The sequence below is a fragment of the Rana temporaria genome, chromosome 13, assembly GCF_905171775.1.
Source record: "Rana temporaria chromosome 13, aRanTem1.1, whole genome shotgun sequence".
Taxonomy (NCBI): domain Eukaryota; kingdom Metazoa; phylum Chordata; class Amphibia; order Anura; family Ranidae; genus Rana; species Rana temporaria.
Genome location: NC_053501.1, coordinates 103716327 through 103788415, shown reverse-complemented (window position 1 = coordinate 103788415; position 72089 = coordinate 103716327). Strand labels below are relative to the sequence as shown.

The following is a 72089-nucleotide window of genomic DNA, read 5'->3' as shown; positions in this document are numbered from 1 at the left end:
GTCCATAATAAAATATTTCTGTACAACAGGGATGTTATCATTTCGACGAAGGAAACATTCCACTGCCTGGAACCCCAAATGATGGGCGATGCTCGTGTAGAGAGAGGACACGTCCGCCGTTACCAGAATGATGTCCCCACTGTACACAACGTCATTAAGGCGAGCAATAGTATGTCTAGTATCCTTTAAATATGACGGAGCATCTTTGACCATAGGTTGCAAGTGAAAATCAATGTATCTCCCTATTCGGGAGGTGATAGAATTGATCCCACTAATAATGGGTCTTCCAGGGGGGTTTACAACATCCTTGTGTATTTTTGGCAAAAAATACATAGTGGGGATACGAGGGACTTTAGGCATGAGGTATGCTCGCTCCTTTTTGTCCAGTATCCCTTTCTGTGTTCCTGTAGTAAGTAATTTACACAATGAGGCTTTAATCTTAGAAGTGGGGTTTGAGGGCAATTTAACATAGGTGTTGGTGTCACCCAAAATCTGAAGCATTTCTGCATGGTATGCGGATTTGTCCAACACAACAATGCCACCCCCTTTGTCCGCAGGGCGGATCACCAAATCCTTGTGTTCACAAAGACTTTTCAAACCAGTCCTAATGCTAGGGTCAGTGAAAGTTTTCTTTAGAGGTAGTTCCTCAAGGTCCTTGAGGACCATATCCCTGAACACCCTAACATTTGGAGCCATGGGGCAGGAGGGGTTAAAAAGGGATGGATTAGAGAATCCTGTGTGAACAATTTGGGAGGAGGTATCTGGAAGGTTGGGTCTGCAAGGATTACTAATAAAGTATCGTTGTATGTTTAATTTCCTTATATATTTTTGCACGTCAATAAACGTAGCAAATTTATTCAGCGTTTTGGGTGGAACGTATTTGAGTCCCTTATCCAGTACTACTTTCTCTGTATCTGACAATTGGACTTTACTGAGATTAAAAATCCCTGTCCCCTTTAAACCTTTCTCCTTTTGCGTCCGGGCTCGTCGCCCCCCTCTCGAGCCCCTTTTGGTTCTCTTCCCCTGGGATGGTCTTCTCGGTCCCGATGAAAATCCCCCTGGTATTCCAACCTGGGTTGATCTTGATTGTATGTATATGGGGACCTGACCTGACGGTAGTCCTCTCTTTCCATATAACCATATGTGTGGTTAGACTGTTTATAGGGGTTGGGTGGAGGGGGTCTCCATCCTCCATATCCAGGGGTAGACTGTGGATATCTAGTGGAATGTTCATAATGGTTATGATCACCATAAGGGGATGAGTCATAGGGCCGGGGATCCTGGGGGGTATCCCTTCGGTTCTTGGATCTCCCTCTAGGTCCTTTGCCCTTACCTCTGTTAGACTGTCCTCTTTGTTGAGGATTGGGGGTTCTTGGGCCTGTTCCTCTATTGGTAGAGCCCTCATTTCTACCCAAGGGGCCTGATGATGGACCGGGTTGGGAAAAGGCCAAAACTTTACCCTCACTGGAGGAGGGTTGGGACACCTCCATATCAAGATTTAGATGTTCGGCTTCGTCATCTCTCGTAATAAGACTCTGCCATCTAAAAACTATACCATTTTTGTAATCAGCAACATCTCTGGTATACTTTTTTTGTTTTTTTGTCTTCTGGTCTCGTTCTTCTTTATCTAAGTGGGTTTTTAAACTTTGGGACAATGTGCTGTATTCAGGTGTGGACTTGGAAGTGGATAATTTTTCTTTAATATCTTTTATCTCTTTATCCAGTACCTCCATTTTAAGTTTTTTCTTATCGTTTAAAAAATTCAAAAGTGATACCCCTTGATTGTTAAAAAATTGGTACCAGGATGTTAGATCGAGTTCACCCTGTTGTGGGTGAACATCCCATCTCAATCCTCTGGGGACCATACGTTCCTTAATATATTGTTGTAAGAACGCCTGGTCCCACTGTAGGTGGAGTTCGGAGGTCATAAGGTTTTTTAACCTCATAAAAAGCCCCCCAATCTCTGAATCATTATCTGAAACAGAGAACACCCCCTCGGTGTTCAACACCCGACTATTGCGATAGTCGAATATATCCATGGGGGTGATTGAATTTGGTTGCTGCAATATAAATGGTCCAAAAAATGCAAAATAGGTGTATATACAATAATGCGCAAACCAAATGTTTAGTGTAGATCAGGCTGCCAACATACCATATGGATGTAAGGTGAAAAAATGTGGAAAAGAAAATGTAGCGCCCAAAAGTATAAAAGGACCCTAAAAAGGGTGAAATTGATGTGTACCCTGAAGGTAGATGACTTAATGTCTAAGCCTAGTACCTCTTAATACACGATGGTGAAACTGTGAAATTGTGAGGTGAGCATTGGGAGCTGTGATGTGAAAAATGCTCCTATATGGCAAAATTACATACAGATCCGTGCTCTAAACAAGATCAACAAGCAAATATACATATGTGAAATACCTGTGGTGTAATCACCATACATGTGTTGAAAAAAATGAATACAACAAAGTAATATATGAAACTAAACTGGATGTTTGTAATAAAGAGACAAAGAGTCAGCTGTAAAAACAGTCCTCCAAGGCCAACATTCCACTGTTGATCAGGTGTGCCTCAGTGATGTAGGCGTAAACCCAATCCTGCAAATACCAAAGTCTGCTGGGGAATGTGGAGTCAAAATTACACATATAAACTTCCAGTGTTGGGTGGAGCAGATATCTTCAATACCAAAAATCTTCAGTGCTGGACAAGTAAATAAGTAAATGGGTGGGTACCCTTACCAGAACTGGTGGACCCTCTCAACCTTTCCTTTGTTTCCCTTTCCTTCTTTTCTCTTCTTTTTTTTTCTTTCTTTCTTTCTTTCTTTCTTTCTTTCTTTCTTTATGTTTGAGATTTGCCCAGGAGAAAATTTTAAAATCACAAGGGATTATGCTCAGTGGGCTCCCTTTCCTTACTTTCCAATTCCTTCCCTTTCCTTTCCTTCTTTTCTCTTCTTTTCTTTCTTCATGTTTGAGATTTGCCCAGGAGAATAATTTAAAAATCATAAGGCATCACGTGGCCTTTGAATCGTGGTCAATGGGCTTCCTTTCCTTACCTTTCCTTTCTTTTGCCTTTTCTTATTTTCTTTCTTTCCTTTCTTTCTTCATGTTTAAAGTTTGCCCAGGAGAATATTTAATATCATAAGGGATCGCATGGCCTTTAAATTATGGGCAATGGGCTCTCTTTTCTTTCCTTTTCTTTTCCCTTCCCTTTCCTTTTTTTCTTTCTTTCTTTCTTTCTTTCTTTCCGTTTGAGATTTGCCCAGCAGAATATTTTAAATTAACAAGTGACTGCATGGCATTTTAATTATGGTCAATGGGCTCTCTTTACTTACTTTTTGTTCCTTTCCGTTCATTTCTCTGTCAGTAAATCATGACATTTACTGACAGAGCTGCGTTTTTTACTAACACTGCAAAAAACGTACCTAAAATTATAGTTTTCTGTGATGTAGCTAGTGCCATTAGCAATGTGTTTAAGTTAAACAAAACTTATAAGCTATAGATATTTGATTCACCCCTTGCTCTGGTAAATAGGAAGTATCAGTTGACCAGTTGAGGACACACAGTCCTTATGAAATCTATATTAGGACTATCAGAGCTCAAATATCACAATTCTATGTCTTCTGTCAGTATGATCATTTTAGATCCTTTGTTTTACTGCAAATCAGCCCCAAAGATAGAATCATCATTTTCATTCTTATTTCCATCACTCTTATATAGCAACTCAGGCTTAGAGGCATTTGTTACCCTATCACAAAGCTTTATTGTCATAGCTTCATTCCCCTAAATCTAGATTTCTAGATCGTTATTTTCTGTTAGATGTCTAATTTCCAATACACAGCTTCTATTCCTCTTTACATAAGAGTTCCCATTCACTGTAAGACTCTGATGTAAGGGGGAACTCTGTGCTGGCTGGCTTAGATTAACCTGACTTTCATGTAAATGGAGAAATATGTTTTTTGACTTTTGTTTAACTTAAACACATTGCTAATAGCTTATTAAGATAAGCCTGTGAGATACTGGGAGAATATAGTCTGGTCAGATGAGACCAAAATTTTACTCTTTGGATGCCATAATACACACCATGTTTGAAGGTCAAATGTCACTGCACATCACCCCAAAAACACCCCCCATACCAACAGTGAAGATTAGAGTAAGGAACATCATGATGTGAGGCTGTTTTTTAGCATACGGTACTGGAAAACGTCATTTCATTGAAGGAAGGATGAATGGAAAAATGTGCCAAGACATTCTTGATAAAAATCTGCTGCCATCTACCAGGATGATGAAGATGAAACGAGGGAGGACATTTCAGCCAGACAATGATTCCAAACACAAAGCCAAGGAAACTATATATATATATATATATATATACGTATATATATATATATATATATATATATATATATATATATATATATATACACACACACACAGTATCTCACAGAAGTTAGTACACCCCTCTCATTTTTGTAAATATTGTACATTCAATGTAAAGTAGTGAGTGTACAGCTTGAATTTTTTCATTGGAAATTTCGACCGTGTGCCCCATCTGAGTTTTTCCTTTGGAAATCCCAACTGACTTAGAAAGAGAACATGTTCTCTTTTTTTCCAACGGAAAAAAATTCTATCGGAAATTCCAAATCGTCTGTATGGAACTCCGACAGGGAAAAAAACATGCATGCTCAGAATGAAGTCGACGCATGCCTCGGAGGCATTGAACTTAATTTTTCTTGGCTTGTCGTAGTGTTGTACGTCGCCACATTCTTGACGGTTGGAATTTGGTTTGACAGTGTGTATGCAAGACAGCTTGAACAGAATTCCGTCTGAAAAATCCGGCTGAGTTTATCCCGACGGAAATTACGATGGTGTGTACAAGGCATTAGTGAAGTACACCGTAATGTTACTACTAATGACAGTGGATTATGTCAGACACTAGGCAGAAATATTACAAAGACAGGGTTTGCATCATGTAAGCCTTTTTTAGTAGTCCACATTTAAAGAGTGAGAGATAAGGCATTATTTATTTAAAAAAAAAAAAAATTACAGTGGATAGGGTCAGACACACAAAATGTGGTGGGAGACATCTGATGTGAAGGGGGTTTCTGATGTGATGGGAGAACCTATGTTGTGGTAGGGGGGACTCTGATGTGATGGGAGACTTTAATGTAATAGGTGGACCTCTGATGTGAAAGGGGAGACTCTTATGTGATGGAGTCCTCTGATGTAGTAGAAGGCCTCTGATGTAAAGGGGGGATTCTAAAGTGATGGGGGAACCTCTGGTGTGATCGAGAGACCTCTAATGTGATATGAGGACCTGTGATGTAAAGGGTAACTCTGCTGTGATAAGGGAAACCTCTGATGTGCAAGGTCCACATTACTGCTGACACGTGGTGCAGTAAGCATGGTTAGGGACAATATATTTAGTTCACAGCACATTGGGTAACTCTGCTTGCAACTAGGAAGTATGCAGGACAGGGCTCAGTGCTAGACCTTGTTTTGCCACCACGTCAACATACAGCTGGTGGTGATGATGCAAGATCTGTCAGCTCCACCCCCTCCTCCATGCCCTCCTCTACTGAATTGTCCTAAGAACCACCAGTACCCACCTAAGCATTCAAGAGGCCATTCAACGAGACAGGCTAAAACATGCCATGCAGTGCTTCAGCTGGTCTGTTTAGGGGACAGGAGCCACACCAGAGCAGAGATTCTCTCAGCTCTGCAGGGGCAGGCTCAGTGTTGGTTCACGCCATGGAAGCTTGAGCCAGGAATGGTGGTGTGCGATGACGGCACTAACCTTCTGTCTGCCTTTTGACAGGGAAAGTTGACACATGTGCCATGCCTGGCACATGTCCTCAATTTGGTGGTGCAGTGTTTCTTAAACAAATACCCAGGTTTTCAAGATCTTCTAAGGCATGCCAGAAAAGTCTGTAGTCATTTCAGGCAGTCATACACAGCCAGTGTTCGGTTGGCTGAAATTCAGAGGGAATTCCACCTGCCTGTAAACCATCTGATTTGTGACATGTCCACCAGGTGGAACTCGACATTGGCAATGCTGCAGTGGCTGCACATGCAGCAGAGGTCCCCGTTAAAGAGTACCTGTGTGAGTATGGCACAAGGACAGGCTCAGGGCAGCTCGGCTTTTTTTCTCCATGTCAATGGCTGCTGATAAAGAATGCATGCACTGTACTGTCACCATTTGAAGAGGCAACGAGGACGGTGACACAACCCCTTTTGTGTTCCTGCTGGAGAATACTCTGCGTGGCATTATGGACAGGGCACTTGAGGCAAAGCATCGCCAGGATGAGCAGGACTTCCTTTCCACTCAAGGCCCACTTTATGCAGACACCATTCTTGTGACGCCACAGAACACACAAGGGGAGAGGGAGGAGGAGGACAGCAGCAGTTTTGGAGGTATTAAAGCAGAGGGAGACATACATTAAACCTTATGAGATGGTTTTCAGTCCCCAGAAACCTTGAGCATAGTAAATGGCTAAGAGGAGGCAGTTCCAAATACTGTAATCCTCAGTGACCCCAAGGACTCTTCTTCTCATGCCTCTGCAAACTTGCGGGGCATGGGCTCCCTTATTCATCAAAGTCTATGAAAGGACCCAAGAATTTGTAGCATCAAGAAGAAGGATCATTATTGGTTGGCAAACCCTCCTTGACCACCGTTACAAGGGGAAAGTCTCAGAACTCATCCAGCCCTCACAGAGGGAGCACAGGATGAAATATCTTGAGGAGACCTTGAAGAGTTTATGTAATGCCTTTATAGATTCGGTTAAGCACGGTAGGACTTCAAACAAACTTTTCAGTGGATTTTTGTTTGAAGGGCGTTGACCGTGAACACCCATAGCATACACACGGCAGGACTTTTTCTGCAAACTTTCCCAAAATCGTGTGATTTTTCTGCTCTTTACCGCCACCCTTTAGTGAACTTCTGTTATTGTTGGTTGATTTTAACATTGGTTCTGGGCATGCGTGTGTCACGATCAGGCGTCAGGCTCAGAGGCCAGTAGCTATAGCAGCAAAGCAGATGTTCACACAGGTCACCCTGGCTGATGACACAGGCACCCCTGAGATGCGGAATCTAAGTACTAGCTGGTTTTCCCCAGAGCTCCTGATGGTGGAGATGGATTTAGCTGCAAGCTAGTACCAGGTCACGGTCCTCAAGTTTGCCCCACCAGGGTGTAAGCAAGCCGGGGTCCAATAGCGGATAAGCAGACAAGGAGGAAACAGCAGCGTGGTCAGGAAACAAGCCAAGGGATCAATCACAAGTGGCTGCAGGTTGGGATCAAACAGAAGCGTAGTCAAAGAACAGGCTGAGGGTCAAACACGGGTGGTTGCAGATTGGGATCAGGCAGTTGAGTAGTCCAGGAACAGGCTGAGGGTCAAACACGGGTGGTTGCAGGTACAAATGGCAGCAGAGCAGACAAACCGCAAGGCACTGGCTAGGAAGGCAAAATAACCTGGCAAAGAGGAAGTGCTGAGACAAGGCTTATATAGGAAGTTCATGGGTTCAAGCCCAGGTCCTTACAGCGTGTTTGTACGTCCGATGGATTTCTGTACACACAATAGGACTTTGCACCGTAGGACTTTTGTTGCCAAAAAGTTTGTCCGTTTGGAATGCAAATTTTTGTCCGGTGAAAACCGAAAAAGTTTGTACGATGGAGCGTACACATGGTCGAATTTTTTGGAAAACCTGCTCATTTTGAAGTTTGTTGTCAAAAAGTCAGATCGTGTGTATGGGGCTTAAGGTTACAGTCTCATGGAAAAGCTAGTTTTGAAGCTTCTGTTGGTCAAAGAAGGAGCGGTGGAGAAGGGGGCCACCTCAGTGATGAATTTCAAAATGTTCTTTGTCTTCGGCGCCCAGGGCTATCAGCTTCAAGATCCCATTAGCAGCATCTGCATCATACGGTGGAAGATTATCGATGGGTGAAAACAGATATGGAGAGCTTTCCAGTAAAAGATCCACTGGGTTTCTGGGTCGTGAGAATAGACCACGGGCTAGAACTTAGTATGCAGTTAATCTGCTGGGCTGCCCTGCATCCAGTGTGCTTTCTCAACGGGCATTTAGTGCTGCCAGAGATTTTGTGACAGATAAAAGAGCGCATCTGTCCACAGACTCTGTTGACCGGCTGACATTTGACAAAATTAATCAGTCCTGGCTTAGCGGCAGCTATCAAGCCCCTGATACTTAAGTGAAGAAGAAATGGCTGCACATCGGGTGATTTCAAATGCTGTTTAACAGTCATCAAAGTAACACTAGGAGACACCAACAAGAATTGTGCTTAATCATTACTTGATCAAGCCCCTGATACTGATGTCGCTGATTAAGTGTTGTTGGAATCTCAAATCTCTGCAAGACTGTCTAGGATGCCTAGCTTTGTGGGTGTTAATTATTTTTTTTAATTAATTATTTGCCATAGGTTTCATGGGCACAAATAACACCCAAGGACCAATTTTCCCACCCCTGTTTAACAGGTGCATCAAATTTCGATTTTTTTTACACCAAGGCCAATTCTTGCTTTCATCAACACTGTGAAGGCACCACTAACACCCAGAGACCATTTTTTTCACTATTGTTTGAACGGGGCATCAAATTTTTTACATCAAGGCCAATTCTTGCTTTCATCAAGAGTACCTCTAGATCTAGAAGGTTATGGGGTGAAGGCATCACCAACACCCAAACACCAATTTTTCTACAACTGTGTGACCGGGACATAAAATATTTTTTTTTTACTGCAAGGCCAATTCTTGCTTTCATCAAGAGTACCTCTAGAACAGTGGTTCTCAACCAGGGGGTCGGGACCCCCACGGGGGTCAAATGACGATTTGCCAGGGGTCTCCAAATCCTGGGCTGTTCCTGAAGCCTGGTACCACTCTCCCAGCCTTTTTGCGGCTGCCCAGCAGGGCTGTCCCTGGAGCCTGTGGAAGCCCGCCTGGGCTGTCTCTGCAGCCTGTGGAGTGGAAAGGACTCAGGGAGCGCTAAATGTTCGTGGGTTAGGGGTGCAAATTACTTGTCTTGCCTTGGATGCTGACAACCCACGCTATGAAAATAATTTTACTGTTAGTGGGTCCCCACAACTTGGGAAATTTTATTAAAGGATCACTAAAGGAAAAAAAAATGTTTTGCTGAAATTACTGTTTACAGGGTATAGAGACATAAAAGTTAACTGATTCCTTTTAAAAATGATTAAAAATAGATTAAATTCAATCATATAATGTGCCTGTAGTTTCACTTTCGTTTTTTAAACTGGTTTCATGTTTATGTGAAGTAAAGAGACCCACAGAACAAAAACAAACAAATCCAGGGCAGTGTTTTGTTTTTAAAATGAATCTGATTGGTTCTGTTAAGTTTTAGACACACAGTAATGACAGCTTAGACCATCGTGAAAAGCTCCCAGTACTGTGGTTATAGGGAGCCAGACAACCAGGAAGTGTGGAGATCAGAGCAGTTTTACAACATCTCCAGTTTCAGGGGACAGTCCCCTGATTGAGGACACTGTCCCCGGACCAAGTCTGTCCTTGGTTTTGTCCCCAGATTGGATTCAATAGGGGGCTGGGGCAAATTCAAAGACAATCAGTGCAGAATTAAAATAAAAAAAATTAGAATTACACCCCCCCCCCCCCGCTCCGCCGTGCCTACTAGCATAGGGGGGTTTTATTTTTCCCATTATCTGTGCCTACCTCCTTGTAGGGTGACCACATTTAACAAACTGCATCTGGCAGCGTGTCACTTGCCGCCAGATGCAGCATGCCACCATACGCAGTGTGTCACTTGCCACCAGATGCAGCATGCCACCATATGCAGTGTGTCACTTGCCGCCAGATGCAGCATGCCACCATACGCAGTGTGTCACTTGCCACCAGATGCAGCGTGCCACCATATGCAGTGTGTCACTTGCCACCAGATGCAGCATGCCACCATATGCAGTGTGTCACTTGCCACCAGATGCAGCATGCCACCAGATGCAGTGTGTCACTTGCCACCAGATGCAGCGTGCCACCATATGCAGTGTGTCACTTGCCACCAGATGCAGCATGCCACCATATGCAGTGTGTCACTTGCCGCCAGATGCAGCGTGCCACCATATGCAGTGTGTCACTTGCAGCCAGATGCAGCGTGTCACTTGCCGCCAGATGCAGCATGCCACCATACGCAGTGTGTCACTTGCCACCAGATGCAGCATGCCACCATATGCAGTGTGTCACTTGCCGCCAGATGCAGCGTGCCACCATATGCAGTGTGTCACTTGCCGCCAGATGCAGCGTGTCACTTGCCGCCAGATGCAGCATGCCACCATACGCAGTGTGTCACTTGCCACCAGATGCAGCATGCCACCATATGCAGTGTGTCACTTGCCACCAGATGCAGCGTGCCACCATATGCAGTGTGTCACTTGCCGCCAGATGCAGCGTGCCACCATATGCAGTGTGTCACTTGCCACCAGATGCAGTGTGCCACCATATGCAGTGTGTCACTTGCCACCAGATGCAGTGCCATTTGCCACCCATAGCCTGCCACAAGTCTGACACACCAGAGCCCAGGGAAGGTGAAAGTGGCGGGTTCAGTCACTTTGAGAGGCAGCTGACCTACCTGCCCCCTACACTGACCTACCTGTCCACTACACTGACCTACCTGATTCCTACACTGACCTACCTGCCCACTACACTGACCTGACCCCCTAAAATGACCTGTCCACTACACTGACCCCCCCCTGACCACTACACTCCTTCCTGCAGTACTCACACTACTGACTACTTCCCCACACAAACACAAGGTAGATGGGTGGATTTCACTCACCACTCCAGGCCTCCATCCATGAAGGTCATCCATAGATGACTGCTATCTCCCAGTCGCTCCAGAGGAAGTTACACGCAGAAGCCCTTCCTCAGGACATGATTGTTTTGTATTGCAGAGTCGCAGGGTCCCTTCTTGAGGGTGACATAACTGAGCCATGAGAAAGGGACACTGTGAGATGGATCACTTCAGAGGAAGCACTCCTCCCCTGCAGGCCAAGAACTCCACCAGCACTCTCCACACGCTCGTCTCCACACGCTCGTCTCCACACGCTCGTCTGCACCGAGCACCGCCCCTCCCACTCACACAAGGCAAGCACCTGAGGCATCATGGGGGACAGGACAGGCTGGACCAGACCACTGGAGTCCCTGGGCGGGGGGGAGGTGCAGGTGCTGAGGACTGGAGTCTGCTTTATTGATCGTGCACAGGGGCTGCTGGAGGAAGTCACTCTTGGGATGGGACAGCAATAACATTCATAGCAGCACAGAGGCAGAGGACAGGTTTGAAATGAGCTTACTCGCAGGGGAAAGAGCACTGGCTGCCCACCCCCACGCTACACTACTGGGCTGGCCCGGCCGGATGACGGTAGAAAATCGCGAACGGCATCAGTTTCTATCCGGCCCGGGACGCTGTATTATCCCGCAATGGGGGTGCCCGGGACCCCGGGATCGATCTGCTAATTGCGGGGAGGTCCCGGGCAATCCGGGACACGTGGGCACCCTACCTCCTTGCCTTCCCTGGCGGAGTGATCTTCCTCCGCTCCCCATCCAGTAGTAGCCGGGGGCCCAAACAGTAAGACTTGAGAGGCTGCGAGGCGGGCGGCGACGGGCAGAGAGTCGCTGATTGTTGCCATTACTAGTAAAGAAAAAATATGTCCCCGGATTTCATTTAAAAAATCTGGTCACCTTACTTTAGTGACCCTTTAAGGGGTCACGGCACTAGTAAGGTTGAGAACCACTGCTCTAGAAGGTTACGGTGTGAAAGCACCACCAACACCCAAAGACCAATTTGTCCACGCCTGTTACTTCTATCCAAAGTCTGCGAAGGAGAAACCAGTCTTTACCTAAAAAAAAATGTTAATCTTGGCCTAAGTGTACTATAATTTGGCTTCTTCATTTTAAGGCTTTCTCACTGTGGTGCAAAACGTTGTTATTTTCATCAAAAGTCTGCCAAAGAGACACCAGAATTTATCCAAAAAATCTCTTATCTTGTTCAGAGTGGACCTCCGATGTGATGGAGAACCTCCGATGTGATGGGGGACCTCTTATGTGATGGGGGACCGCTGATGTGATGGGGGGCACTGATGTAAAGAGGGACCTCTGATGTGATGGAGAAGTTCTGATGTGATGGAGAGGTTCTGATGTGATGGAGAAGTTCTGATGTGATGGAGAAGTTCTGGTGTGATGGGAGGCACTGTTGTGAAGAGGGACCTCTGATGTGATGGAGAAGTTCTGATGTGATGGGGGACCTTTTATGTGATGGGGGACCGCTGATGTGATGGGGGGCACTGATGTAAAGAGGGACCTCTGATGTGATGGAGAAGTTCTGATGTGATGGAGAAGTTCTGATGTGATGGAGAAGTTCTAATGTGATGGAGAAGTTCTGATGTGATGGGAGGCACTGTTGTGAAGAGGGACCTCTGATGTGATGGAGAAGTTCTGATGTGATGGGGGACCTTTTATGTGATGGGAGGCACTGTTGTGAAGAGGGACCTCTGATGTAATGGGGGACCTCAGGTGTGATGAAGAAGCTCTGATGTGATGGAGAAGCTCTGATGTGAAGGGGGACCTCTGATGTGATGGGAGAACCTCTGATGTGATGGGGACCTCTTATGTGATAGAGGACCTCTTATGTGATGGAGGACCTCTTATGTGATGGAGGACCTCTGATGTAAAGAAGACCTCTGATGTGGTGACGAAGCTCTAATGTGATGGAGAAGCTCTGATGTGAAGGGAGACCTCTAATGTGATGGAGAAGTTCTGATGTGATGGGGAACCTCTGATGTGATGGGGGGCACTGATGTGAAGAGGGGCCTCTGATGTGATAGAGGAGCTCTGATGTAAAGGGTGACCTCTAATGTGATGGATAACCTCTGATGTGATAGAGGAGCTCTGATGTGAAGGGGGACCTCTGATGTGATAGTAGAGCTCTTATGTGATGGGGGACCTCTGATGTGATGGAGAACCTCTGATGTGATAGAGGAGCTCTGATGTAAAGGGGGACCTCTGATGTGATAGTGGATCTCTTATATGAAGGGGGACCTCTGATGTGATGGAGGAGTTCTGATGTTAAATGAATTTCATCCTGGACTATACTTTCAATATGCGTTGTGACTGAAAAATGGTTGAGAAACTCTGCTCTACAACAAAGGGTTGGTGACCTTCTTTCTTTTGCACGGCGCTTTTGCAGCAGTCATTATGGGCAGCTTTCTAGATAAACGGTGGCACTTCTGGATGGGGTGCAGCATTTAACCACTTCCCGACCGCCGCATGTATATGTACGTCCACAGAATGGCACGTACAGGCAAATGGGCGTACATGTACGTCCTTGCCTTCTAGCGGGTGGGGGGTCCGATCGGGACCCCCCTACATGCGGCGGTCGGATTCCCGTGGGGAGCGATCCGGGACGACGGCGCGGCTATTCGTTTATAGCTCCCCGGAGCTGAAGAACGGGGAGAGCCGTATGTATACACGGCTTCCCCGTGCTTCACTATGGCGCTGCATCGATCGAGTGATCCCTTATATAGGGAGACTCGATCGATGACGTCAGTCCTACAGCCACACCCCCCTACAGTTGTAAACACACACTAGGTGAACCCTAACTCCTACAGCGCCCCCTGTGGTTAACTCCCAAACTGCAACTGTCATTTTCACAATAAACAATGCAATTTAAATGCATTTTTTGCTGTGAAAATAACAATGGTCCCAAAAATGTGTCAAGATTGTCCGAAGTGTCCGCCATAATGTCGCAGTCACGAAAAAAATCGATGATCGCCGCCATTAGTAGTAAAAAATATATAATTAATAAAAATGCAATAAAACTATCCCCTATTTTGTAAACGCTATAAATTTTGCGCAAACCAATCGATAAACGCCTATTGCGATTTTTTTTACCAAAAATAGGTAGAAGAATACGTATCGGCCTAAACTGAGGGAAAAAAAACATTTTATATATGTTTTTGGGGGATATTTATTATAGCAAAAAGTAGAAAAATATTGAATTTTTTTCAAAATTGTCGCTCTATTTTTGTTTATAGCGCAAAAAATAAAAAACGCAGAGGTGATCAAATACCACCAAAAGAAAGCTCTATTTGTGGGGGAAAAAGGACGCCAATTTTGTTTGGGAGCCACGTCGCACGACCGCGCAATTGTCTGTTAAAGCGATGCAGTGCCGAATCGCAAAACCTGGCCTGGGCATTTAGCTGCCTAAAGGTCCGGGGCTTAAGTGGTTAATAGCGCGTATTTTGAACCTTCTGAGGGCACGTTCTACCAATCCTCCCGAGGGCGGGCCTAGGCCTTCTACATCAGCCTTGTGTTGTGTAGGTAGTTCTGTTTCCTGACTCCATCCATATTTATGGGTTCCGGGAAGTGTATCTTTCTATGTATGTTCTGAGGCCAATGTGCATAGTGCTTGTGGTGCAATTAATTGTTCATGGTAACCAAAATGACTGCCAGCAAATTAATATTTTCTTGTATGGCCAAAGACGCAGTAAATAAAAACGCATTTAATGCTAGAAACGGTTCTGGAGCTTCTTTTGGTGTGTTTGTTGTGCATAGGGAACTCTATTCAAGTGAATGGGACGGCTTAGGTGCAAAAAAGTGTGAAAAACACACCTTTGTGTGGTGCACAGATGAGAACTGGGCCTCGGTGTAACACGTTTGGATTTTATTGCATATTATGTATTTTTTTTATTAACTTCCACCATTTTCTTTGATCACCATGATCTTGAATTTCACCTCAGCCACGACAAAAGCCCTCCTTACCCCCCTTCCCGCCTCTCTCTATGGTTCCCTGACCTAAAATAGGGCGCGAAAGCGCCGAAAGAAAAAAAAACAAAGCCATGACGCCCGACTGAGACGACGACGACGGACGCTCCCTCCCCCTCCCTCATGCCTGACGGACAGCGCCCGCGGCCAATGGAAATTAACTGCGCTCGCTCCCAAAGCCAATGGACGCCACGGAACCTAGAACCTCCCACCGAGGGTTCGACTGACGCTCCTTCGGTCCAATGGCTGCGCGGGCGGGGCAATTGCGCGCCAATGGAACGGGAGAAGGGGCGTAGCCGTTTCTGAGGGGTTGTCTGTGCCGTGTAATGGAGTCTCAGTCGGTGAGCGGCCATTGAGGGAGAAGGGAGCTGTGTATTGAGGGCGGGCAGTTGGCGGGGATTGTTCGGTACAGGTCGCCCCTAATCGCTTTTATAGGACTTCAGCCGACGTCTTTGGTCCGGTGAGGCCCGCCTTGTGACCGTCGGGTGTGCAGCTGTCCGGTGTGACCCCTCGGAAGGTTGGCCCGGGAAGATGGAGATGAAGAAGCGCATCGCCCTGGAGCTGAGGAACAGAGCCCCGGCTGAGGTGAGATAATTACCGCCCCCCACACACATTACCACCACCGGGGGGGACACAATACTACACTAAGGGGCCCCACATGGCTCCTCCGGGGAGTGAGGGAAGAGTTCATCTCCGAGCACGAGGAGGAAACTTTCCGTGTGTGGAGGAGGAGGTGTCCCTCATCACCTCACATCAGGGGCCCCTCATCACCTCACATCCATCAGGGTGTTCCCCAACATCACCTCTCAGCAGGGGCCCACCCCTTCTCGGGGGTCCCCCACGTCATCGCCTCATCAGGGGGCACCCTTATTGGGGGGGGCACATCACCTCATTGGGTGTCCTTACATCACCCCCATGTCATTAGTGGTGCCCACATCACCTTGGGGTCCCCCTCAGGGGGTCCACCCACATCACCAGGGGGTCCCCATGTTAGGGGTCCCCCCACATCACCCTCATGTCATTAGTGGTGCCCACAGCACCTTGGGGTCCCCATGTTAGGGGTCCCCCACATCACCCTCATGTCATTAGTGGTGCCCACATCACCTTGGGGTCCCCCTCAGGGGGTCCACCCACATCATCAGGGGGTCCCCATGTTAGGGGTCCCCCCACATCACCCTCATGTCATTAGTGGTGCCCACAGCACCTTGGGGTCCCCATGTTAGGGGTCCCCCACATCACCCTCATGTCATTAGTGGTGCCCACAGCACCTTGGGGTCCCCCATGTCATCACCCCTCAGGGTGTGCCCATGTCATCCCCCACATCACCCTCATGTCATTAGTGGTGCCCACAGCACCTTGGGGTCCCCATGTCATCACCCCACAGGGGGTCCCCGTGTTAGGGGTCCCCCATATCACCCTCATGTTGTTAGTGGTGCCCACAGCACCTTGGGGTCCCCCATGTTGTCACCCCTCAGGGGGTCCCCCCACATCACCCTCATGTCATTAGTGGTGCCCACAGCACCTTGGGGTCCCCCATGTCATCACCCTTCAGCGGGTCCCCATGTTAGGGGTCCCCCCACATCACCCTCATGTCATTAGTGGTGCCCACAGCACCTTGGGGTCCCCCATGTCATCACCCTTCAGCGGGTCCCCATGTTAGGGGTCCCCCCACATCACCCTCATGTCAGTGGTGCCCACAGCATCTTGGGGTCCCTCATGTCAACACCCCTCAGGGGGTCCTCCATGTCGTCAGGAGGTCCCCTTCATTAGGTGTCCAACCACATCATCTGGGGGTCCCCATGTTGTCAGCGGTCCCCCACATCACCCCCATGTCATCAGGGGTCCACAGATTGCCCCCACACAAACATCAAATCCCTTTATCTGTATACTCCCCCCTGTCTATACATTGTACTGTACACTATGGGGGTTAGTGTATACAGTGTGTATGTATTGTAATATATATATATATATATATATATATATATATATATATATATATATATATATATATATATATATATATATATATATATATATATATATATATATAATTTAGAGGTGATGTGTGTGTGTGTGTGTGTATGTATGTATGTATATATGTATATATGTATATATGTATATATGTGTATATATATATATATATATATATATATATATATATATATATATAATTTACTTTTTTTCAGGGGGAACTCAGTTCCACCACCTCTGACTCAAACCCTTTGGTGCCCACTCACCATAATCACAGAAGTTTGGTTTCTGTGTTTACAAGTGACAGCTCTGCACTCTGTGTGTAACCCCCCCCCCCCCCCCTGAACTCTGCACTCTGTATGTAATGCAATCCTGGTATTTAATGCCCCTTTAAGACCCTTCTACTGTTTGTGACATGAATGGACAGCTCTCTGCTTGTAGCACACAAATGCACGTGTGACACCTCGGGGTTCATTTGACTAAAACTGGAGCTCTCCTCATCTGGTGTAGCTGTACATGGGAGCCAATCAGCTTCCAACGTCAGATTGTTCAATTAAGCTTTGACAACCTGGAAGCTGATTGGTTACTGTGCACAGTTGTGCCAGATTTTGCACAATTCAGTTTTAGTAAATAACCCTTTCATGTGTGTGAATGGATTATACTGTGTGACAGGTGTACATGTTTGTATGTGAAGGTGGTTTGTGCGGCACTTTTTACTATATAGGGATACAGTGCAGGTACAATAGAAATCTGGAGATGAGGGTAAAGCCCCATACACACACACTATAAGATTTTCTGCAGATTTTTGTCTTTAGCTTTATCAAAACCATATAATATGAAGTCCAACCAGTGATACTATGGGTTAATTTTTTTATTTTTTTAAATAACATGTCATACTTCCACTGCGCCGTTTGTTTTTTACAAAGGCCTCAAGTCACCTCGCGGCTCCTCCCCCGTATTAGATGACCCCCCATAGTGGGAAGCTGTATCCTGAGGGGGGCTATCTTGCGGGTGCGCTCCTCTGTGATACACTGTCTATAGACTTGGCTGCGTCATACACTTGGCGTCATTAGATTTGATTGACAGCAGTGAGTGTGTGTATATGTGCGTTTATATATTTTTTACACACGCTTTTATTTTTCTGGAGTAGAAAATCGGTGACATCGTCCAAAACTGAACCTTGCCACAGTTTTCAAGACGTGGCAAAACACACACTGCCCCCCCAAACTTCACATCTCGTCTCCACCAATCCTTATAGATTGGAAGCTCTCAAAAGCACACATACTGCTATTAACCACTTGCTTACTGGGCACATATACCACCTTCCTGCCCAGGCGAAATTTCAGCTTTCAGCACTGCGTCACTTTAAATTAAAATTGTGTGACGTGCCCCCCAAGCAAATTGGCTTTTTTTTTCACAAATAGAGCTTTCTTTTGGTGATATTTTATAACCTCTGCGGTTTATATTTTTTGTGCTATAAACAAGAGTGACAATTTTTAAATACAACACAATCTTTTTTGCTATAATAAATATCCCATTTTTTTATTAAAAGTTTTTTTTTTCTCAGTTTAGGCCGATAGGCATTCTACATATTTTTGGTAAAAAAAAAAAAAAACGCAATAAGCAGTATAGTGATTGGTTTGCACAAATGCTATAGTGGCTACAAAATAAAGGATAGAATTCTGACTTTTTAAAAAAAAATTTTTACTAGAAATTAGGGCTGCACGATTCTGGTCAAAATGAGAATCACGATTCTTTTGCTTAGACAAAAGATCACGATTCTCAAAAATGTAATGCCAAAACCCCCCCCCCCAAAAAAAAATTAATAAATAAACCTGTGATTTATCTGAAAATATGAATATATAAAAAAAGAGACCAGTGATATGTCTATAATGTTAAAGATCATATAACTCCTATGAAAAAAGCAGAATAAAACTTTGATTCTGATTTTTTCATAGGAGTTATATGGTCTTTAACATTATAGACATATCACTGGTCTCTTTTTTTATAAATCAGAAGCAGTACTGCCAGCAACCATTGGGTGGCGCATGGATACACACAGTTGTACAGAACTGTGAGAAGGTTTAATACATCAGAAGCAGTATCGCCGGCAACCACTGGGTGGCGCATGGATACAAACTACTGTTGTGAGAGCTCAGGCATCTATCCAGCGGCGCAGGCTGCTGACGTCGGTTTCGATGTCGGCGGCATTTGCGTTCCACACTGGTTACCGTGATGGCGGTGACATGTAGGAGAATCGTCGGTCATTCTGAGGGGAGATCGCGGAGGAGGAGAATCGAAATCGCGATTCTCTTCACGATTAATCATGCAGGTCTACTAGAAATACAGTGCTCTGCAAATTTTGTCAGGACTGTGATATTGCGGCGGACACTTTTGACACATTTTTGGGACCATTCACATTAATACAGCGAACAGTGCTATACACATGCATTGATTACAATATAAATGTGACTGGCAGGGAAGGGGTTAAATGTATTCCGTGTGTGTGTGTTGACTGGGGAGGTAACCAATGCTGTGTCCCTATGTACAATGGACACAGCATATATGTACAAGGGACACAGCATCTGTCTCCTCTCCCTGACAGGACGTGGAGCTCTGTGTGTACACACACAGAGCTCCACGTCCCTGCTCTGTCATTGCCGATCGCGGGTACCTGGCGGCCATCGTGGCCGCCAGTCATGCGCATTGGGGACGCGCCGGGTGTGTGTGCCTCCCATTGGCCGTCAAAAGACGTCCTCCTGGATTTATGGAGCCACCTTGAGGCTGTCTTTTGACTATGGCCCGGGGATGAGTGTAAAGAGCAGTCAGGATTTCCCTGCACTGGGGTAGAGCAGTCTGAGATGTCGTCGGGTCACTGTGCTTCACACTTGGAGTTTCTGGTGAATTAAACCACCACTGTATGAAGTGTTATCCACTTTAGTTCTGTCACTCTTGAACTTCACTCCTCCCATTTTTTTCCCCCCCCCCCAAAGCATCTTATTGCTGCCCTGGAAAATGGTCTGCTCCGCCCTCTACAGAAATTACAATTCTACAAAAGCTTAAAGCGGGATTCCACCCGCAATTTTTTTTTCTTAAGTCAACAGCTACTAAGGACACTTGCCTGTCCTAAGCGCCCGCGATGATGGGCCCCCGACGGCGATTGCTCGGTCCTGGCGCCTCCATCCTGACTAAGGGAAACAGGCAGTGAAGCAGTTTCTTACTGCGCATGCGCCACTCACACAGCGCTTTGTGAATGGGTGGCTGCCTCCTGGGATACACACAGTTCCCAGAAGGCAGTGTGCCCCATTCACCAGAAGACACCACAACGGAGGACGGGGAAGAAGATGACCTTGGTGCAGGAAGAGGCAGAAGTGCTAGTTCAGCATAGCAGAATGCTAAATTAAGGTGGAACTCCACTTTAAAAAGCCCCCCTCAGTTATTGTGTATCTGACCCTCCAAGAAGGTGTCTGTTTTATTTTTTCTTCTCGGTTGCCTGCCTCTTGGGTGGACTAGCCTTCCTGTTGTGGGTAAGGTCCTTGTTCCCCCCTTATCTAGGCGCATCCCTGATCTTTCCTGGATAACGCTCTCTGCTGTTGAATTACTCCAGTTGCCTCTTTCCAGGTGGTGATCCATGTGTTGGGTATCCCAAGATGTTGATGGGGCATGGCTTCCAGCGGCGGCACCTGCTTTGGAGTCCTAGGGCCAGACATAGGATGGCAGTCCTGGCAGCTGCTGAATGGTCACTCTCGTCGGGATTGGCACTCATGTCAGTGCGCTGGAAATCCTACAAGTCTGGGTTGTCACTTTCAGCAGTGGCGGTGATGCATTTCTGGTTTGGTGGGCTGGTGCTTCCTCCATTCAGAGATGCCTCTGGTGTAAACTAGAGGTGTTCCAAGATGGTGCCCAGACTTCCAGCAGTGGCTTTTTCTCCTCTTGCCCTGCTCACTGCATTATCCTAAAAAAAAACATGCGCGCCTCATGAATCCTGTGCTGTCTGATATAGTCCGCTGTTACATGCAGGATCAGGAGCTGTCATTGGGGCCTGCCTGAAACGCGCTGCCTGAAACTGTGGCACTGGCTTTGCTAGTGTGGGCGCCTGAAACGCGCTGCCTGAAACTGTGGCACCGGCTTTGCTAGTGTGGGCGCCTGGCACTTCACAGCCGGGAGCACACACTGCGCATGCATGAGCCATGCTGCGTGTTGTGAATGGCTGGGCAATCTTCTGGGACGTGTTCCAGAAGTTTTCAGGGAGGGTAGCAGAGGTGAACTGCCGCTCTGCACCAGGAGAGGAAGTGGGAGCTGTAAAAACTAGGTTTCCGCACGCCCCCCAAAAAATCACATGCCAAATGTGGCATGTTAGGGGGTCACAAGTACTTGGACACCTTTCACACTGGGGGGTTTTGGAGGTGCTATAGCATTAAAATAGCACCTGCAAAACCCCCTTAAACAGCTGCTCCATTCACTCCAGTGTGAAAGCCTGAGGGCTTTTACACTGAAGTGGTGCGCTGGCAGGGCGTCAAAAAAAGTCCTGTCAGCAGCTTCTTTGGAGCGGTGAACCCACTGCTCCTGCCCATTAAAATCAATGGGTAGTGCAGACAAAAAGCTGCTTTAGGGGTGCTCTGCGGGCAGTTTTTGCCCTGTGTTGGCCGCTAGCAGGGGCGGTGAAACCGCCCCACTAGCAGCCGGAAAGCACCGCAAATCCGACGGGTAAAGCGTCGCTGAAAATAGTGGCGTTTTACCGCCGATGCTCAGGCAGCTCGGTGTGAAAGGGCTTCTGGGGGTGAAAGAACGAAGGTCAACTTCAACCATTGCTATTCTATGTAGCAGTATTTTGTCTTTAGTCTTACATTCGTCTGCTTAAATGTTGTACAGCCCTGTCTTTGCGGCACTTTCCTGGACTTCTGAAGTGTGCAAACTGTCTACATGTCCCATTTTTATTTATTTTTTTCCCCACATCCAGCCCCACTCTCGTAGAGCTGGTCCCTCCTCTCTGCTGGGACCAACATGTGTCAGGGTGTGGCTCCAGGGGGGGACCCTGCAGGAGAGCTTGGTTCCCCCTGTGGGTGGAATGAACAGGAGAATATATATGTTGACATTTTGAAGAGATTTAGTTTGCATTTGTAGCGCTATACAAGTCGCTCACTCTGAAACACAGGTTTGTGGTCTTTATGCCAGAATTTTGCCCTTCCTTATGTATATGGCACGACTGAAACTAAAAGGAAAAATGTATATTTGTTTTTCAAGTTTAGGAAATGGGTTATAACACCTGGCCATTTCTTAATTCCTTTTGCTGTGTCCAGTTATGCAGATTTTTTTTCCCACTTCCTTGACAAAACAGGAAATGAGATCATCAGTTTAAAGGGGTTTTCCACCCATTTTTTAAGTTTATTAAAAGTAAGCGGCTGCAAAAAGTGTAGCTGCTGGCTTTTAATAAACTGACAATTACCTGCTCCAGCGCCGGCCGGGGCTCCGCTCCTCCCCCCCCCCCACGTCTTTATTGTCACTGTGGGCACCCGGCCGTGACAGCTTTCGGCTTCATTGCCGGGCACCCACTGCGCATGCGCACGCGGCCCGGCGCTGTTTGATTGGACAGGCGATCGCCTAGGACCTGTCACATGTCCTAGGCGATCGCCTACAGGGAGGGGCTGCCAAAAGGCGATAAGACGTATCGCCTTAGCAGCCCCTCGGCGGAAGGAGGAAGTGGGACAGGAAGTCCCCTTCTCCTGAAGAAAAAAAAAAACATAATTGGATGAACTCCCGCTTTAAGTTAGAATTGCACTGATGCCTTGAGAACAAGTGACCTCCATTGGAAGATTCCCCCTCCTATGTTGTGCTGACTTCCTGCAAAACTCTGGATCCTCTCGCTTTCATTACCAGAGAGAATGGTCACCAGGAAGAAGATGAATGTCCCTTGGCAGTGGACAATAAAACTTCACTGGGACTCCAACCCTGCTCCTGACCAACTGGTATATGCTTTTATAGAAGGTTTTTGTTGAACTTCACGTCCACAACTACTTGGACTTCCCCTTTATCTTTCTAGTGTGTAGCGTTGTTTGTTTTTCACTTTCATATTTTTTTTTCTAAATGTGTTTTTTGATCCAAGGGTAGCTTAGTGATGTTTGGTGTGTCTCTATTACATATAGAACCAGCCGTTATTAATGGTGAGCACAGCGTCCTGCTTGTTCTGGCTATTGGCTGTGAATGTGCTTCTCTAATGGGTTATTCATCCTTATCTGTTTACATAGCCAACCTCTAATAAAGGATGACTCGGACTACTGTATCAAAAGGATAGTATAGCGTATCAGAGGAGGTGGCTAGACACACAGAAGAACAAAATTTCATCCGGTTCCTAATCAGCCGTCTGAAATTTGCTCTGTGGGTGGCCCTATCAGCACCCTCCTGCCTGACATTCTTCCATTGAAATATCTAAGGAGCTGGGCTTAAAATTGTTGGCTGAACAACATGGCATCCAATCAGATTCAGGCGCTGTTCTGATATTTTGATGGCTACAGCAGGAGTTTTGTTTATCTGTGCTGTTTAGCATGGATGGAGGAATCTAATTACTAACTAAACCTCTCTAGAGCCAAGTGTATGGCCAGCTTGTCTATCCAGGATATGCTGATTATAGTTGGCTTATGTTTGAGATAATGGCAGATTGTACGTTTGGCCGTGATGTGTTGCCATTGCAGGGCTCATTGTATAGCACATTCCTGCAGTACCCATAAAATCTGCCCTCTACTAGTCACACCTTAGTAAGATGAATTATGATTTGATGCTCTTCTTTGACCCTGACGCTGTTTATAAAAAGTCTGCTGTAGGTCAGTTTTTACCACCCAAAGCTGAGCCTTAAAGCGGGGGTCCGCTGACAAAAGAAATTAAAAGCCATCTGCTAAAAATACTGCAGCAGCTGACTTTTAATATATGGACACTTACCTGTCCAGGGTGCCTGCGATGTCGGCAGCTGAAGCTGATCTGTCCTTCGGCGGGCTACAGCCGCCATCCTTTGTAAGGGAATAGGAAAGTGAAGCCTTTGCGATTATCTTCCTGGTTACATACTGTGCATGTGGCGCTGTGTGTCCTCACTAGACCCTGCTGTCTTCTGGGACCTGTGTCTCCCAGGAGACAGCGGGGGGGGGGGGGGGGGAGCACAGAGTAGATGGCATAGGTACCGTGGTGATGTATGCCTGGAAGTGGGAGCAAATGCCTGTATTACACGGGTATCTGCTCCCCCCCCCCCCTGAAAGGTGTCAAATTTGACACTGGAGGGGGGGAGGATTCCAAAAAGTGGAGGGTTTTTTTTTTTGTTTTGTTTTTTGGAACTCCCACTTTAAAGTGTAAATTTACCCATAAGCAATTGATACAAAATATTTTTTTAGCAAGGATCATGCATTCCACATTAATTATGCTACCACACCACAATTAGTGTGGGCTGTTTAATTGCCTCCAACATTGCTTCTGTTTCTCTTTGCTGCAGGCTGCCATTTTGCTAAAGCTCAGAGCAGCAGTAAATCTTTAGGCTGTCAGCAGATCGGCCTCTACGTTTTAGGCACGGTGCCAATAATTAACCAAGCATGTGCAGAGTGAGATGGCGCATTACTGGATATTAAACAGTATAGGCTAGGCAACCTCGGCCCTCAAGCTGTGGTGAAACTACAAGTTCCATTAGACGTTGTAAGACCCTGACAATCTCAGGTATGTCTCGCAGAGGCATTATGGGATTTGTAGTTTTACCACAGCTGGCGTGCCGAGGTTGCCTACCTCTGGTATAGGCACTTATTTCTAATTTAAATGGCTACACCTGCAAAAGGGCCAACCTAAAGTGATCTATCGGGACTTAATTTTCTGAGTAAAGTGCCACTTTAAAGTGGCTGAGCCAGTGTCATTTCTATAATCTCCTCTATTACATTAACTGATGTGGTCTTGTTAAAATAAGCTGTTCTATACCAAATTGTATAGTGCTGATCGAACGCCTCTCTCCTCTCCCAGTCTGACAGCTACAGAGGGAGGGGTCAAGAAACCCCCACTGACGTCAGCTGGGAGGAGGAGGAGGAGAGAGGCGGTCTGTCATGTGAGCAACCAGCGCCACTATAAAATGAAACTTCTGAACCTCTTTGGGTCATTTTAGGCCTGTCCATAATCCTTGCACACAATGGTCAGTTGTTAAAACTTCATGTCTAGCTAAAGTCTGTTTTGCTGTCTTGAGATCTGAGCTGCAATCTAACTAGATATTTGGCTGTCTGTTAGAATGTCTTTTATAGATGAGTTTAGACTAGGGGTTCCCAACCTTTTGAATCGCGAGAGCCACTTAAGTGACTTGGTAACTGATTGCGGGCCATAATGAACAGAGCAGGCAGATGACGACAGGTCTTTGTCCACATCTGTGGCTCAATAGAGGTGAACAAAGGGTCCAATTGGGTCAGACTGATCGTGTCAAAGGGGCCTAAGGCAGCTTTCACACTGATGCGCTGCGTTGTACCCACACCGAGGGTGCAGCGCACCTGCGGGTTGGCTGCACTTAGACTTCTATTAAATCCTGCAGGTGTGGTGCACCAACCTACAGGTAATAACAGAAGTTTATGGCTCAGTATAGGTAACCTGCAGGTGATCTGCGCTGCACCTGCGGGCTGTTGCTGTCCCAGCCAGAGATAATTTGGTACCATGCCACCTGTGACAGGAGTTGTCGCTATACATGAAGCATCGGCTTATGCCTACCCCAATACCAGAGCAAAAGGTTGCGGGCCACATCGGAGGGCTCTGGGCCACTGGTTGGGCACCCCTGGTTAGACCTTTGTTTAGTCTTTGGGTACTTTTGTAATACACCTATAACTAAAGTGCAAGTATCTGAAAATAGAAGCGCACGCCCGGGAAAGTGCCCAGTTCAGAGTAACAGGCTTCTACGTTGCCACGCCTCTGTAACACATTTATGGCCCGTACACACGATCTAAATATCATACGACAGATCGTCCAACTTTTTTTCGCTTGATAGTCGCAAGTAGAAATTGAATAGGGTAACAAAGTCACTCTCTATCGTACGACAGAAAAACATTTTGGAAGTGATGTATTGTATTTTCGAACGACAACTATACTGACTAAACGAAAATCGTATGATCTGGTATTGTACGAGGAAAATATTCATGCTGGTCCGATTGAATAATATCGGATGAACTGTTGTGATCGACTCTCAAAAGTAGTGTACACACAAGCCAAAAAATTGTACAATTCTTTTTCGTCCGATATTTGGATTGTGTACGCCCATTAGACCTCTTGCACACACTACTCCTGTTTGAGCATCTACTTCTTTAGACTTTATGTTCCCGGGGTTGGCAATGTCAGTGGTGCAATCTGTGCATTTGTCTGAATCCGTGCACACGTGCGTGCATGAAGCGCAAGTTACTGACCAAAATTGCAGAGTTTTCATTTTTTTTCCTCCCAATATCTTTGATAATGGGGAGATTTACTAAACTGGCAGGTACAGTGCAGCTGTGCATAGTAGTACCATTGCTTGGCTTGCAGGTTTTAGCCCAAGGTGTTGCTTTTTGGTTATCTTGTTGTTTTTTTTTTTTTTTTTTTTTTATGTTTGCATTAGAATGTTGACATGGTCAGCATGACAAACCCATTATCTAATTGGCTGCCAGCAACCTCCGTTTTTTGAGGGGTGGTTGTGCCTTTGCACACTTGTTGAAGGCTATTACTAGACCAGAATAAACAGGCGTTTATTCAGCTTGCCAGCTTTATAAAGATTTAGAGTCCAGTTGAGCAATCGATGCAAACACAAGTGTGCCGGAGGTGTAAATTGTGTGATGAAGACTCTTATGGGGGGAGAGAGAGAGAAGGCTGCTGGCTGCAGTCACTAGTTGAACTGGCACAGATAGATAAGGCGATTGAGCTCTTATCCATCAACTGAACCGGCTGCTGTTCTAGTACACACCCTGAAGGTGGGGTCACATGTGTAAGGTCACACCATTCCTCCCCCTCGCTGCTTCCTCCTTTTTTGGCTCCAAACTACTTTGCTGTTTAATCTACGAGCAACTAAAACCTGCCGGTTTCTTTTACCTAAACACATTGCCATGCATTTATTTTCTTATTTACAGGCATACCCCACTTTTAAGTACACAACGGGACCAAAGCATTTATGTAAAACGAAAATTTACTTAAAGTGAAACAATACCCTTTTTTACTTCTAGGGTCTAGTGGGGGGTCAGGGGCTGTAGTGGGGGTGTCAGGGGCACACTGGAACAGGGCGGGCTTTGCTCTCGGAGCTTCAGCTCCTTCTACTGTGGCTGCAAAATGTCTGTACAGTACTTGTAAGCCACTTTACATACACTCGTGGGTCCTTGCGAGTGTATGTAAAGTGAGTGTACTTAAAGCGGGGTATGCCTGTATATGTAATTGCTTGTTAATTCATGAATTCTTTGCTGTATGTCAAAGGCTTCCATCTGGGATGACAGCCATGCAGACCAACTTGATGCAGTGTGCAGCGTATGGTCTGAGCACGGACGGGCTTTTTTTTTTTTAGAGCTGAGGCTTACAGCAGAAAAATGCCTAGATGTGACCAGTCCCTTGGGGGTGTACTCACTTTTGTTTCGCTTTAGACATAATGGCTGTTTTTTGAAGGGACAAAAAATTCACACTGTTATACACGTTGTGCACACTACTTTACATTGTAGCAAAGTGTAATTTCTTCAGTGTTACATGAAAATATTTTATTTTTTCAAAAATGTGAGGGGTGTACTCGTGTGAGATACTGTATGTGTAGATGCTGGTGCTATGTATGTCATGTTTTGAGTCAACAGTCACAGCGCTTTCTATTTCCCGATCTTCATAGATTCCTATTTAAAGGTTTGTGTGCAGTTCAGCTGTCTTTGTTATAAAGTAAAAGGCTCTACTGATCTCCACAGCCTTGCTCATTGATGGTTTTGTGTGTGGCTTGAGGTAGGGTAATCTTTTAATAATGCCCCTGTTTGCTTGGACAGCTGCTGTTGAAGCGATCATCTTGCAGCCCCCGTGTGCCGGCTGTCGGCTTCTACCAGTACGAGTGACTTGTTACTCTCAGCAGATGTTTCGGGATGTAGGTCACTTGATACAAAAGCCCTGTGACTCCTTCATTTGCTGTAGATGTGTTTGAGATCAGGGAAGGGAAGCTACCTCAGAAATACTCTTAGGAATAGTAGCAATTTATTATATGGTATAGGTGTGAACTCTTTCTTATTGTAGAGAGCAGGTTTGAGACAGAAGCTAAAGCAAGGGTGCTTTCAGTGTTGCACAGAGTGTGTATTGCTAGCATACAATGTTATGGTTGCTTCTGGTCTCTGGAACTGACAATGTATGTGACTTTTTTGTCTTTGGTTGCCTTATGGCCCGTACACAGGATCCAAAGATCGGACAACGGATCATCTGACTTTTTCGCTTACTAGACAAAAGTAGAAAATGAATGGGTTACTAAAGTCCTGAAATTCATTCACAACAGTGAAAAAAATATTAATCGAAAGTAGGGCTGCAACTAACGATGATTTTTATAATCGATTAGTTGGCCGATTATTGTTTCGATTAATCGGATAATGGCCTTAGCAAAAAATATATAGCATTTTTTTGGGCCAATTTGTTTGGCAGATTACAAAACACAATTTGCCGCAAAAACACATTGCATGCTTTTCTGCAGCTTCTCCATTGAAGTATATTGAACCAAATAAAAACAAAATAGCACCGTTTTACGTTAAAACGTCCTTGCCCTTTTCAAATACGCAGCAGCTGAAAAATAATCATGGATGTGAATGTGTCCCAAAGGAAAACATATAAATGAACTGTAGCGTGTTTCTGAAAAAAGCACCAAAAAACAGGTGTGACCCCGGCCTGAGATGTTTAATAACATAATGGGGTTAAAAAAACAAATAAGTACAAAAAGAGCAAATAATTGCTACTGTAAGGGGTTCGTTTTTTTACTGTGGGACAGTGAATGTAATATTTACAGTAGCAATTTGCTTTTTTGAACTATAAAGGGCTAATTTTCGTGTTTTATTTTTTTACCCCATTATGTTACTGGCCGATTAATCGATTATGAAAATTGTAATCGATTCATAATCGATTAGTTGTCGCTTAATCGATTAGTTTCGGCCCTAATCGAAAGTGATATTGTGTATCTATTATATTTTTGGATTACAACTGTACTGAAAATCGTACGATCTGGTATCGCACAAAGAATTTTTGTGCTTGTCCAATAGAATATCTGAATTGTCGTGATCGGCTCTCGAGAGCTCTGTATGAACAATCCAATTACCGTACGCTCGCGACGAAAGCTGTATTTTTCGTACGATTTTCAGATCGTGTATATGGGCCATTAAGGCTCACTATGCAATCTGTCCAACTTTAGATTTACCAAAGCTATGCAATATGAATACCTACACACTTTAGACACTGGGGGTGCTACCCTCATACAAACCCCTGGAAACAGACCTGAGCAGCCTTGAGGTGCAGAAAATACCCCCAATAAACGGCCTATGTGTACTGCCATGGAGGGTCGGTCACCCATGTGAACTGGGCCTTATAGCTGCTACTGTAAAGAGAAACTGGCACACTGACCAGTGCTTTTAACCACCATTCAGATGCAATACAAAGTAACATTACTTTAGGGCTGAATAACTATTTTCATAATCGTCTCAACACCTGCTGACCGTCCCATAGTAAGATTATGTAATTACTTTTGAGCAGCTAGCTACCATAACCCTATTCCCCCCCCCCCCCTAGTTTAAAAAATTTAAATGGCTGGTTTTGCGCGAGGGTTATGACCACCCACCACATCCCGGTTATACTCGGCTTACCTTGTCTCTATGCCCTTGGAGGACCGCAGTGACATCAGTTCTTGACCCCAGATCTGAGGACCTGTCATCTATCTCTATTACAAGGGATGTTTACATTCCCTGTAATAGGAAAAAGTGGGGGAAAAATAAAAGGATGGTGTGTGTAAAAAAAAAAAAAAAAAAAAAAAAAAAAAAAATGTAAGCGCTCCATTCCTCCCTGCTGGTGTGCAGAAGTGAACCCATATGTAGGTCACGCCCACTTATGTAAACGGTGTTCAAACCACAAGTGTTGGGTATCACGTGATCTATAGAGCAAGAGCAATAATTCTATCACTAGACCTCGACTAAAGTAATATCTAAAAATGTTTAAGCGTCGCCTATGGAGATTTTGAAGAACTGTAAAATGTTCCATGAGCGGGTGTCATTTTAAAGCCTGACGTTTTGGGTATCTATTAGGGGTGTAACGGATCGTCACCAATCCGTGATCCGAACGGGCCACCCAGCGATCCGCGGAGCGCTCCGGAGCCTAGGCCTAGGAAAGTCCCCGGCTTCGGCCTAGCTCCGGAGCGGCGGCCAGTCTGCTTGCCAGAGCCCAGCGTGACACGCCTCCCCGGGGAGGCGTGTCACGCTGTGCACTGGGCTCTAGCAAGCTGAATGGGAATGTTAGCAGTGAAGCACTGGTGTGAGAGGAGGGGGGGGGGAAAGGGGGGGAAAAAAGAGCACAATAGCAATTCACAGGGGTGGATTAAAGAGGAAGCAGGTGAGGCTGTTTGGGACTTAAAGTACAATCTTGATGTTTTTACAGCAAAAAAAAAAAAATATACATACATACATACATACATACATACATACACATTTTTTTTTTTGGACCAATGAAAAAACGGACTTTTTTTTTTTTTTTTTTGCTGATCCGAAAATGATCCGATCCGTGACTCCTGATCCGAGGATCGATCCGATCCGTGAGTTTTTTGATCCGTTGCACCCCTAGTATCTATTTACTCTGCATAACATCTTTTACATTCTACTGAACATTGGGGAAACTATTGTGTGAAGCAGGGCTTAAAGCAGTAGTAAAGTCTGGGGGGAAAAAATTCATTCCCCCCACAAGTCAATGTCATAATGTGATACGCAAGATCAATGTCATTGCTAGAAAGTCTCCCCTGTAAATCCATCTAGTGGTGGGCTGTCATTACTGACAGGGTTTCCATCTTTATGTGGTGTTCCTTCTGCGTTTGGAGGCTCTGGCCAGTTGTAAGGCTGAGCCATGATATCATGATAGATAGATATTCAGAAGGGGGCGTGTGGTGAGAGAGGGAGAACTGTATGTATGGCTTCTGTTTGTAGCAGAAGGGGTAGCATGGGAAGAAAACTGCACATATGGTTGCTAAGAGGGACACATTTATATGGTTATTTTAATCCCTTCCCTACACTGGTGCACGCTCAGTGTTCTCTTTGTATCCTATCACTATGTAAATTTATTTACTATATTCTCACCACTGCCAATGGACTGCTCATGCACTGGACCTGTTGCTGGGAATGGTGTCTTCATTTCAAGCAGAGGCAAAACGGCAATGTACATGGCGGTTTCTTGGGATTGCCACAGGTCGCCGTTCAGAAAGAAACCGCCTGCCCTGTGGTCTATGTTAAGATGTCAACATTGTGGTCGCAGATTCTAACCTCCAAAAGCTTGACTTTGTTGCTCCGTTAAAACAAACCTTTGGTGCTATATAAATCTTGTAATTAAAAAAAAAAAAAAAAAAAACTTGATCACTCTTTTCTTTTACCGGTATGAAGATGGTCCCCACTATGCCCTTAAAGGGGTGTTCCAGCCTTTTTTTTTAAGTTTATTAAAAGTCAGCAGCTACAAAAAGTGTAGCTGCTGGCTTTTAATAAACACACTTGCCTGCTCCACGGTTCCAGCGACGCGCCGGCCGGGGCTCCGCTCCTCGCCGGCTGGCGTCTACATTCCTAGTGTGGGCACCCGGCAGTGACAGCTATCGGCTTCACGGCCGGGCACCCACTGCACATGCGTGAGCGATTGGACAGGCGCTCGCCTACAGGGAGGGGCTGCAATAAGGCGATTAAGCTAATCTCCTTACCAACCCCTCGGCGGAAGGAGGAAGTGGGACAGGAAGTCCCACTCCTCCTGACCCCCAACTACCCCCCCAAAAAAATGACATGCCAAATGTGGCATGTAAGGGGGAAGGAGTGGATTAAGCGGAAGTTCAATTTTTTAGGTGGAACTCCGCTTTAAAGTACTGGAGTGACATCTGACTTCACCTCCCCCCTAACGACCTTAAAGTGCCAATTTGTATAAGACTTTACTCTTCACAAATATGAATATTGGCTTCATTTAATTTCACATTCAGAAAAAGTCAACTGATTACATTGTATTTTCTGCCTTCCACCTGTTGGCAGTAACATCATTTATCCTTCTTTTTTCTGAACAGGTGACGGAGTTGGTTTTAGACAATTGCCGGTCTAGTAATGGAGAGATTGAGGGTTTGAGTGATGGGTTGAAAGAGCTGGAATTCCTCAGCATGGCCAATGTAGAACTTTCTTCTCTGGCGAAGCTTCCGCAGCTGTCAAAACTCAGAAAAGTAAGTTATTATATCTTTTATTTTATTTTTTTATTTTTTTTGGCGTGGTTTGTTTTTTATTTAAATATATTTTTTCCCCCCAAATTGTGTAGCCAGATGCAACTTGCTAACCCTACATTCAGTGATTTGGCAATGACTGATATATTGGACTTGTAATATTGTTTTAAGCTACAAGACAGCTGCTGGGTGATGCGATCTATTCAAGGTTATAATGGACATTGTAGTGCATTGTATCGCTTAACCAGTTGTCTGTAAATGGGGGATGGGTGACTGTTGTAGCAGTCAGGAGTAGTAAAATGTGTAAAGTAGGTGATGGGCTTTCAGATGGAATTGACCACTTCTACATCCTGCCAAAGGTACCCCTATTGTCACACTCAGGCTTAGGCAATGTTGGCACTCTGGCTTCATGGGAACTACAAAAGTAAAAAAAGCTGTAACATTTTAAACTTAAAAAAACCTTGGGAGGGGGTGTGTTTGAGGGCTTGTCATTTAATTGTTCCATTGGGGGGATGCCAAGAAAAGACATTAAAACGGACTTGACTACTTGCCGACCTGCCGCCGTCATTCTACGGCGGCAGGTTGGCTCTCCTGTACGAGTGCCCATAGCTCTACGTCTGCTCTCTTGCAGGGAACTAGGGGCGCGATCGCCGCCGGGCACATGCGATCGCTCGTTACAGAGCAGGGACCTGTATGTGTAAACACACAGCTCCCTGTCCTGTCAGGGGGGGAAATGCTGATACCCTGTTCATACAATGTATGAACAGAAGATCAGTGATTTCCCCTAGTGAGGCCACCCCCCCAGTAGGAACACACCCAGGGACAAACTTAACCCCTGCCCTAGTGTTAACCCCTTCCCTGCCAGTGGCATTTTTATAGTAATCCAATCCAATAGCACTGATCGCTATAAAAATGCCAATGGTCCCAAAAATGTGTCAAAAGTGTCCGAAGTGTCTGCCATAATGTCGCAGTACCGAAAAAAAATCGCTGATCGCCCCCATTACTAGTAAAAAAAATATTAATAAAAACACCCCCTATTATGTAAACGCTATAACTTTTGCGCAAACCAAACGCTTATTCCGTTTTTTTTTTTTACAAAAAATATGTAGAATACGTATCGTTTTTTATATATTTGTGGGGGATATTTATTACAGCAACAAGTTAAAAATTAATTTTTTTTCAAAAATTTCGCTCTATTTTTGTTAGCGCAAAAACTAAAAACCACAGAGGTGATCAAATACCACCAAAAGAAAGCTCTATTTGTGGGGGGAAAAAGGACACCAATTTTGTTTGGGAGCCACGTCGCACGACCGCGCAATTGTCAGTTAAAGCGGCGCAGTGCTGAATCGCAAAAAGTACTCTGGTCTTCGACCAGCAATATGGTCCGGTGGTTAAGCTCCAGTGTTTTGAGCATCAGAAGAAGCCTTAGGATACTCTAAGGATTGGTCCCTGCTAACTTTTAAAATTTAGTATAGCATTTTTGGTTTGTAGTTCTCCGATGGAATGTAGTTCCTGCAGGCCGAGTGCCAAAGTGGTCATGAGTCCTCAGCCACACCTGACAAAGAGTTGGACTTCAGTGAGGACAATCCGATTTCAATAGAAGTGGCTGTCTGTTTCCTCTGGGGGAATTATTTTCTTTCCATTGACAACTAAAGTTAGGTGCCAGCCTGCTGTAGGCTAAATGGTGAGATGGTCATGACTCTGGGGGGTCCATTTTTCATCCTAGCCCATCAGCACACTGTGCAGACGGTCTAGTCTTCGGCCGGCTCAGCGGGGATCAACAGAGCGATGCCCACTGAGCACGTGGATGTCCAGAAACTGGTCCTCCCGGGATCTGCATGTGTGAAAGGTACATTGAACATTTTGGAAAAATCCTACCGTTCATCCCTTCTACAGATGGCTAGGCACAAGCTCTTACTGTTGAATTCTGGTTTGTAAAATTGTGTAATCCATGCTTTACATGACTGAGTTTAGAGGCAGCTCAAACATAAAATAACAAGTGTTTTTCTGTCTTTTAGTTGGAGCTCAGTGACAACAGTATCTCAGGAGGCCTGGAGGTGTTAGCAGAAAGGTGTTCTAACCTCACTTATCTCAACTTAAGTGGTAACAAGATCAAGGATCTGAGCACAGTGGAAGCTCTTGTAAGTACATCATGTTTTATTGTCCCATTTGTGTTTTTTGTTTTTTTTTTGTTATATCCCCACAAGTGATTTCATTTTGTGCTGAGACTTTTCATCTGTCAGTGTGTGTTCTTTAAAATACAACTAGCATTGTCATTTTAAATACTTTGCAAGTACAAAAATACTGGTTAATGTGCAAGAAATGCGCTCCTAATTGCTTGCTGTAGGCTGACGACACCGCATTTTTGTGAAAACTGATGAGAGAAAAGAGCAAACTGTTGGTTGGGTTTGTATACACCAAAACTACTAAATTGTATTTGATCTGTCATCAGTGTGGCAATGTTGTAAGGGTCACCACATAGTGGATATAAAGTCTACACACCCCTGTTGAAATGTCAGTTTTCTGTGATGTAAAAAAATGAGACAGATCATTTTTAGAACTTTTTCCACCTTTAAAGTGGAAGTAAACCCTGGTGGGCATTATGTGACACTTGCCTGCAAATGAATCCAGCGCTGTCCCCTGTGCAGGCTGCGTCCATCTTCTTGCCCCTCTTCCTTCCGGGACTGCCGACTCCTGCTCTGTAATTGGCCGGGGCTGCGTGACGGCAGTCCTGCCATAAAACTATCCCCTATTTTGTAAACGCTATAATGCGCAAACCAATCGATAAACGCTTATTGCAATTTTTTTTTTTTTTACAGAAATAGGTACACTACGTATCGGCCTAAACTGAGAAATGTTTTAGTGTGTTTTTTTTTTTTTTTTTTTGGGGGGGGGGGGGGGCTATTTATAGTAAATATTCTTCTTTTTTTTTTTTTTTTTTTTTTTTTCAAAATTGTCGCTCTATTTTTGTTTATAGCGCAAAAAATGAAAACCGCAGAGGTGATCAAATACCACCAAAAAGCTCCATTTGTGGGGGAAAAAAAGGACGCCAGTTTTGTTTGGGAGCCACATCGCACGACGGCGCAATTGTCAGTTAAAGTGGCGCAGTGCCGAATCGCAAAAACTTGCCAGGTCCCTTACCTGCATAATGGTTCGGGTCTTAAGTGGTTAAAGGTGGAAAAGTTCTGAAATGATTTGTCATTTTTACATCACAGAAACCTGACATTTTTAATAGGGGTGTGTAGACTTTTTATATCCATTGTGTGTACTTTTTGAATTTAAACTAATTTTAACAGATGTTAGTGGTTATGAGAAAATTTGTAAATCCACTACACTAGTTGGGGTTAATGTAGCATTTTATTGGATTTATTGCACTTGTAAACATTTAGTTTCTGAACAAGGCTTTTTTTCTTCTTTGCAGACAAATTTAAAAAATCTGAAGAGTTTGGACCTCTTTAATTGTGAGCTCACCAACCTAGAAGATTACAGAGACAAAATATTTTGTAAACTTCCACAAATCACATACTTGGACGGCTTCGACCAGGAAGATAATGAGGCCCCAGACTCTGAAGAGGAGGAAGATGACGGTATGTTTCACACTCGTAGTCTGGAATACTTTGCACAGGCTTTATTACCGCAGGCCCAGGTTTCAGATTTGAAGGGTTACACACAGCATAAGGGAAACACACGTTTGTCCCTGTGCTAGAACTGTCAGGCCAGCCTGTCTTTTGTGATGTGAAGGTTCTGATTTAGTTGCTGCAGGTTGGAGCCAAAGCTGATGTTGAAAGCCTTATGGACTAATCAGTATGAGGGTCACACACAAGGGTCCTCTAGATGTAGGGATGCCCGCTCATATGGCTTGTCCTGGACTGGTATTGTCTGCAGGGGCATGAATTTCCAAATTTCACATTGTATCAGGTGAATCATTTTGATTTAACCCTAAACATGTTTGTAAATCCTTACTGGGCTGTAATCTTGTAAAATTATGCCTGGCAGAATATAAACCGTCCTATTGTGTAGTGTGAGATTCCAGATTAGGAAAGTATAGAGCTGCACCCCCCCCCCCCATGAAGTTGCACAAGTACAAAGTGCATTCTAATGCATCCTGGTAATGTGCCATACATGCACACTGTATGACATAAGTTGGGATGAATCGGGAAATGAGTAGACTGTTCAGCAATGCATTGTTTCGGCTGAGTACTTTAATACTTTGTCCTTTTTTTGTTGTGAAGAAGAGGAATATCCTGAAGATTCAGAGGATGAGGCCGGCCCTCCAGCAGAGGATGATGAGGAGGAAGACGAAGAGGAGGGTGAATCAGACTTGGGGGAGGAGGAAGAGGAAGTTGGGCTATCGTATTTATTGAAAGAGGAGATACATGTAAGTCGTCACCCCCCCCCCCCCTCCATCTATGTATACAGCACCCATCCTCCTACTCTTTATACATAAGACAGTCTGATCTGTTATAATTCACCAGGAACCAGTTGTTGGTTTTCTAGTAAGCCGAAAATTAACCGCATGACAACTTCCCTATAGCAGTTTTATTAGCGTGGAAATACTCAATTCGGCTGCACTGGGAGTATTTCCGAACGGCTCAGAGTGTCGCTGGAGCCCCCGCACTTCTGGCCAAATGCAGTACTGCACATCGCAGAGGCTTGAATCCTGCTAGTTTTGTGAGACAACACTCTCAAACCGAGTCATGATTTAAGAAATTGCTTGTATAGCAAAATGCTCAATTAACCGCGTTACTCGCAAACCGAGGTTTCGTGTGTGTGTAATAAAAAAAAAAATATATATATATATATATATATATATATATATATATATATATATATATATATATATATATATATATATATATATATATATATATATATATATATATATATATATATATATATATATATATATATATATGTATGTAAAGTATTCAGACCCCCTTACATTTTTCACTCTTTGTTATATTGCAGCCATTTGCTAAAATCATTTTAAGTTATTTTTTTTTCCCTCAATGTACACACAGCACCCCATATTGACAGAAAAACAGAGAATTGACATTTTTGCAGATTTAAAAAAAAGAATCTGAAATATCACATGGTCCTAAGTATTCAGACCCTTTTCTAAGTATTTAGTAGAAGCCCCTTTTGATCTAATACAGCCATGGGTCTTTTTGGGAAAGATGCAACAAGTTTTTCACACCTGGATTTGGGGATCCTCTGCCATTCCTCCTTGCAGATCCTCTCCAGTTCTGTCAGGTTGGATGGTAAACGTTGGTGGACAGACATTTTTAGGTCTCTCCAGAAATGCTCAATTGGGTTTAAGTCAGGGCTCTGGCTGGGCCATTCAAGAACCGTCACGGAGTTGTTGTAAAGCCACTCCTTAGTTATTTTAGCTGTGTGCTTGGGGTCATTGTCTTGTTGGAAGGTAAACCTTCGGCCCAGTCTGAGGTCCTGAGCACTCTGGAGAAGGTTTTCGTCCAGGATATCCCGCCTAAATCTTGCAGGCGGTCCAGTGAATAAAATGCCTTAATGTCGGCACGTAGTTAAACGACTTCTATGGGACCCAAGGACTTTTCAAAAAACGCACGGTGCCTCATTCTGGGTGTCTGAATACTTGTCTCTTCTAAGTTCTTTGGCTGATTTGACAGGCTAGATATTCTCTTCATACAGCAGTTAGACTTGCACTGCTTGGACAAATCAGCTGTGTGTTGGTACAGCCTGTTTTGGTTGAAATTGCCATACAGCTCTCCACATTTCAGTGCTTCATTACACGTCCTCTGTGGTCCAGCAGTGTTCCTCTTTCTGGTTCACTGATGCTGAACTTGTAAGCCCAGGCCATCAAGGACTTCCCCCTGTAGGCACCTCATACAACTGCCCTGGGCTGGAAAGGGCATGCTGTAGAGAGCTTCATGTCCTTTTGTGGCTCTATTGTCTGCAGCATTCCGGATCTGTGTTGGGTGAATTGTAAAATGGGAATTTGGGCTTTAAAATAGTCTTTTAGAGACGACCTGTACAACATCTTGTGAACAGGATTCATGTGCCTTATACTATATTGGTGGGTGTAAACTGTCGTTTACATTGAGTGTACCATTGTCAAACGTGTTTATACTTGAACTTTTTGAAAACCCAATAAAAAAAAATAATAATTGTGTAAAAGTTTAAAATAACCCTTGAGTTGAGTGTTTTTTGCTTAGTAGTTTGGCCAGGAAAATGGAATGTGTATAATTCTATGTGGGTGATTGCAGCTCACGATGTTCAATGAATAGCAGGAAGGCTTCTCGCTCTACTGTCATTGAGCTACACGTAGTCCAAGCCGGAGTTTGGCTTGCCTGCAGGTACCCATGTACACCTGTCCCATGACAGACTCACTGCTTGCAGAGAGACGATCTCTTCTAATGAGACTATTCTGTAAAAAGGGAAGTTGGGGAAACTTTTTTTTTTTAGTTGGAGACTCATAAAGCCAGTTCTCTTAAACCATATTTATTTTTCCCATTTTCCCTAGGATGAAGAGGATGACGATGATTATGTTGGTGCTGACGGAGAAGACGACGAGGAGATAGAAGGTATGAAATTAAACCCTTGATATTTCCTATTTGACCTAGTGGTAGGGAACTTGCCAGTCTTGTATAGGGTAATGTATTCCAGCATGGTATAATATGGAGGAGAGGGGGGAGATTTGGCAACACAAAACCATGAGGACAGTTGGACTTTGGTAGGATGCAGCAGATTTTTTTTTTTTTTAACAGATTGTATTCATTCAACACTAAAAGTCCAAACCTAGTCACCAGCAATGCATTTGTAAGCCCAGGGCTCACCTGTGGACATCAGTGTACTGTAGGTACACTGGATTACAGCTTTGATGGGATCTTTATCTGGTAGTTCAATGTGCAGTTATTTTAAAATGCCTGACTTTTTAACTGTAAGGAAAGGGTCAGTATTTTGGAGCACCGTGATGGCTTTATAGCTGAGCTCCAGATTTAAGACACAAATTTAATGCAACTCTGTAACAAATCGTTAACTGCTTTCCACCCATGTAGCTGAAAGACGGCAACATCGCAGGCTTACATAGATGTTCTTTCATGATTGCAGAGTCCTTCAGACTCAGCTGATCGGGGTAAAGGGCCAATAATAACAGCCCTTTACCCAGGTGATCAGCTGTGTCCAATGACAGCTGATCACAGATGTAAACAAAAGCAGGTTATTGGCGTTTCTTTCCTCCTGCTGACAGTGAGGAGAGAATAGCGCTTATAATGGCTTGTGTTAAAGGGATATCGACACTGATAAATATCCGTGTCCTGATTATCAGTGCAGTGCCAACTATCGATGAAAAGATAGGTAGAGGGCGCTAGACCACAAGTGATAAACTAATAAATTACCTATCTTTTCAACTATTGCAATCAGTATTGTATATGAGGAGCAGCTTTTTGTAATTTTAAGTTTTTTTATATTTTGTTTGGCGCTGAATTTCACTTTTTTCAGTGCCGACTATCAGCGCCCATCAATGCTGTCTCAGCGCACATTAAAAAAAAAAATGGCATGTTTGCAAAATTTTATAACAAACTATGAATGTGTGGTGGGTTTTTTAACCACTTTTTTTTATTTTTTTTTTTTTCGTTTTTGCAAAAAACAACCCAGTGTTGATACAGCCAAAAGAAAAATTATACAAATTTTTTTGAGTACAGTATTGCACAATGGCACAATTGTCATTCAAAGTGTGACAGCGCTGAAAATTGGCCTGTACAGGAAGGGGGTGGAAGTGTCTGGTAGGCAAACTGTTAAAGGGGTTGTAAAGGAAAACATTTTTTCATAATAAGCATCCTTTACCTGCAGACATTCCTCTTTTCACTTCCTCATTGTTCGTTTTTGCTCAGAAGTTGCTCTATTTCTTCTTTGTTCTGTTCACTTCCTGCTTGTCTGGTTTTACTGACCACCCTAATGGGAGGGTTTACTGCGGTGGTCAGTGACATGCTCGCCCCCTCCTGGGAACTGCATCTGTGCGGCAGGACGCTCTCTACGTGTTGGAGACTTCAAGGATGTGTGAATTGCTGGGCGTGCTGCAATTCATACTGGGAAATGTAGTTCTTACATGAACGAACGCCGCAAACCAGGAAGTGAATGAGAGAACAAACTAGAACGCCGGAGGTGATGTAGATGAAGGAATTTAATAGGTATTCATTTTAACAGAATCATTACACTATTCTGTCTGTCTACCTTGCAGACATTAATTTTAGGTAACATTTTTTTTTTCTTTTACAACTCCTTTAAATAAGTTGGGTTTTTATTTGAATGTAAAAACTAGTTGAAAGCTGTTTTTCTGGACAGTTTCAGTCTGTTTCCTACATTAAACCCTGGTTCACACTGATGCAAACCTGTTCCAGTACAGATGCATTCCTGAAAACGATTCACATGTCAAGTGAAAACTTTATTTTTTATTTTTTTTTCAAGACTGTTCACATGTATACGGTTAAAGGGGGGGGGGGGGTGGTGCTCAATAAATTATTACAATCGCAATAGAATTTAACTCCAAACTGCATGAAAATCACATTTGATGCGTTGTGAACATAAGCCTAAAAAATGTGCATTTTTACAACATTTGTAAAGTTTGATAAATTTTTATTTTTATTTATTTTTTTCCTTTCAACATATTTGACATCTGTGTATGACACAAGCCAGCTATTTCTGGTCCGTATATGGTGGGGGGGGGGGGGGGTCGAAAGTACCAACATCCCATCTGTTATTATACAGGATTTATATAGCACCAACAGTTTACGCAGCACTTTACAATATAAAAGGGATACAATACAATAAAATACAAGAGGGCCCTGCTCAGAAGAGCTTACAATCTAATGGATGGTTGCTGCCACTATTTGAGACCATTTCCCCCAATGCGTTGGGAATTGTGCATCCAATGGTTGTGTATGTAGGCAGTTTGTGGCTATAAGATGTAACGATGGGTGGCACAGACCCAAAGTTTCCTGGCCTGTCCATCAAATTGTGCATTCTGTGGGCAGAACTGACTGCCAGTCTGAGATGCCTCGCTCCTACCCACTAAAAGTGACAACGTTGTGAGAAAGTGACCACTAGTCCTTCAGGATGTAATCTAAGATGAGCCCTGGAAATGCTGCATTCCAGTAAGAATTTATCGGTCGCTGCAGCTTTGCAAAAATAGGCCAAGAAGAAAACTCATTCATTAATTGAAGGTGCCCGACTTTGTGCTGCAGGGACATATGTCGCTTGTTAGTTTTGCAGCGCCATTCTTAACCACTTCCCTACCGGCCCATAGTAAAATGACGTCCACAAAGAACCTCTGCCGTTCAGTGGACGTCATATGACGTCCTGGGCTTTGTGGGGGGGATATCTGAATGATGCCTGCAGCTAGAGGCATCATTCAGATATCCTTCTCTTGTGCCGGCGATTCTGCACAACGTAAGAACGATCATAGCGGCGGTTCCGCCGCTAGATCGTTCTTACAGGCGGCGGGAGGGGACATACCCCCCCCCCTCCCGCCGCCATCCGGTGCTTCTCCGGGCTCTCCCGTGCCATCGGGGGCCTGGAGAACGAATCGTCCGGCGCTCGCAGGAAGCATAGAGATGACTGGTGACCAGATGGTCACCAGTCATCTCTATGACCATTGGAGGACCCGGGCGCGATGTGATGACGTCACGCCCGGGTCCCCGTAAGTAAACAAAGCCGCGGCTGCTAAGCAACAGCAAGCATGAGATCGGTGAATTTTTTTTCACTGATTTCATGCTTTCCAGCCTGGAGGAGAGATGTGGGGTCTTATTGATCCTGCATCTCTCCATAAAGAGTACCTGTCACACACATTCCTATTACAAGGGATGTTTACATTCCTTGTAATAGGAATAAAAGTGATCAAAAATAAATAAAAAGTGTAAAAAAAGAAATATATATATATATATATATATATATATATATATATATATATATATATATATATATATATATATATATATATATATATATATATATATATATATATATATATATATATATATATATATATATATATATATATATATAATATATTCTTTTTTAACGCCCCTGTCCCCGGTAGCTTGCGCGCAGAAGCAAGCGAACGCACACGCAAGTCCCGCCGACATATGTAAACGCCGTTTAAACCACATATGTGAGGTATCGCCGCGTGCGTTAGAGTGCCAGCAACAATTCTAACACTAGATCTCCTCTGTAAATCTAAACTGGTAACCTGTAAAAATTTTCAAATCGTTGCCTATGGAGATTTTTAAGTACCGAAGTTTGGCGCCATTCCATGAGTGTGCTCAATTTTAAAGCGTGACATGTTAGGTATCTATTTACTCGGTGTAACATCTTTCCTATTTTACAAAAAAATTGGGCTAACTTTACTGTTTAATTTTTTTAATTCATGAAACAATTTTTTTCCAAAAAAAAGGCGTTTGAAAAATTATTGCGCAAATACCGTGCAAGATAAAAGGTTTCAATGACCGTCGTTTTATTCCCTAGGGTGTCTGCTAAAAAAACATACATAATGTTTGGGGGTTTTGCGTAATTTTCTAGCAAAAAAATGATGATTTGTACATGTAGGAGAGAAGTGCCAGAATAGGCCTGGTATGGAAGGGTGTATAACTGCCCTGTATGGAAGAGGTTAAGCCTCGGATTTCCATTGGACAACGCGTAGGACTTTTGTCTGTAGGGCGTTGGCCATAAACTTGTCTTGCAAAGAATTGTCAGCCAACAAACATGAAACTACATGTTTATTTTCAGCTCTTTAGCTCCACTCTTTGGGCAACTTATGCTAATGTTTTATGGTGAGCATGCGTGTTTGTACATTGGATTTTTTTCCCAAAGGACTTCTGTACACACGATCAGATAATTAGACGACACATTTATTGTAACATTTTCAAAACCTACTATCCAACATTTTATTGGCGGAAAATCCGACTACAATTGTCTGATGGAGCATACAAAAGGTCAGATTTTCCAACATCAGCCTGCTATCACACAATTCTCATTGGAAGATCTGATCGTGTGTACAAGGCTAATTTAATGTCACCAGCGCACTGCCATTGCCTAATCTAATGCACTACTATGCGCTGCCTTTAAATTACATAGACTTGTTTTTAGTGCTCTGTGAAGCCCATTCAAATTCATGTTTTACATAGTTGGTTTGAAAGACACCAGTCCATCTAGTTAAACCAAAAATCGTACAATCTCATATGCACAATCCTATACCCACAGTTGATCCAGAGGAAGGTGAAAAACCCCTGCAAAGTTTTCTTAACACAACATGTTTGAACGCATCACAAAGGTTTTAAAGTGGAGGTTCACCCCAATAACATGTATATCTGACCAACTTCCTTACATTCGTAACAAGTATAGTCCGCAATTTTTATTAATTTTATTCTTTACGTACCTTGTAATCCATCTTTTCAATCTTCTCCCCGCGGGTGTAGGCGTTTCTATGCCTAGGGGGATTGTCATCTGGGATGTCGCCAGATGACTGACGTCTGTTCCACCCGGCGGATAAGGCCCCGCTCCCCGTATTGCATAGGCGCGCACGAGGTGCAGGGTTTCCGAAAGAAGCCGAACATGCAGAGATGCGAGTCGGCTCTATACGGCGCCTGCGCTCTCCATGTTCGGCTTCTTTCGGAAACCCCGTAACTTGTGCGGGCCTACGCAATACGGGGGTGGGGCCTTAACCGCCTGGGGGGAACAGACGTCGTTCATCTGCGGCGACCAGCCGCCGCGTTTTCACTGCGGCAGTTTGGCTCGGCTATTCAACAATGTATGAACACCGATCTGTCTCCTAGTTAGAACACACCTAGGAAGCACAGTTGACCCCTTGATCGCCCCTAGTGTTAACCCCTTTTTATGCCAGCGATTTTTACAGTAATCGGCACATTTATAGCACTGTTCGCTGTATAATTGTCACTGATCCCAAAAATGTGTCAAGTGTCCGCCACAATATTGCAGTCCTGATAAAAATCACAGATCGCCGCCGTTACTAGTAAAAAATAAATGCCATAAAGCCCCTATTTTGTAGATGCTATAACTTTTGCGCGAATCGATATATACGCTTATTTTACGCTTTTGTGTTATAGCGCAAAAAAAACCTCAAAGGTGATCAAATGCCACCAAAAGAAAGCTATTTGGGGGGAGGACGTAAATTTTGTTTGGGTACAGCTTCGCATGACCATGCAACTGTCAGTTAAAGCGACGTATCGCCAAAAAAATGGCCTGGTCATTGAGCAGCCAAATCTTCCGGTGCTGGATTGGTAAAACATTTCTGCTGAGTTAAGCTTCAAGAAAAACAATTACCGCAGGTGCTGAAAATCCACAAAAAAAAATCCCTGCCAAGAGACGAGGCAGATTTCTTCACGCTTTGTGTAAATCGTGTGACTTCTGAAATGTATTTCTAATCCTTGTGGTTTCTTTCCCAGAAGAGGAAGCCTTGGAAAAGGGTGAGAAGAGAAAGCGGGAAGCAGAAGATGAAGGCGATGAAGACGAGGATTGAAGCTCTGTATGTGGATGGACCAGTCTTTCTGAGCCCCCGGGGTTGATGATGATGATAGAGCGATAATGATGCAGATGTGTATGTCTGTACCTGTAAAATAGATGTCCCTACAGAATTTAACATGTAACTTTTTATAGGAAAAAAAAAGTGTGGTTTTACAATTTTTGTGCCCTTTTTATCATTCCAGTTAAGACAATTGGGATCCTTTTTATTAGTTCTCCTCCCATAGAATAAATATCCTTCAGAATTTCCTTTTTTTGCACTGCCTTTTTGAAGTCCCAGTGGTGTAGCAGGCTCCTTGGGGAATGAAGAGGTTAATCAGTATGACTATTAAACACAAATCGTGGATTTTTAAGACGATCATGGCTCCCTGTGCAAAGTTTGTTAATATAAAGTAGAGAAAACAATGGCATTAAGCAAGCTTTTACCATCAATCGGTTTAATTTGAAATCGCAAAAGTGGTCAAATGCTACAACAAGGTTAACAAAGTGGATTGGGGTAATGAGTCGCAGATCCTGTTCATCTCTAAGACCCTCTTTCACACTGAGGCAGTTTTCAGGCATTTTAGCGCTAGGAAAAAAGGCCTGAAAATTGCCTCCCATTCATTGCAATGGGGCGGTGTGTTTGCAGGGCGTTAAGAAAATTCCTGCAAGCAGCCTCTTTGGGGCAGTTTTGGAGTGGTGTATACAGTGCTCCCAAAACATCCCTGCCCATTGCATTGAATGGGCAGTGCTTCTGAAGCGCCACAAACGCAAGTTTTTAACCTCTTCTTTGGGGTTAAGTGCCGATTTAAATGGCAGTAAAGCGTCTCTAAAACGAGCAGCGATTTACCGCTAACACACGCAGCCCCATTGTGAAAGGGGGTCTTACACAGGTGGATTGTGTAAAGCTGACACGCATGGTCTGTGGTGATTGGACTGTGCTATGATTTCATCTCGGCACCTTCCAAAGGGTGGTGTACGAAGGGCGATTTACCGATGGCCACTTGCATTTCACTTTTCAGTGGTGGGTAATTCCTGGTTCTAGGTAATGGCACTTGTAAGTTGATGATGCCCATGTATGTTACTGTAGGCCCTTCCCAGCAGCTGCACAAACAGGTCTGTGTTCCTCAATAGCTCTAGCTTCTAAAGCATGGGTCTTCAAACTACAGCCCTCCAGCTGTTTTAGAACTGCACATCCCATGAGGCATTGTAACACACTGGCATTCAGATATGACTAGGCATGATGGGAATTGTAGTTCCTGAACTGGAGGGCCGTAGTTTGAAGACCCATGCCTTAAGGGTTCTTCAGTCATGTCTTGCCATGCTATCTCTTTGCCGTATAAGACTGCCACCTATATTTATGTTGCAATGCCGTGTGGGGTCTTCAAATATTTACGCCATATACTGTAGTTTCAGAAATTCTGTGGTTTAGACAATCTCCGCAATTTTTTTTGCACATTGACCCAGCCATAGCCATTTATATATGGGATTGATCATTCTTGTCCAAGTCTTTCTGTACTCTTAAAGTGCAAGTTCCGCTTTAAGGCCTCCCCCCCCCCCCCCCCCCCAACAGTCCCTGGCGCCCCCTTTGGGTGAGCACAACCCTGGATCCTGCGACAGGCAAGTGTCTATTATAAATCAGCAGTTACAGTTTTTGTAGATGGCTCGACTGGAGCTCATCATTAAGTTCTTCCTCCTGCATAAGAGTAGTGTGTACATCAATACCTTTCAAAGCATTTAGCCAGTTGCCTAAAGCTTTGTTAAAGGCGCAAACCCCCTTTTTGCTGCAAAAGCTTTTTGTTTTATTTGCACACGCGTAAAAAAAAAAAAATTGGACCTGAAGGTTAATTAAAACCCCAAGCATATTTTCTGAAGCAGAAAATGGTGTTAGTTCCAAATGTATGTTGCATGATATTTATATTTTGTGTATAAAAGACAATCTTTGTGTTTAAAAAAAAAAAATGAATCTACACCACAGTCGGGTTTGAAGTGATCAGTCATCTGTCAAATTGATTTCAGCTGAAAGCAGACGGGTGACTTGTCAGATTCACACACTCCTGGCTGCTGTAGAATCCAGGACAGCCCATGTTTTACAGCAGCCCCTTCTGCATAAGTGATGGGGATGTTACACATGGAAGTGCTGGCTGTCGGTTTAAAGAATATGTTCACTTTTTGGGGAATAATATATAGTGCATATTTTTATTTTTCCTGCAAAAAAATTCTTTCTTCTCTTTTTTGGAGCCTGTGAAGCACTGCGCCAGCAATCAACAGATTACTGCTGCCATGCAGGTCTCCTCACAGATTGGTTTGAGTATCAGTGTGCCTGACTGGGAGAATCCATTATCTACCATGATGCGCCACAGCAACCATGGTAGTTGAGAACTACAAGCAGACAGCTGCAAAGGATGTCCGGGCTTGTAGTTCATTCATACAGAGCCGTGCGGCCGGAGCTGCGCAAATTTTTAAAAACTGACCGCTAGTATGGGGAACTTATCCCCATACTGCTGTATTAGAAACATGTTATAACCTAAACAGGGTGTAACATTTTCCCGAGGGTGAACTTCTCTTTTAAACAAGTTAACAGGGTTGCCACTGGCTGGGAAGGGCTTAAACATCAGGGGTGATCAAAAGGTTAACTTTGTACTCATAGGTAAAGCAAGCCATACGTTAATGCTAAATGGCTCCCCCAATATTATATCCCCCCCCCCCAGCGCTGTTTTGTTCTGCCATCGGATTGTTTCTCGGCCAGCAGAGCGCAATGATCATTGCTGGTGACTTTAGCCACCAACGGTAATCGCATGCAAAAAATAATAATCCGACAGGCTGTTTGTACTGAAGTTAATTGGACCAGTACAACCGGCCTGCCCATACAGGGATCGAATCTTGGCCAGTCCCTGTTGAACTGGCTGAGATCTGATTCTTCTATGGCTGGCTTTAAACAGATGGGTCCAGGACCCTGACCCTGTGCATTAGTATCATTTGGATATTTAGCTGTACAATTTGCTAATGATTGGATTGTAGAGATGAGAATTTTAATTTGCAGTTTGCTACATACTTTCCAGAGAAAGCACAATTCGCACATTGGTGATTCGCCTTGTTTCTGCGGGAAAATGGAAATCTGAACCAACAGGCCCGTTTTCTTGTCTCAAGGCTTAGCTTGCAAGTCATTAGACTTGAGGCAGGATTAGCTTTTTGTTTGCAAAGTTCTCATTGTTTTATCTAAATTACCCTTGGAGACTCCTATATAATATATATGTAATCGGATGGCTCCCTTCCTCTGCTTGTGGTGTAAACCCCCCCCATTCAATATAAATGGAGTCTTGACTCCCTATCATGATATAAGCCAATGCTATACTACAGAATGACCACTGGGTGGCAGAGCTAGATTTAGCAGTCATTGCTTGTCTCTGAAGATCACAGTAATGCAGTCTTTCTGTTAAATCATCGAACATCGGATTACCCCTTTCATGTTAGTGCATTTGTTTAGGGGGGGAGTTGTACTAAAGGCCAGGGCAGACTTTTAGTTCTACTGGTGTTGGCACACAGATGCATGGCTGCTGTATGCTTATTTAAATCCATCTTAGGCCTGGTGTGAGATCTATCGATATATACATATATAAATATATACATATACCAAAAAAAACAAATCTAACTTATGTTGTAACATGTAAGCCATTTTAATGCATCTTGGAAGGAAAAAATGTTTTAGACTCATTATGCCAGCCTTCAGATTCGATGTTTAATTTTCTTTTTTCTTTGGAAATCTATAAGGGTGGGGTTTTTATATTTGCATAGGGGGATTTGTGTTATTTGAGATACTCTTTTATGGCAGTATGTATATAGTGTGATCAGTTACTTTTGAATTCTTTTAAATGTGCAACTTTGTTTTTGAAATAAAGCCATAACAGTGTTACCTGGTTCCAGCTGTAGTTATTTGTCGTCGTACTTTTTATACGGTTTGTAGTAGAACGCTGCAAATGTCAGATATGCATTGCAAGCTCCAATCCAGGCTGATACAAAAAAGCTAAGACAATGCAGTTATCTGTTACAGTATTGTTAACCACTTAAGACCCGGACCAAAATGCAGGTAACGGACCCGGACAGTTTTTTTGCGATTTGGCACTGCGTTGCTTTAACTGACAATTGCGCGGTCGAGCGGCGTGGCTCCCAAACAAAATTGGCGTCCTTTTTTTCCCACAAATAGATTTCTTTTGGTGGTATTTGATCACCTCTGCGGTTTTTATTTTTTGTGCTATAAACAAAAATAGAGACAATTTTGAAAAAAAAAACATTTTGTACTTTTTGCTATAATAAATATCCCCCAAAAATATATAAACTTCTTTTTTTTTTTTTTTTTATTTATTCCTCAGTTTAGACTGATACGTATTCTTCTACCTATTTGTGGTAAAAAAAAATCGCAATAAGCGTTTATCGATTGGTTTTCGCAAAATGTATAGTGTTTACAAAATAGGGGATAGTTTTTATTGCATTTTTATTCAAAACATTTATTTTACTAATGGCGGCGATCAGCTATTTTTTTTTTTTCTGCGACATTATGAAGGGATTAAGTGACCTCATATGTGTTTCTAACTGTAGGGGGGCTGGATGTGTGACAAAATTGATCGGGGAACACACAATCAATGACAGGGCCACAGTGAAGAATGGGGAAGGTGTGTTTACACACAGCTCTCATCGTTCTTCAGCTCCGGGGGCCGTTCGCGGGACTCCAGCGGCGATCGGGTCCCGCGGGGCGTGTGCCCGCAACTGGGAACTTGGACGTACAGGTACGTGCTTGTGCCCAGCCCTACCATTCTGCCGACGTATATGTGCAGGAAGTGGTTAAAGATAACTCCCCTTTTTGTTCAGGGAAAAAAAAAACACCTCCTGGGTGATGTACATTGCAATGATTTTCCAATAATGTAATACAGGGGGCGCTAATGGTGAAATATAAATCCTTAATTTGTATCAGATTTAACAACTTCAGCTCCAGAAAATGTTACTCATGCACACGTTACTTTGACAATTGTGCATTCGTGGGACGCTGTACCCAAAAAACACAATTTATTTCCTGCAAAAGTTTTTGGTAGTATTTGATCACCTTTGTTTATAGCGCAAAAACCGAAGGACATTTAAAAAATATATAATTTTTTTTTTTTTTTACTACTTCTATAAAACCTTTCCAAAAATAAATAAATTTAGGCTAATATGTATTTGGCTACATATTTTTGGTAAAAGTGTATATTGATTTATTGCATCTACAAACTAAGATATTTTTGTAGTAGTAATGGTAGGGATTAGCGACTTGTAGCGCGACTGATATTGCGGTGAACATTCTGACACTTTTTGGGGAACCAGTGACGCTAATACAGTGATCAGCACTAAAAAAAAAAAAAAAAATGTACCGCGTAACTGCTAATGACACGGCTGGGAAAGGGGGTTAAATGGGGCAATCAAGATTAACACTGTTTAGCCCAGTGGTTCTCAACCTTCTAGTGTCGTGACACCTTGATAACATTTTCTAAGTTAGGGGTCCCCACAACAGTAAAATTTTCGTAGCGTGGGTTGTCGGCACCAAAGGCAAGACAAGTAATTTGCACCCCCAAACCTACATACATTTAGCTCTCCCTGAATTCCTTCCACTCATACAGTATTAAAACCCCTATGGTACATTTTTGGATTTACAACTTTGTTCTCCTTTTTTTTTTTTTTTTAAATATATCTCTTTATTCAGATCTCCCCCCCCATCCCTCTCCAGCAGTCTTCTTTTTCTCCCTTTTTCTTTCATCCTGCTCTTTTCCTCTATATTCCATGTATTTTTATTACTACTCTTGCTCCTTGGTGGTGGATGGGTTGAGTGGCAGTGCTAGCAGGGAATTGGGATGAGTGGCAATGCTGGGGAGAGTTCTGATCAGTCAAAAAGGCTGGGAGCGGTGTGGGCTTCAGGAACCGCCCAGGATGTGGGGGACCCCTGGCAAATCATCATTTGACCCCCGAGTTGAGAACCACTGGTCTAGCCAATGATTTTGTGCACTATATGGGGAAAGTGCTTTTACTAGGGGAAGGCATCGATCTGGTTCCTTGCTTTTTCAATGCCTTGCCTCCTGACAGAACGATCTGCCTTGTTTACATGTGTACTGAACAATTGACGGGTGCCGACTGACATCAAGTCTGTGGTACCGCCACTGGATTGCACCCTACCCAGAAGAGACTAATCGCGTACATGCATGTGATCAGCGCACAGGTGCCACCCTGTAACAGTAAAACTGCTGTGGGGTTGACCTCTTCAAAGAGTTCTAATTTTCCCCTCTTGTTCTGAAGGAATAGCTGTCTTCGTCCATGTGCAAAATCGGTCTGTATGGAAGTTTTATAATTATGAGCCAGGTACTGCACTTGCAGGGCTCTAATGAAGAAAGTGGCAAGGTCTACATCCCTTTTTTTTTTTTTTTTTGACATGATTTCCCTTTTGGGAATATTTCACCAAAAATGTAATCTTTGCGGCAGGGGATTCCAAAAATCTGACTTGTATCTTGGTGTAGACTTCTGAAAAAAAATCAGCCAATCGCACAAAGCAAGAAATGACATTGTAAGAGGATACACAGAATGCCTCCAGGTTGCCATATAGCATTGTACAGAAAAATAGTGTTGCAGATTTGAATGGTCGTTTTTAATAACGTTCAATTACAAGATTTGAGTCACAATTGTGATGGATGGGTGTATCTATTTTCTCACAAGTGAGTACACCCCTCACAATTTTGTAAATATTTTCGTCTTTTCATGCGACAACCCTGAAGAAATGACACTTTGCTACAATGTTGTGTAGTGAGTGTACAGCTTGTATAACAGTGTAAAATTGCTGTCCCCTCAATAACTCAACACATCCATTAAGGTCTAAACTGCTGGCAACAAAAGTGAGGACACCCTAAGTAAAAATGTCCAAATAAGCCCAATTATCAATTTTTCTTCCCTGGTGTCTTGTCTCGGGTGTGAATGGGGAGCAGGTGTGTTAAATTTGGTATCCCTCTCTAGTCACTGGAAGGTCAACATGACACCTCATGGCAAAGAACTCTCCGAGGATTTGAAAAATGAATTGTTGCTCTACATAAAGATGGCCAGGGGTGTCCAAACTTTTTTGCCAGATTGGATGAAGTGAACATACGTGAGGGCTGACCATTTTGCCTGACAGTCTTTGAACCATTAAAATTGTGTTCGATCACTAATACACTGTCCAAGAAGTCTCTTGCCTTTGCCGTGCTTGTTCCCGACAGACGAATGCTCTGCTTTTTAGGGGTGCTGTTAATTCTTAATGGTATCCCCACACATTGGAAAATGTGGGGTGCTTTTGGTGCAATTAAAAAAAAGGTTGTGATTTATTTTCCTGCATTTTTGTGGGTAGGGAAGCCCATTGAAATGGGCTGCCCTACACACACATGTGAACCAAGGGCTTGTTTCCATGTCAGGTTGGAGGGGCAGTAAAACCACATAGTTGAGCGGTTTTTAACCAACCCTAACTTCTCCCCCATTAGCTAAGCAGCAGCTGGGGGTGTATATATGCTGTCTACAGCTGGAGCTATACCCAGCCTGAATGTTGCTGCGCTGCAACTACCCCGCAACTGTGTGCACTGCACTGTTGCTGTATAGGCTTTCAAATGCCTCTGAAAAGCGATCTGTGCATGGATTGTTTTTCAGAGGAGCAGCAGTCCTGGCTGCTATCAAAAACATGCCCTACAAAAGCAGTTCTGATGGTACAGGAATGGGGGGTTCTGGATTAAAAGTAACAGGCACAATCCGTACAGCCCTTTTTAAAACAAATCTAGCTTTTAGCACAGTACCTTTTCAGTTTCCTCCTTCAGCCGGGTACTGCACTCAAGGGGGAAGCAGAGAGCACAACACACTCCCCTGCATTTACTTTCACTTTTGAGGCTGACAGAGCTTCTTACAGTGCAGATTAATAGTTCGGTGCGAGATCGAGCTCATCTGACAGCCCTTTCCCCTGATACCATGGAACATCTGAGAACCAGGCGGGCCGTTCAAAACTGGCTTGCGGGCTGGACTTTGAACATGTCTGGCCTAGGTTATAAGAGGATTGTAAGACCCTGAAACTGAGCTGCAGCACGGTGGCCAAGACCATACAGCGGTATAACTGGACAGGTTCTACTCAGAACAGGCCTCGCCATAGTCGACCAAAGACGTTCAGGGGACGTGCTCAGCGTCATATCCAGAGGTTGTCTTTGAGAAATGGATGTATGAGTGCTGCCAGCATTGCTGCAGAGGTTGAAGGGGTGGGGGGGAATCGGCCTGTCAGTGCTCAGACCGTATACTGCACACCGCATCAAATTGGCCTGCATGGCTGTTGTACCAGATGGAACCCTCTTCTAAAGATGATGCGCAAGAAAGCCTGCAAACAGTTTGTGGAAGACAAGCAGACGAAGGACGTGGATTACTGGAACCGTGTCCTGTGGTCTGAGACCAAGATAAACTTATTTGGTGACAAGCGTGTGTGGCGGCAACCAGGTGAGGAGGACAAAGAAGGGTGTCTTGCCTACAGTGAAGCATGGTAGGAGTGTCGTGGTCTGGGGCTGCAGGAGTGCTGCCGGCACTGGGGGGCTACAGATCATTGAGGGAACCATGAATGCCGACATGTAATGTGACATACTGAAACAGAGCATGATCCCCTCTCTTCAGAGACTGGGCCGCAGGGCAGTATTCCAACATAACGACCCCAAATACACCTCCAAGACCACCACGGCCTTGCTAAAGAAGCTGAGGGTAAAGGCGATGGACTGGCCAAGCATGTCTCCAGACCTAAACCCTATTGAGCATCTGTGGGACATCCTCAACTGAAAGGTGGAGGAGCACAAGGTCTCCAACATCCACCAGCTCTGTGATGTCATCATAGAGGAGGGGAAGAGGACTCCAGTGGCAACCTGTGACCTCCATGCCCAAGAGGGTTAAGGCAGTGCTTGAAAAATAATGGTGGCCACACAAAATATTGACCTTTTTTCGCCCAATTTGGACATTTTCACTTAAGGGTGTACTCACTTTTGGTGCCAGTGGTTTAGACAATGGCTGTGTTGAGTTTTTTAGAGGGGAAATTTACACTGTTACACAAGCTGTACACTCACTACTTTACATTGTAGCAGAGAGTTATTTCTTCAGTGTTGTCACATGAAAAGATAGAATAAAAAAATTACAAAAATGTGAGGGGTGTACTCACTTTTGTGAGATAATGTGTGATGTGTATATATAAAAATTCTCTCTTTGCTTTTTTTTTTTTTTTTTTTTTTTGTTCTCTGTCCTATGAAATGAGTTATCCTTTTAAATCTGTCTTAAAAAAAAAAAAAAAGGACTTTAACTATGGACGCTGTGCTGACAAAGTACCGTTTTTTGGTATTGCCTGTAGTCTGATCTCCCCTTCCCCCAGCATGGGCTTTCCATGCCTTGTTTCACATAGATACGTTCCACGGACGGCCTCAAACAATCTTCCTTGGGGGTAGATTCAGGTAGGGGCGCACAAAACTGCGGCGGGGTAACGTATGACATTTACGTTACGCCGCAAGTTTTATGGGCAAGTGCTTGATTCACAAAGTTGCGGCGTAGCGTAAAAGGGGCCGGCGTAAGCGCGCGTAATTCAAATGATCCCGTAGGGGGTGTGGATCATTTAAATTAGGCGCGTTCCCGCGCCAAATGTACTGCGCATGCGCCGTCCCTAAAATTTCCCGACGTGCATTGCGGTAAATGACGTCGCAAGGATGTCATTGGTTTCGACATGAACGTAAATGGCGTCCAGCACCATTCACGGACGACTTGCGCAAACAACGTAAAATTTTCAAATTGCGACGCGGGAACGACGTCCATACTTAACATTGGCTGCCCCCTCCTAATAGCAGGAGCAACCTTACGCCGAAAACGACGTACGCAAACGACGTAAAAAAACTACCGCCGGGCGCACGTACGTTCGTGAATCGGCGTAAGTATGTAATTTGCATACTCTACGCTGACATCTATGGGAGCGCCACCTTAAGATACGACGGCGTAAGAGACTTATGCCAGTCGTATCTTAGGCTAAAGTCGGCGTATTTAGCTTTCTGAATACAGAAAATAGATACGCCGGCACTACTTAGCAATTACGCGGCGTATCTATGGATACGCAGGCGTAATTGCTCTCTGAATCTACCCCCATGTTTCCTGTCACTTTAAATGGCTTGGTCCAATTTCCTTCTGTATGTAGCTTCTGCTGGGTCCCCGCTGTGAGAGAGACTTCCTGTCTCGCCCGCCAAACAAAATAGACGCTCAGCCATTTATAGGAAGCTATGCACTCTGTGACTACAATACGGGTCATTGATCTTGGCATAAAGTATTTCTGTCTATTTATGACGGAATGATTAATGCTCTCGCACACAATTCTATAACCCTAAGGGCTTGTCCTGCTGTTCGGTTACCTTTTGCCGCTCCTCTGAAACGCAATCTGTGGTGGATTGCTATTCAGAGGGCTTTTTACAGGCAGTGAGGAGGCGATTGAATCCTCTTCTAACCATCTTTTATGCATCGCATTCGCTTGTGGCGCAGCCCTCATACACGTAAATGGTTCACATTTGGCAGCAGTACTGCTCGCCAAAACAATATGCGGTTCAATTATTCCAAGCATCAAATCTGTGGTATGTGTATAGTCCTAAGTGGCTGCATACCCTTCTTTAGGTGGGCAATAGCACTGTGGCTTAACTGTCTGCTTGCTTGTTCACCCCTGGGAACAAGTCCTAATGCTGCGTACACACGATCATTTTTCGGGTTGTAAAAAACATTTTTTTTAACTTCATCATTAAAACGACCGATACGTATTTCGCCATCACACGATAGTGAAAAAAAAATGCTGTAGCAAAGCGCGGTGACGTGCACCACGTACGACGGCACTATAAAGGGGAAGTTCCCTTTGGGCTGCTTTTGCTGATTTCATGTTAAGACGATTCACGCTTTTCTGTCTGTTACAGCGTGATGAATGTGCTTACTCCATCACAAACGGTAGTTTTACCAGAACGAGCGCTCCCGTCTCATAACTTCTGAGTATGCGTGGGTTTTTCACGTCATTTAAGCCCACACACGATCATTTTTTTTTTTTAGAACCCGAAAAACGACATTGGTTAAAACATCGTGGAAAAAATAGAGAATGTTCGAATTTTTTTTTTTTTTAGAACCCGAAAAATGCTCTGAAGCCCACACACGATCGTTTTAAATGACACTTTTTTTTTTTTACAACCCGAAAAATGATCGTGTGTACGCGGCATAAGTCACCACACTCATTACAATCTGGCAATACACGCTTAGTACAATCATCTTTACATTTACCAAACCTATATAATATGAAGATTTACCTAATGCATTGCTTTCCGGGTCTTGGAACTTTTCAATAAGAGAAATAAATCGAGGAGAGCCCATCAGAGTCATTTCTTTCCTCGCAGCCAACCCCACCTCACACATCCAGGAGTACCAATCAGAATCCACCTTACTCACAAATTCAGGAGGTACCCATTAGGTTCCTTTTACATCCAAGAGTACCCATCAGTCATCCCCCTCTACCCTCCTCACACAGACCATGGAGTGTCCATCAGAGTCCCCCCTTACATCCAAGAGTACCCATCAGTCATCCCCCTCTAACCTCACACAGACCATGGAGTGTCCATCAGAGTCCCCCCTTACATCCAAGAGTACCCATCCGTCACCCCCTCTAACCTCTTCGTACACACCATGGAGTGCCTATCAGAGTCCCCCCCCTTACATCCAAGAGTACCCATCAGTCATCCACCTCTAACCTCACACACACCCACCATGAAGTGCCCATCAGAGTCCCCCCTTTACATCCAGGAGTGCCCATCAGAGTCCTCCACCCTATAACCTACACACACACAGGAGGACTGGGGTAGGATCATGGCTGGCAGTGTATACACCAGTCTCCATATTACAATACACAAACCACTGCCAGCAGGTGAGTTTTCAAACACTTGCTGTGGGCCGTAGTTTGGTGGTCTCTTCCCATCATAGATGTTGATAGAGCTAAAAGAGTACAATAATAATTAAGTTTCACCATTGGAAGAGTCCCCTTTTTTTTTTTTTTTTTTTTTTTTTTTTTCGACAACCCAAAATTTGGGACAAATGGAGAGGGTACGCAAATTTTTAAAAAGTCTGATTCATCCATCAGCATTATACAGCATGGACAGAGAAATCTCCCACTGCAGCTATTGTGTTCTGACAGCCATCCCCAGCGGCTGTCCGAATAACCAACTAGTTGTTGAACTGAAAATTTTCCACCCAGCTCCCTTTTTTTTTTTGTCTCTGTTTTTAAATCGGAGGATGTTGGCAAACTTGGAGCACAGAGTATGGGCAGTTTAAGTAATCTGTCACCCACGTGGTTAATCTCCCACCAGAATTTGATTCTTAAACTGAAATGAAGCAATAAATTGATGGCTTAAAGTGTAACTAAAGGCAATACTTTTTTTTTTTGGGATGGAGTGGAGAGGAATTAAAACCCCTGCTATGTTTTTATTGCTGTCTGTTCCCCCTGGTAGGAGGATTCACCCTCTCTATCTGTCCTGTTTTACCACAATTACTGAAATGAAAGAAAATCCCAAATTTTGGGTTGTCACCAGAACAGGAATAGAGGGGGAATCATCCAATGAGGATACTAGTTCCAGGGATTGTCTCACTTTGAGGGGGGTTTCCCCTCTCACTTCCTGTTTTGACTATTGGACAGGAAGTGAAGGGCAATCTACCCAATGTGACATGGGGGGGAAAAAATGGCCTGGAAACTTGCAGTTTCAGAAGATAATATCACCCTTCTGGGGGGGGGGGGGGTCTCCTTTCATTGACCTCCATCTAGTAGGGCTCTCAAACTAGCGCCCCTCCAGCTGTTGCGAAACTACAAGTCCCATCTGCCTGTGTAAGTCATGCGTGTAACTATCACTGCATCTCCCTCCTCATTGACTTACCTCGGCATACTCTATCGCCCTTCAGTCAATCATGAATGCTGCTGCCAGACTCATCCACCTTACCAACCGGTCTGTCTCTGCTACTCCTCTGTCAATCCCTCCACTGGCTTCCGTTCACCCAACAAATTAAATTCAAAATACTAACAACTACTTACAAAGCCATCCACAACTCTGCCCCCAGCTACATCACTAACCTACAATAGTCTCTAAATACCAACCTAATCGTTCTCTACGTTCTTCTCAAGACTTCCTGCTCTCTAGCGCTCTCATCACTTGCTCATCTCCAGGAATTTTCCAGAGCCTCTCCAAACCTATGGAACTCCTTACCCCAATCTGTCCGTCTATCTCCTTGTCTATTAACTTTTTTAGAGGATCCCTGAAAATCCTCCTCTTCAGAGAAGCCTACCCTACCCACACCTAACTGTATTTTTATTTTGTCCATCTGATCATCACCCACAGACTGTAAGCTCTAATGGAACAGAAAGAGAAACAAAAAACAGGCGCCACTTAGATAGTAAACTTTAATGTTAATATAGCATCAAAGCACTCACATTGAAATAACTGTGTACAGGCATGTAGAGGGGTCCAGATGACAGTCTATCCTCAGCCGAGAACAATGGTCCCTTTCGCTATTAGGCTTGTTCGCTGCGCTGTGCTGCTTGTGAGGGAGCCAATACGTTGTTCACCAAATAGCGATTTCCGGGTAAGCTCTGCGGTTACCAGAGTTGGAGCGCAAACGTCAAGTCTTTGCTGGGACGCAGCGCCGTGAGGCGGAATGACGTCAGACCCGAGGACCAAGATGCCACGTGCTTCGGTGCATGCTCCGTGAGATCTGCCGCAAACTGTTGGCGCTATATAAATCCTGTATAATAATAATATCAGCCGGGGGCGTGTCCAAGATGGTCAGCGGAGCGATCATGCTTTGATGGAGGTCTGATCCTCGGCCCGGATTTTTTCCGTTTCTTTGCAGTTGGCAAAAGCATCCCAAGTTGACCGGACCTCCGGACGGGTACGGCCTCCTGCAGCGCCGCCTTCTCCCGCCACAGCTGCCAATATTGCGTCGCAGACGGAGGACCCTGACCCAGGGCTGCGGGAGCAAAGTAACTTTACTGCTCTAATGCAGGCCATTACCACCTTCCAGACCACCCTGACGGGTAAAATCGAGGGTGTACAGCTGCACATCAGCGCAGGGATGTGGATGTGTTCTGCTCCTGGCTCACTGAGACTGAGCGAAGGGTGGGGGAGGCGGAGGACACGCTGCAAACTCATGGAGTCTCCCTCCGCACGCTGCAGACCGAGATGAAGCCCCTGGAGGCACGTGCGGAGGATGCAGAGAACAGGAATAGGAGGAACAACCTCCGGATAGTGGGACTCCCGGAGGGAATGGAAGGAAAAGACACCACTACCTTCACGGAACACTTGCTGTGCACTCTCCTCCCTGATGCCCGCTTTTCGGATTTCTTTGTCGTAGAGAGGGCACGCAGGATGCCTACTACCGCTCCTCCATGGACTTTTATTCTGAAACTCCTGAATTTCAGGGACCGGGATGTGGTTCTTAGAGAAGCGAGGAAGATTGACATGCTCCCTCATGAGGGATCAAAGTTCATGATCTTTCCTGACTATTCGATTGAGACACAAAAGCAGCGCACATCGTTTGACCAGGTTAAGCTGGCCCTCCGCAACCGTAAAATTCAATACAGTATGCTGTTCCCAGCCCGCCTGAGAGTTCAAGATGGCGAATCTGTGAGATTTTTCACCTCCCCTGAAGATGTGTTCATGTGGCTGGAGACGCTGCCGAGAGGATGACCGTGCTGTTGCTGTGTGTCCCCTCTCATGTCCTTCTGCTGTTTTGTGCTGTTCTACTTTGCCTATCGGATGTAGAGACTGTGCACCTTCTTTCCCCCCTGGCACCCCCTGACCCAGTGCCTCAAGATATATTGGCTCTGATCCTTCACCTGGTTTTGTACTGTGAGTATGTTTGACTGATCGGGGGCCTGGATGTACCCTGGTGCTGGACTGTTCCTTTTGCACAGCTAAACACTGTTACCGGAGGGGGAAGTGAATTCATATTGGTTTGCAACTGGTTCATGTTTTAAGTCTAGTACCCCCAGACTACTCTGGGAGACCTTTTATATCTGCAGGGAACATTTATCCGGATATACATGTACTGTCTGGGACTCTCTGGGCATGGACTGTTCTGCTCTGGTGCTCCACAGTTCACTTGCCCCAGGGGCAGTAGCCACGAACAGTTTTGGGGAAGAAGCACCCCATGGTTTGGGTGGTGGTGCGGGGTGGGGGAGTTAGGGAAAGTTCTGGAGTGACCGTTGTTGCTCCACATTTTTTTTGGTTCCTATGCATTTTGGTCTCCAAGTGTGGCGTATAGTGCAACCCTTCCTTCACCTGAGAGAGACGGTGAATTACCTAGCTGGATATGGTTTTCGAAATCTGGGTTTTGGTGCTGTCACTGTATTATGTATGATGGGTTTGTTATTTGAGATGATTCCGCCTTGTCACTTATTTCCCAGAGTATCCAAATGACTCCCCTCAGAGTTTTGTCCTGGAACGTTCGCGGCCTGAACTCCAGGATTAAACGTCCCCTAGTGTTTAATTTTCTCAAAATACAACCCCCCACATCTGCATACTACAGGAGACCCATCTGGTCGGGAGCAGGACGTTGGCCTTAAAGAAACCCTGGGTGGGATCCTGCTACTACTCTACCCACTCCACCTATTCCAGGGGAGTCCGCATCCTGGTCCATAAGGCTCTGCCCTTCACTCTCCTTAACTTGCATTTGAATCCTGATGGGAGTTATGTGGTTGTTCATGCCATGTGTGACAGGGTGGAAATGGTTATTGTTGGATGGTATAATCCACCCTCAGCCTCTCTAACTGTACTTCATAACGCCTATATTGGCCCAGTACCCGACCGCATCGGTTCTAGCCGGTGACTTTAATATGCCCCCCAATCCTAGCTCAGCCATGACATTGCATCTCACTCTCCTTTGTCCCGCTGGGCGGAGGAGTATAGACTTAGTGATGTGTGGAGGTGGCGGTATCCCACAGATAGGCAGTTCACGTGTCACTCGGCCACCTATGCCTTGTTCTCTAGGATAGATCTGTTTTATGCTAGTAGTTCTCTGTTATCTCACACTCAGGAGGTTAACATTCTCCCACGTGGCATCTCTGATCATGCTCCCCTTTTCCTGCAGTTTAGCACTGATTCGCCGAGGGGCAATAGCCTTTGGCGTCTCTCGGTTTCTGGGTCACAGATGAACGTGTCGCTCCTGGGGTTGCGGGAGAGCTGAGTACCTATTGGTCGCTTAATCGGGGATCGGCCCCTCCACCTATGGTCTGGGACGCCTATAAGGCCTATGCCCAGAGACAATACTCCTATCATTAACAGGGTCAGAAAGGAAGGTAAACTGGCACTGGAGGTAGCAGAAAGGCAAGCCCAGATCCTAGAAGCTAGTTATGTGACAAATAGAGACGCGGGGACCTATGCTGCGCTCTAGACGGTACACAGGGAAATCTCGAACTTGAGGGCGAATGCGACTCAGAAGCTCTTACTGTCGCAGTCATAGAGTATATTTGAACAGGGAGAGAGGTCGGTCAGGTTGCTGGCCTGGCTGGCCAGGGAGCGCTCCACTATTGCACACATTGCGAATATTAGGGATGATCGGGGATGCTTGCTGGCTGACCCTGCCCTGATTAATGCGAGATATGCTCAATATTATGAGCACTTGTACACATCCAAGACTGACTTCGCTCCTGACTCCCTGCGGGACTTCCTTATCCAGATAGACTTCCCAACCCTGTCGGACGAAGCCAGGTCTAGGCTAGATGCACCGATCACCCTTAAGGAAGTGCAGCTGGCGATCAAATCGCTCCAACCGGCAAAGACCCCTGGCCCTGATGGCCTACCGGCTGGATTCTACAAGGCAAACGGCACCTCCTTGCCCCACAATTTCACAAATTGTTAGTATCTATGTTAGAGACTCTTTCCCTCCCCCCATCTATGTCAGAAGCAGTGATAGTGGTGCTCCCCAAGCCCAATAAAGACCCAGAGCGCTGTGAGTCGTACCGTCCCATTTCCCTCCTTAATGTGGACGCAGAATTGTTCACAAAAATTCTTGCCAACTGTCTCAATTCAGTCATCCTTTCCCTGGTCAATGGAGACCAAACAGGCTTCATGCCCGGCAAGGGCACGGACGCCGCTTCCGGGTATGGTCTTCGGGACTGGGCGTTCCTATTTGATTGACAGGCTTCCGACGGTCGCATACATCGCGTCACGAGTAGCCGAAAGAAGCCGAACTTTGGTGCGGCTCTATACGGCGCCTGTGCACCGACGTTCGGCTACTTGTGACGCGATGTATGCGACCGTCGGAAGCCTGTCAATCAAATAGGAACGCCCAGTCCCGCAGCCCATACCCGGAAGCGGCGGAGAAGATCTCTCTCTAAAACGGTAAGTACTGCTTTGATTTAAAAAAAAACACCCGATTCCCCTTCACAAAACGGGCCTCAATCTAATGTTAAAAATTTACTTTTTGGGTGAACCTCCACTTTAAGCTAATTACCAATGGTTGGATTCAGGTTTTGGTGACCTAGGTAAATGATGTACTTGACTGTTTGAACTATGTGCCTTGGAAAATGCTATACGTTATGTAATTATTGGATATTTGTATAAATGTACTTGTATTGTGTATAGAAACTTATCTCCAGTTGGAGATTAATAAAAACTTCTCTGTTAAAAAAGAATAATAATAATATCAGCCTTGCAATGTGTCATGGGACTTGTAGTTTCGCAACAGCTGGAGGGTCACCAGTTTGAGACCCCTACGTGGTCTATATGCCTTTGATAGGGACATTACAATGTAAGCTCTTATAAGACAGGGACTATGTGATCTCAACAACCACCAAGATTTGTTGGAACTGCAGAGACCATTTTTAAGACCCAGCAGTTTCATCATCAGACAGTAGATGGCACTTTATCCTAAAGCAATGGGACTCCCATTTCCATCTCATTTAGGATTAACAGAAATTCACTTAAAAAAAAACGCCAGTGGTGCATAAATAGCCCAAACTAGCTAACCCCCTTTCAAAATGTAACCTGATGGTAGAAAAAGATTTCCTCACATTTTGGAAGTGCAATTTATTTTTATATAGATGCTTTCTATTGAAAGCAATGCTGTACACAGGATCTCAACATACAGGAGGCCGTGAGGCTGTCATCCCTGCAGATAGTGTGCGATTTAGCTCATCGGGATCCACTTATTCCTGAAATGTCAGTACTGAGTGGACTGATCCTTTAAATCAGTGGTCATACTGCAATCTCTTATTTTTTCTGCTTCACTTCCTCCTTCTTACATATCCGAAGTGATGGTTAATAGCGACTAATTTGCCAATTGTATGATGTGGTTATCCATGTGATATGGGGGGTTGTAACCCCAAATAGGCGAAGGCTTTCGATGATGTTAAATAGATTGTCAAACCCTTACCTATAGAAAGAAGTTACGCTGATATGTACATCTTTTGTTTGTGCAAGAAATTTAATAAACACTATTGAAACATAAATCAGTGGTCATCAACCCAGTCTTCAGAGCCCACTAACAGGCCAGATTGTATGTATTACCTTAGAGATGCAGACTAGAATACTGCAATCGCTCAGCAGTAAATGATATCACCTGTGAAGTATTTTGGTTATTTCTCAAACCTGGCCTGTTAGTGAGCCCTGAGGACAGGGTTGATGACCACTGCTTTAAATGCATCACATAACAAAAAAAATATGCAATGTGGTGTGAATAAATGGCCTGTAGGCAGGGCCAACCTATGTATTTAGCCCCCCCATGCCAGTTGTTTGCTGTCCCTCCTCAGAGTGTGCCACCTAGTCTCCATGGCCCAGCTGATTGCCACACCTTTTCCTGTAGTTCGAATGCTCCTCCAACAATAGGACATGCTGCATCCAAAGATGGGCAATGCAAACCAGGTCAAATGCAACTTCTCAGCTGCTATATGTATGGCTTCTTTAACGAGCCACATTCTTCAGTGTTCTGTCCCCCAGGGGACACACTTCACGTAGAACCGAGTCCCATTTTCCTATGTGCTTTATTAGCCTAGCTATGAAGTTGAAGTGGGTGCCACACCCTCCCTCCCTTAAAGGCCACCCAACAACATAGCTAGCAAGGAGACATTAGCTCAATAACCAGTGCGTGTCTCTGCTCCAAGAACTTGTGTTCCTCAAAAGGAACGTAGAGGGACGGAAACCAGCCCCACCCTTCAAGGCCACCCAATAACAATGCTGGCCAGGAGACATTAGCTCAATAACCAGTGTTTGTCTCTGCTCCAAGAACTTGTGTTCCTCAAAAGGAACGTAGAAGGATGGAACCAACCTCCTCCCTCCCACCCTTCAAGGCCACCCAATAACAATGCTGGCCAGGAGACATTAGCTCAATAACCAGTGCTTGTTTCTGCTCCAAGAACTTGTGTTTCTCAAAAGGAACGTAGAGGGATGGAACCAACCTCCTCCCTCCCACCCTTTAGGGCCACCCAATAACAATGCTAGCCAGGAGACATTATATCAATAACCAGTGCTTGTCTCTGCTCCAGTGTTTCTGTGTTCCCCAAGCAGAGGCAAGAGGAATGCAGAAGGACGGGAACACCCCCTTACACCCTTCAAGGCCACCCAACAACAATTCTAGCCAGGAGACATTAGCTCAATAAACAGTGCTTGTTTCTGCTCCAAGAACTTGTGTTCTTCAAGAGGCACGCAGAGGGATGGAACCTGTTATACCTGAAGGGTTTCACATGGACTGGCACTTTAAGGCTGGCTCCACCCAGCAGTGATGACAAGGGTCAAGGGGTATAGTAGCCATCTTAGAGAGACCACATGTAGGAAGAGAGAACTTGTAATGTCCTGAGATGCATGTTCTAGGGTACAGCATGTACTGAATAAACATCCATTGTACCAGACCAGAGTCTTGTGTCCCTCACAACACAGAGGTTATAACAGAACCAACCTCCTCCCACCCACCCCTCAAAGCCACTCAACAATGCTAGCCAGGAGACATTAGCTCAATAACCAGTGCTTGTCTCTGCTCCAGCAACTTGTGTTCCTGTGTTACTCAAGCGGAGGCAAGAGGAACGCAGAGGAACAGGACCTCCTCCCCCCCTACCTCATCTTGCCATTGCTTGTCTCAGATAAGTGCTTATCAAGCAACAATCTCCTTCCTAGCTGAGTTGTTGGGTGGGCTTGTAAGGGAATGAAGGCACCCTGTTTGACCTCATATCTAGCCTTTCACAGGATGTAGAGAGATGGGACTAAGTCTTACAATGACTTTGTCCCCTGGGTGACAGAGTACTAAAAAAATAAAAATAAAAAAATTTAGCGTGTTCTCCTTTTTAAAGTTAATGTTATTTTTCTGACCAGCATTTGACATGCGTTCATTTACCTCTAAGTATATGGTCAGCATAATAGGATGAAAAGAACTGATTGGTTGGCATGGGTAGTGAGTGGACAGATATTTTAATACAGCAGGTCAACTACGTTGGTAAGCAAAAGGTTAAACTGCATCTGTCCTCCATTACCACCATCATAAAACAGAAGGGCGGTGTGGGTTTTTAGTGCAGCATCTGAGTTAATTTACTCGCATCTCCCACTGCTTCAGACCCAAATTAATGAGCTAATTATGGCATCTAGGACACCAGCAGGCAGAATAGATGTCATACAAATAGTGGGCAAGTGTGTTTTAAAGGGTGCCAATGGATGGAGATTACACCGGCTAGCAGAAGACAAGTTTGGCTGCATCAGCAGACCGGGGACCTGAAGTACTTCCCCGAACACATACTTAAAGTGAACCTGTCATCCATTTTAACCACTTGATCACTGGCCGCGTAAACCCCCTTAATAACCAGACCAATTTTCAGCTTTCGGTGCTCTCACAATTTGAATGACAATTACTCAGTCATACAACGCTGTACCCAAATGAAATTTTCGTCCTTTTTTTCACACAAATAGTGCTTTCTTTTGGTGGTATTTAATCACTGTTGGGTTTTTTATTTTTTGCGCTATAAGAGAAAAAAGACTGAAAATTCTGTAAAAAAAATATGAATTTTTCGTTGTTTCTGTTATAAAATTTAGCAAATTTAGTATTTTCTCTTCATTCTTTTGCATAAATGTGAAAGATGAAGTTACGCCGAGTAAATAGATACCCAACATGTCACCCTTCAAAATTGCACACGCTTGTGGAATGGTGCCAAACTTTGCTACTTAACCACTTCGTTACCGAGCCTGTTTTTCAGATTCAGTGTTTACGAGACTAAAACAGTTTTTTTTGCTAGAATATTACTTAAAACCCCCAAACATTATATATATATTTTTTTCTAACACCCTAGAGATTAAAATGGCAGTCATTGCAATACTTTTTGTCACACCGTATTTGCGCAGCGGTCTTACAAGCGCACTTTTTTTGGAAAAAATTCACTTTTTTAAATTAAAAAATAACACAACAATAAATTTGGCCCAATTTTTTTATATATTGTGAAAGATAATGTTACGCCGAGTAAAATGATACCCAACATGTCACGCTTAAAAATTGCGCCCGCTCGTGGCATGGCGTCAAACTTATACCCTTAAAAATCTTGATAGGCGACGTTTAAAAAATTCTACAGGCTGCATTTTTTGAGTTACAGAGTAGGCCTAAGGCTAAAATTATTGCTCTCGCTCTAACGATCGCGGCGATACCTCACTTGTGTGGTTTGAATACCGTTTTCATATGTCGGCGCTACTCGCGTATACGTTCGCTTCTACGCGCGAGCTCGTCGGGACGGGGCGCTTTAAAAAAATTTTTTTTTGCTTTTCGCATTTATTTTTAATTATTTTACAATTTTTAACACTGAAATAAAAAAAAATAAAAAAATTATCACTTTTATTCCTATTACAAGGAATGTAAACATCCCTTGTAATAGAAAAAAGCATGACAGGTCCTCTTAAATATGAGATCTGGGGTCAAAAAGACCTCAGATCTCATATTTGGGCTTAAATGCAAAAAAAAATAAAAAAATTTGGAAATGTCATTTTTTCAAATGACAAAAAAAAAAATGTCTCTTTAAGAGGCTGTTATTTTCAATATAATAAGGGCAAATTATTTAGTCACATCACCCCCTGCCTTCATCCCTCTCTGCCACCAACACCCCCTGCCTTCACCCCCCTCTGCGTTTGCCACAATCTCCCCCTGCTTCCAATCTCCCTCTGCCTCCAATCTCCCCCAGGCCCCCTGCCTCCAATCACCCCCTGCCTCCATCGTCCCTGCATCTATCCCCCTCTGCGGTGCCACCAACAACCCCTGTCTCTATCCCCCACCCTCTGCGGTGCCACCATTTCCCTCTGCGGTGCCACCAACACCCCCTGCCTCCAATCACCCCCTGCCACTAACACCCTCTGCCTCCATTCCCCTCTGCGGTGCCACTGCAGCCACCATTACCCCCTGCCTCCAATCTCCATGCGCAGTTCCAAGCCAAACTGATCTCGGCTATTTTTACTAACACATTCCCGCAACCACAGACCTTTGCGAACGGGGGGAAAAAGTGTCCGTTTTTACGAACTGTCCGTAAAAATAAGGACGGTTGGCAACACTGAAGTAGGGGTAGATCCTTATTTCTATGTCCATGTTGTTGCCTGTGTGACATGGGTCATTTATATTGGTTGTCCTGCAGCGGGGCCATCTCAGACTTCTGAAGACTGCAGTGGCAGGATGACTTCACAGAGGGTTCCTTTAATGCTCAACTCTGCATTAACCCCATTCCCACCTCCCCCTCCCCTTGCTAACTAATTACTAAAAGGCCCTTTACTTACCTAAATGCATGATTAGGTTATCCCGAGTCTTCCATCATATTCCATAAAGAGGAGGAGGGGGCCTTCTTTCAGTGTCCATGTTGCTGCCTGGATAACGTGGGCACTTGCTATTGGATGTCCAGCAGCAGGGTCCAATCAGACTCCTGAAGACTGCAGTGGAGGGATGATATCCCGGTAGGGTGACTGGTCACAGAGAGGCCGGTTAATGCTCAACTCTAGGCATTGCCTCTATTCCCATCTTTTGCCCCTCCACACCTTGCTTACTTATTTCTAAAAGCACCTTTATCTACCTACCGTAAATCCCTGATCAAGTTACAAACTGAGTTACAAGTCTTCCATCATCTTCCATAAAGAAGAGGAGGATCCTTCTTTTGGTGTCCATGTTGCCTGGGTGACGTAGGCACTTCCTATTGGCTATCCGGCAGTGGGGTTTTCTCAGGCTCCTGAAGACTGCAGTGAAAGGATACCAACCTGGTAGGGTGACTGATCACAGAGGGGTCCCTTAATGCTGAACTCTAGGCATTACCCCCCCATTCCCACCTTTTGCTGCCCCACCCTACCCTTGCTAACTAATTAGGACACATGTGAACTCTGATAAAAGGAGGACCTTGAAATAAAGGACATCTCTGATGCAGACTTTGACATAAGGAGGTCTGTGAGCTCTGATGGGGACCTTGATGTAAGGGGAGGCCCTTTACATACCTAAAATCCATGATAAGGTTACAAACCGGGTTCCAAGTCTTCCATCATCTTCAATAAAGAAGAGGAGGATCCTTCTTTCCAGGTAAGGCGACTGGTCATAGATGACTGCTCATCATAGACACAGACTGCCATGCTGGATCACCGGTTGGGGCACCTGGTGATAGGCAAGTATGGTAGACCTAGGTGAGTATAAAAGACCTGCAGATATTTATTTGATGGTTGGGGGGGGGGGGGGGGCAATTGATTATTCTTAATGGGAGAGCTTGATTGAAAAAAAAAATGGTAATTAATCGAGGCGTGCATGGCCACCATAACAGAGATTAGTGTGCTAACATACTGTGATGGATACCTGGTCCCCTGCCGTGCTTTATGGTTCCTTCCACCAGCCCCTACATCACTATTGCATCTTGTTGTGACATAGGGGCTGGCAGATGAAACCACAGAGCACAGCGGGGGACATCTGCTGTGCTTTTTATAGTTCAGGGGCCCTAAGCCAGTTATTCAGCTTAAATAATTCAACACAGCCTATAAGTATCAGGTAAATCTCTGGACAGTTCTCTATATATACACCAGAATGTAGCAGTCAACAGCCGAGGCTTTACACTTTGCATACATTTGACAGTAAAAACATCATGCCACCAAACCATTCACACTACATACCTTTTACAGATAAATGGTAAAAAATAAATACAATAAAGGAGAGGCTCTGATGTAATGTGGTCTCTAATGTAAAGGGGACTCTGATGGGGACCCTGGTGTAAGGAGGGCTCTGATGTGATGTGGACTCTGTTGTAAGGAGGACTTTTTTGAGGGCCCTGTTGGAAGGAGGACTCTAATGTAAATGGAATTTTGATGGGAACCCTGATGTAAGATGGGCTGTGATGTGGACTCTGTTGTAAGGGGGACACACCAATGGAGACCTTGATAAAAGGAGAGACTGAGGTAAGAGGAACTCTCATGTGGACTCTGATAAAAGGAGGACCTTGATATAAAGGGGAACTCTTATGTGGACTTTGACATAAGGAGGTCTGTGAGCTCTAACGTGGACCCTGATGTAAGGGGAGACTCGTTATGTGGACTCTGTTGTAAGGGGGACTCTAATGGGGGCCCTGATGTAAAGGGGACTCTGATGGGGACCCTGGTGTAAGGAGGGCTCTGATGTTATGTGGACTCTGTTGTACGGAGGACTTTTAAGAGGGCCCGATAAAAGAAGGGACTCTAATGTAAATGGGATTTTGATGGGAACCCTGATGTAAGATGGGCTGTGATGTGGACTCTGTAAGGAGGTCTGTGAGCTCTGATGTGGATTCTGTGGACCTTGATGTAAGTGGAGGCTCTAATGTGATGTGGACTCTGTTGTAAGGGGGACTCTTATGGGGGCCCTGATGTAAAGGGGACTCTATTGGGGACCCTGGTGTAAGGAGAGCTCTGATGTAAGGGGTGGCTCTGATGTAATGTGGACTCTGTTGTAAGGAGGACTTTTATGGGGGCCCTGTTGGAAGAAGCAACTCTAATGTAAAGGGGACATGGATGGGGACCCTGATGTAAGATGGCCTGTGATGTGGACTCTGTTGTAAGTGGGGGACACTGATGGGGACCTTAATAAAAAGAGTGACTTTGATAAAAAGAGGACCTTGATATAAAGGGGAACTCTGATGTGGACTTTGACATAAGGAGGTCTGTGAGCTCTGATGTGGACTCTAATGTGAACCCTGATGTAAGGGGAGGCTCTGTTGTAAGGGGGACTCTTTTGGGGGCCCTGATGTAAGATGGGCTGTGATGTGGACTCTGTTGTAAGGGGAGGACACATGTGGACTCTGATAAAAGGAGGACCTTGATATAAAGGACAACTCTGATGCAGACTTTGACATAAGGAGGTCTGTGAGCTCTGATGGGGACCTTGATGTAAGGGGAGGCTCTGATGTGATGTGGACTCTGTTGTAAGGGGGACTCTTATGGGGGCCCTGATGTAAGGGGTGGCTCTGATGCAAGGAGGACGTTTATGGGGGCCCTTCTGGAAGGAGGAACTCTAATGTAAAGGACTTGAATGGGGACCCTGATGTAAGATGGACTGTGATGTGGACTCTGTTGTAAGGGGAGGACACTGATGGGGACCTTAATAAAAGGAGGGGCTCTGATAAAAGGACCTTGATATAAAGGGGAACTCTGATGTGGAATTTGACATAAGGAGGTCTGTGAGCTCTGATATGGACTCTGATGTGCTGTGGACTCTGTTGTAAGAGGGACTCTTATGGGGGCCCTGATGTAAAGGGGACTCTGATGTAAATGGGACTTTTATGGGAACCCTGGTGTAAGGAGGGCTCTGATGTAAGGGGTGGCTCTGATATGTGGACTCTGCTGTAAGGAGGACTTTTATGAGGGCCCTGTTGGAAGGAGGAACTCTAATGTAAAGGGGACTTTGATGGGAACCCTGATGTTAGATGGGCTGTGATGTGGACTCTGCTGTAAGGGGAGGACACTGATGGGGACCTTAATAAAAAGAGGACCTTGATATAAAGGTGAACTCTGATGTAGACTTTGACATAAGGAGGTCTGTGAGCTCTGATGTAAGGGGAGGCTCTGATGTGATGTGGACGATGTTGTAAGGGGGACTCTTATGGGGGCCCTGATGTAAGGAGGGCTCTAATGTAAGGGGTGGCTCTGATGTGATGTGGACTCTGTTGTAAGGAGGATGTTTATGGGGGCCCTGTTGGAAGGAGGAACTCTAATGTAAAGGGGACTTGGATGGGGACCCTGATGTAAGATGGACTGTGATGTGTAAGGGGAGGACACTGATTGGGACCTTACAAAAGGAGGGACTCTGATAAAAGGAGGACCTTAATATAAAGGGGAACTCTGATGTGGACTTTGACTTAAGGAGGTCTGTGAGCTCTGATGTGGACTCTAATGTGGACCCTGATGTAAGGGGAGGCTCTGATGTGGACTCGAATGTGGACCCTGATGTAAGGGGAGGCTCTGATGTGGACACTATTGTAAGGGGTGTAAACTATTGGGGACCCTGATATAAGGAGGGGTTCTAATGGGGACTCTGATGTAGGAGGGGCTGTTATGTGGACTCTATTGTAAGGGGTGTAAACTATTGGGGACCCTGATATAAGGAGGGGTTCTAATGGGGACTCTGATGTAAAAGAGGGGTTTTGATAGAGAGCCCAATGTAAGAAGGACTGTGATGGGAATTAGTAAATGTCTCTCTCCGTTTCTCTGAATCATATCTCAGATTCCAAGAAAACCTCCAAGTTAAACTTCTTCATACAATTACATTTTATTCATTCATTTTTATTTTTTTTGTTGTCCCACCAATATATGTAAGAATTGCGCTGTGCCCCTTGTACTGTAAGGTTTGGCGCCCCCTGCCTTAGTGTGTATTTATTTCCGTACCCCGGATACGACCTTTGCCGTCCATCTATGACGGTGATCACCAGCCCCCCAGCACTGACAGGTCAGACACCAGCCTGGTGTCCACATTGTCACATCTGTGACACCAAATGCTGGGATTTCATGTTTCTGATGCGCTCGCCCCCTTCCTCCGTATGGCCCGGCCGCTGACACACAGCGCCCATTGTTCGGCCCTTTCAGGAAAAGGTCTGATTTTTGCCCTCTGACGTCCCGTTCACCAGACGTGGCTCCTCAGGAAGGGGACAGCTGTGGCCTCTGGGAGCCGTTATCGGCCCATGGACAAGTGTTGGCCTTCATCTTCCCTCCTTATTGCTGCCAGCTGAAGGGGGCGAGAGGGAGGGGGGGTGTCACCGTAGACCCCGCCGAGTGGTGCTCTATGGAACAAGCGCTTCTGTGTGCGGCTGTGAAAAGCCCCATTCACTCCGGGGACATCCTGAATTACAGGCTGGGCTCTCCGGCACTCTGGACTGGGAGGGAAGTTATGATGGAAGTGGCTTCTTCTTTTTCTCA

The 72089-nt window shown here is 44.7% G+C and overlaps 1 protein-coding gene across 2 annotated transcripts; it reads left to right on the top strand.

The window, feature by feature from the left end:
- The first annotated feature begins 15089 nt into the window (after positions 1–15089).
- ANP32E (acidic nuclear phosphoprotein 32 family member E) lies at positions 15090–45140 on the top strand. 2 transcript variants are annotated; one of them, XM_040332957.1, is made up of 7 exons: positions 15090–15371; positions 32002–32151; positions 34167–34289; positions 35570–35735; positions 36381–36526; positions 38648–38708; positions 44586–45140. In XM_040332957.1, the coding sequence occupies exons 1-7, from the start codon at positions 15318–15320 to the stop codon at positions 44654–44656; spliced, it is 771 nt and encodes a 256-aa protein (XP_040188891.1). In that variant the 5' UTR covers positions 15090–15317; the 3' UTR covers positions 44657–45140. The 2 variants fall into 2 exon arrangements, with proteins under 2 accessions (XP_040188891.1, XP_040188890.1); XM_040332956.1 differs by having other exon boundaries at positions 15091–15371; positions 44583–45140.
- The last annotated feature ends 26949 nt before the right edge of the window (positions 45141–72089 follow it).

Bases quoted from the DNA above. Each gene is read 5' to 3' on its own strand.
- ANP32E (XM_040332956.1), top strand. From the start codon at position 15,318: ATGGAGATGAAGAAGCGCATCGCCCTGGAGCTGAGGAACAGAGCCCCG. The intron at 34,290-35,569 runs GTAAGTACATCA...TCTTCTTTGCAG, and splicing joins TGAGCACAGTGGAAGCTCTT to ACAAATTTAAAAAATCTGAA. The intron at 38,709-44,582 runs GTATGAAATTAA...TTTCTTTCCCAG, and splicing joins AGACGACGAGGAGATAGAAG to AAGAGGAAGCCTTGGAAAAG.